The 72089-nt window shown below is 41.5% G+C and overlaps 1 protein-coding gene, 1 non-coding gene and 3 pseudogenes across 2 annotated transcripts; 2 read left to right on the forward strand and 3 right to left on the reverse strand.

The window, feature by feature from the left end:
• Positions 1-4653: 4653 nt before the first annotated feature.
• On the forward strand, positions 4654-5395 carry LOC130844487 (proline-rich protein 18-like; annotated as a pseudogene).
• Positions 5396-6114: 719 nt separating this feature from the next.
• On the reverse strand, positions 6115-11334 carry LOC130844488 (olfactory receptor 4F4-like). Its single transcript, XM_057720713.1, has 3 exons — positions 11302-11334; positions 7821-8767; positions 6115-6304 (listed from the first exon to the last, which is right to left on the reverse strand). The coding sequence occupies exons 1-3, from the start codon at positions 11332-11334 to the stop codon at positions 6115-6117; spliced, it is 1170 nt and encodes a 389-aa protein (XP_057576696.1).
• A 7269-nt stretch (positions 11335-18603) lies between these two features.
• Positions 18604-19785, forward strand: LOC130844489 (centromere protein L-like; annotated as a pseudogene).
• A 2536-nt stretch (positions 19786-22321) lies between these two features.
• Positions 22322-54471, reverse strand: LOC130844490 (olfactory receptor 4F6-like; annotated as a pseudogene).
• A 7192-nt stretch (positions 54472-61663) lies between these two features.
• On the reverse strand, positions 61664-61782 carry LOC130847341 (5S ribosomal RNA). The gene has a single exon (XR_009052106.1). It is a non-coding gene; the product is annotated as a 5S ribosomal RNA (ribosomal RNA).
• Between the last annotated feature and the right edge of the window lie 10307 nt (positions 61783-72089).

Below are 72089 nucleotides of genomic sequence, written 5' to 3' on the forward strand. Positions count from 1 at the left end.
AGATGATTTGAACAGTGACATTTATCACCTTGACCTAGTTGGCAATTATACTATACTTAACAGCAGCAAAACACTCATGTGAGAGCACAGGTAATGTTCACTAAGGTCATAAAGTGAATCTAAAAACACCTTCAAGATTTGCACCTTAACACAGTACGTTTCCTGATCACAATGTAATTAAATCAGAAAACAACCATAATATATGTATAGAAAAGCCCAAGTATATTAAAATTAAGCATCATATTTCTGAATATTTTCTGGGGAAGAACTTACAAGGGCGAGTGGAAAGTATTTTGAACTTAATTATAATAAAATTACAAAGTAAAATTTGTTATGCAACTAAAGCATTACTTAGAAATTTAATTTAGTGTTGTGATTAGAAAAGAGAAATATTATAGACAAATCAATGAAATAGAAAATACACAAAATACATTAAATTTATGTATTAGTTTGGGTTCTTCAGAGAAACAGACCAATAGGGATGTGTGTGTGTGTGTGTGTGTGTGTGTGTGGTGTGTGTCTGTGTGTGTGGTGTATTTATTTTAAGGAACTGGCTCATATAATCGTGGCAAATGCAAAATCTAGCAGACTGAAGACCCAAGGAAGTGTTGATGTTGCAATTTGAGTCCAGAGTAGTCTGGTGGCAGAATTCTGTGTTCCTCAGGAGGTGTCAGTATTTTTCAGCCTTCAACTGACTGGATAAGCCAACCCACATTATATAGGGTAGCCTGCTTTGCTCAAAATCTATTGATTTAAATGTTACTTTCATCTAAAAACTACTTTCACAGCGAGATCTAGACTGGTGTTTGAACACATATCTAGGTCCTGTGGCCTAGCCAAGCTGCAAATTAACCATCACAATTAACTGAGTCAAAAATTGAATTTTGAGGCTGTGGTTAGAAAAGATCTCCTTATTTCCATCCTGTAGACAATTCATACTTACACACACAAATACCATTAAAACAATTGTTTCAGTTTGAATTGCATTTTTAGAGATTGCTATTTTAAGTTAATCTTAAATTATGTAAAATCATTTACATGATTTCAAAGTCAAATCTACAAAATATTCAGAAATGTCTAGCTTTTATTCCTGTCTCTTACCCAGTTTCCTTCTTCCTCAACAAGAAAACATTTTAATATTTATCATTTAAAATACATAAGTGTTTATAAAATATATATTTATAATTACATATACACATAAAGCTAATATGTGCATCTCTATTTTAACACAGAAATTAGCATACCAGAGACATTCTTCTTCACCTTACTGTTTTCACTTAACATGCCATATAGATTCCTCCAGAACAGTATTTAGAGATATTTCCCACATTTTTATAGTTGCTTAATATTTCATTGCATATAACTTATGCACGTAATTTATGCAGTCCTTATTGATTGTCATTTGGGTATTTTCTGTTCTTTTTCTGTTAAAAGCAATACTTCAATAAGTAACCTGGTGCATTGGTTATTCTGTATTTTCTTCCATGTATCCTTAGGGTTGCTGGGTCAAAAGTTAGTAGCATGGTAATATTTGGAGATGTTATCTTGCCAAGATGTTACACTATTTTGTATTCTCATCAATGATGCATATGAGTGTCCCTTTTCTGTACAGTTTAACCAATAGGCTGTAATATTAAATATTGATGTCAGATATTTGATGTCATAACGGCCAAAAGTGATATTTCAGCTTGGTTTTACTCTGCATATATCTTTTTTTTTTAAGCTCTTTATTGGAATATAATTGCTTTACCCTGTTTTGCCAGTTTTTGAGTTACACCAAAGTGAACCAGCTGTATCCATACATATATCCCCAAATCCCTTCCCTCCCGCAACACACCATGGAGTTGATCTCCGTATGTTATTACTCTGCATGTATCAACGTGGAAGACTTAACTTTTTTCATGTATTTAAGGTTTATTTTTATCTCCTTATATATGAACTGTAAATTCATATATTTTGCCAATTTTTCTATGTCTGTGTTTTCTTAAGAAGCTCTTTTTTTTATTTTTTAATTTTTTTTCTTTCGATCTTTATTGGAGTATAATACCTTTACACTGTTGTGCCAGCTTCTGCTGCACAACAAAGCAAGTCAGCTGTATTTATACATATATTCCCATATCCCCTCCTTCTTGAGTCTTCCTCCCACCCTCCCTATCCCACCCCTTTAGGTCTTCACCAATCATAGCATTGATCTCCGTGTGTTACGCAGTTGCTTCCTACTAGCTGTTTTACATTTGGTAGTGTATAAATGTCACTACTACTCTCTCACTTTGTCCCAGCTTCTCCTATCCCTCTTCCCGTGTCCTCAAAAGAAGTTCTTTTAAAACTATAGCTCTATTTTTTGTGATGTGAATTGTAAATACTTTCCTCTAGAATCTCACGTATCTTTTTTACTTTTCTGTTTTATCATGCATTTAAATATTAATTTTATGTAGTTAATATTATCAGTATTTATCATATTCATAGATTGTGAAGATATTAACTTATGTTTTCGTATAATAGTTGTATAGTTTAAAAATTATTTATTCTTTAATTTATGTAGAAATTGTCCTGGAACATGGCAGGAGGAATAGATGCAATATATCTTTCCTATATGGCTATCCAGTTATTCCACCATCACATTAATAGGTCCTTTGTCCACTGACTTGAGATATTATCTCATATACTAATTTTCTTATGTGTTTTTAACTTATTTATGGAGTTTCTATTCTCTTTTTTTTCCCTAAAGTAAACATAATTTTGACTGTCTTATCGTTTGATCTTCTTTCTCTATTACTTCCAGTCACATCTTAAAAACCATATTCCTTTCTTACTTAGAATATTTAATCTTCAGTTTTAGCCTAGTTCAGTGATTCTTCCTGGGGAGAGGAGTTATTTATCAGAATCACGTACCAAGCTTTCTGTCCACCTGTATTTCCCTCTACTTCTACCTTAAATCTTTGGCGTGTCTTCTCAGGATTGTGCAGTATATGTACATGAGAACATGCCTGCACATGAATACACACACTTCCCCTCACAACAGCAATGCCCCCAAAGGTCATCTGTTGATATGGGAATGTGTCGTAGCCCTCAAGGATGCTGGGAGAAAGTGAAGGTTGAGAATGTTTGGTTTGTTCACATACAGGATTTATATGACAGTGATAATAGTACTTAATAGTTACTGAGTACTGAAAATATGCCATAAAATGTGATATTTATCTGATTTATATCTGTTGTCTTATTATCCCTCATAATAATCATATAATTATGTCTCTTTTGGAAACTGAAGCTTAGGAAAGTTAAACAGTGTGCTCCAAGGTCATGATTAGTAAGGGGCAGGTAGAGTTGAACCCATCTCTTTTTGACCTCAAAGCCTGTGCTTGTAAAAGCTAACCAAAAAAACTGAGAATGGACTTGAGGACAAGGGGTTGGGGGGGCAGCAAAGGGGAAGCTAGGACAAAGTCAGAGAGTAGCATAGACATAGATACACTACCAAATGTAAAGTAGATAGCTAGTGGGAAGTTGCTGTATAACAAAGGGAGATCAACTCCATGATGGGTGATGCTTTAGAGGGCCAAGACAGGGAGGGCAGGAGGGAGTCATGGGAGGGAGGGGATATGGGGATATATGTATAAATACAGCTGATTCACTTTGGTGTACCTCAAAAACTGGTACAAGAGTGTAAAGCAATTATATTCCAATAAAAAACTTAACAGCAACAACAAAGAAACTGACATGGATGGATCCAAATGATAACTGTGTGCCAACACGTTGTTGAGAGACTTAAATTTCTCTAAATACTTTTTACTATGTATGAGCTGTTGTTGTATCCCACACATGACACAGGCCTACACGACAAATACTATGTTGGCGGACACGTGCTTCGTGTTGTTCTTGGTGATACAGTTATGGATTATAGGGTTGTTATAATGATAGTCATGAAACTGTTATAATGGGAGGAGTTTCTTTTTTAAACCTCCTAAAAGTTGACATATGCATCCTCATCATTTAGCATGTGTTGGAGGTAGGTGTGTGGCAGTTGCTTTTTGATGTTTTTAGGGAACATGAGCCAAATAGAAATTTTTGAAAAATCCTAAGTCAACCTAGTTTCTATCCTTCCCTCCTCTACCCTCAGGACCATTCAGGAAGGCACAGGAGTGTACAAATATTAACATATTTATGCCTTTCATTGTTATGGGAATTAATGAGATCATATTTTCAAAGTAAAATATTAACTTTGCATTTGTATTAAAAATATAACAATTGGGAGGTTGTTAAAGAATAAATTGAGTCTGTGTATGTGAATGTTCTTTGATAGTTGATAAAGAATATGAAATGGTGGGGCGGCCCAGTGGGTCGTGACACTCGCCGGGCGCCTGGGCTCCTCTCCCGGCCGCATCCTGGGCCTCCGCACGCGGCTCCTCCTCCCGCCGGCGGGTCTGGTTCGGCGTGGACCCGGAGCCGGTGCTGGCCCTGCCAAGGCGGGCGCGGAGCCGCGAGTCCGGGCAGAGCCCACGGCCCCAGAAGGAAGGGAGAGAGGGAGGAAGGAAGGAAGCAAAGAGGAAGGAGGGGTGCCTTGGCGTGAAGCCCAGAGTGCGGGTGTCGGGACCTGAGGAAGCCGGAGATGCAGCGGCCGGACCGAGCGCGCTGACGAGCCGCTGGCCTGGCCGCACCATGCCCTTCCCGCCAGCGCCCGCCCCGGGGGCCCCCGCCGCGCGCCCACCGCCCGGCAAGCCCGGCGCCCCACGCAAGGCGGCGGCCCCAGCCTGCGCCCCGTCCGGGCCCTGGCCGCCGTGGCCGCGGAGAAGAGGCGGCCCCCCCAAAGCGGCCCCTCGGGCTGCTGTCCAGCTCCTGGCCCTCCGCCACTCTGAAGCGGCCGCCGGCCCGGCCTCCCCACGCGCCCCGCCCGCGGCCCTGAGCGCGCCCCGGCCGGCCGGCTCCGCAGACGGCGCCGCGGGGACCGCGGGGGTCTCGGGGCCGGGCCCGACGCCGCCCTGCGCTTCTCCCTGAGCCTCACGCCCGAGGCCGTCCTGGTCATCCAGAGGCGCCACCTGGAGAAGCAGCTGCAGGCGCGGCCCCGGCTGGCGGCCCCCGCGCCCCCAGGCGACGCCCGGCGCCCGCTCGACCCCGGCCCCTGGGCCGGGCCTCAGGCCTCGGCAGCCGCCCGCCCCTGCCCGACGGCCTGCAGGGCCCCGACCCCGGCCCGCGGCCCGCCGACCGGCGCCCGCTGCTCAAGGTGTCGCTGCTCAACGAGCGGCGCAAGTACGACGACGTGGAGTACGAGGAGGAGACCGCGGTGGCCAACGAGGGCCTGGTTCGCCACTGCACTGAGTGCCTGCGCAGCGTGGAGTCGGCGGCGGCCGCGCGCGACCGGGCGGGGCCCCTGGACGCGCTGCCACACCTGAGGTCACTGTGACCGCGCCCCGGAGACCCCGCCTCACTGTCCCACGCGCACTGCCCAGAGCTGAGGGGCCCACGCGGGACGCGGCCCGCCTGGTGCTCGCCCTGCCCCGCACCCGGGCCTGCCCCCACGGCTCTGCCTTCTGCACCTGCTGGCCTCTTCCGCGCACGCGGGTGTCTTCGGGGGTGAGAGGGGGTGGTGATGCCTCTCAGCCCCCGCCCCTCAGGTTCGCATAGGTCCCGAGCCCCTCTGCCGGGAGCCGGGCCCTGTCTGCGGGTGTCACCCTGCGGGTGCAGGGTGCCGGGTGCCCTGGTCTGAGCAGTGGGTGACAGCCAGGCGCTGGGGTGCCGGGAGCGTGGCCGTCTGGTGCAGAGCTGGACGTGGTGCTGCAGGTACGACCTTGTTTCACCTGAGTAGGAAAGACGTCCCGGGGACTTGGAAAGTCTGGGGGCTCCAGTGAACCGAACTTCCCAGCGGGATGGGGGCGGGAAGTGACCACCAGCAAGGTCCGCCTGGCGAGTGGGCACTGTGTTGGGTGCTCTGTGGTCACAACACCGACTCATGGGGGCTTGCGAGCCCATGCACACACTTACACACACACTCACATGTGCGTCCCTTCACTCACACGACTCCGCTCTCACACTCCCGTACTTGTGCTCTCGTGCACACTTGTACACCTCACACTGATGCTTGTGCGTGCACACGTGCTCACACATCCTCACACTCACACTGGGTCACATGTGTGTTCCCACCCACAGTGCTGTCTCCACTCGCACCTCACACACACGCACACACTGGAGACTTTCTGCAGCGTGGCTGCGGGCATTGTTTTCAGTGTCTGGGTAAGGTGTGAGCAGAGCAAGTCTCAGCTTCTGGAACATGCGTCCTCTGTATCTGAAGAGCGGCTCACAGATGTCTTTTGTGCTGCAGAAAGGAAGGGTAGCCAGAAGGAGAGGGCACAGTGCAGAGAGCTGGACCCGGACGCTAGTCAAGGGGTGCCGGCCCGAGAGCCACTTGTGTAGGGAGACGGTAAGCGTGCAGGGCAGTTGTGTGCTTTCAGTATTTTTAATCACTGTTGAAAAGCAGTGACACGGTGGCTTTGTACAACTGTATATGGTGGTTTGAAAAAGGAACTTTTTATTGAGTAAAGAGTAAGACTCCTCTGCCTTTTAGGAGTCATCCTCTTCCCCACTAACTCGAGGCTGATTTCTAGAACTTTCCTCCATGCATCTGAGTCTGTTTAACTCGAAGGTTGAGAAGGAGGAAGATGTTATAATCAGATGAAGCTGGTTATAGAAGAGTGTAATGTATTACCTCAATTTCTGAGTTTTGTAAAAGTTAATAACTAGTTTAATGTTTATCTCATTAGAATTTAATGTGTCAAGTCTTGATTATATTTTACAGTGAAGCCTTACATTTAAAAAAAAAAAATTTTGTATTTTTCTTGTGGAGAAATTTGCTCTAATCTCTCTCTCGTGCCAGGCACAAATCTAGATAGACACGAAGCATCTCATTTTGTGCGAGCTACATCAGCCACCAGATGAGATGCAAAACCAAACCCCCCACCCCCAGGATAGCTTGCCTCCTGCTTAAATGCACAGAGCTAGAGTGTCTTTTATTTTAAATGAGTGCATAATACCAAAGGGGCAAACTCAGCAATCCTGCGGAGGTGACATTAAGACACGTGTCCTGTGCATGCTGCGGCCGCCCCTGGTGGAGTCTGCAGAGCTGGGTCCTAGGGGAGGAATGAAAGCTCCTTCTGGATGCCACCAGCAGGTTGAGAGTGAACTGTGAGTTCAAGGTGGGCAAGGTCAAACTTGGTCTCATTTGCACTTAGTGCAAATACCAGTGATTAAGAGACCCAGGGTCCTGCCCATCATGACAATAACAGCATTTTAAAGACTTTCCTAAAGGAATTGATGTTTGCGGAGTGTCTTTTTGCATCTGCCGTGTGTGTCTCGGTCCTGCTGCTGGTCATGGGTGGTCTCTGGGTCCCTGTCTCGTCCTTTGTCCGTTTCCCTCTCCTCACCCTCCCCCACTCCTCCGAGCTTCCAGCCCCTTCTTGCTCTTAACTGGCCACAGTAAGACACCATGCACTTTTTCTCCTTTGCCATGTGGGGCAGAGTTGTGTGCCTTGTTTTTCACTTTAAAAGCAGATGCGTGGAACGTTTATGTTGCTCTGGTTGAAGATCCGTGATAGAAAATGAGAAAGGGTCTACACGTGACACATAATGTCTGTTCATGTTGTAACTGATGTTTTGAGGATGTTTTCTAAGTCACTGTGCTGCAGTTTCTTAATGTTTAAATAAAAGAGAAGTTTGATGCCTGTAAAAAAAAATGAAATGGAAAGTATAATTTTCATGAGATTTACTAAGTAATTTACCAACTTTACTGTATACTGCCATTATCGCAGATTAATCTCACTGTTATTGAGATTTACAACTTTATCCTAGAATTCATATTCCATTTTCTCAGCCGTCTCGTAGTTTTCATGTCTTTGTTCCTCAGTGTGTATATAGTTGGGTTCAAGAGAGGAGTGACCACAGAACAAAAGACAACAAGGAATTTATCTAATGACTTGATGGAGAATGGCCAGGCATAAATGAAGATACACGGTACAAAGAACAAAAGAACTACTGTGATATGAGCAGTCAAAGTAGACAGAGCCTTGGATGACCTCTGTGAAGGGAGATGCTGGATGGTCACTAAGATGACAGTGTGTGAGACAATTAGGAGAACGAAAGAACACACCAGGAGCACTCCACTGTTAGCAATGACCATGATATCCAGCCTATAGGTATCTGTGCAGGCAAGTCTGATGAACTTGGGAAGGTCACAATAAAAGCTGTCTACCTCATTGGGGCCACAGAAAGGTAAGTTCACGGCAAAGGCCAACTGGCTGGTTGAGTGGAGCAGCCACAATGCCAACACACACACACTGTCACACATAATTGTAGTGTAGCAAAGGGGTTGACAGATCGCCACATATCTGTCAAAGGCCGTGGCCATAAGTATCACCAACTCACCCCCACCAAAGAAGTGAAGGAGAAATACCTGAGCCAGGCAGGCTGTGAATGAGATGACCTTGCATTTCCTGAAAAAGTCAGGAATCACCTTGGGGGCTGTGACTGAAGACAGACACAGATCAATGAAGGAGAGGTTGGCCAGAAGGAAGCACATGGGGGTGTGAAGGTAGGAGTCAGAAGCTACAGTGATGACAATAAGAAGGTTTCCAAACACAGTTGCTACATCGAATACAAAAAAGAACACAAATAGGAAAATCTGGAGTTCCTGAGTATTAGAGAGTCCCAGAAAAAAGAACTCAGTCACTATGGAATGATTTGTTTCACTTATTGATTCATTCCAGGAAATAGCCTCTGTAGTTACCTTGGAGAAGGGAGTGAAAAAAAGTCAGAAATATTATATTCAGACTCAAAGCCTCATTGTGGGCCATTCTGCTCACGCTCGTAATGACAGTCTGTGGTTTCTTACATAAAGGCTTTCAAAATGCACGTGATCTAAACTCACAATTTTATCCCACACTCCTCCCCTGGATGTGCTTTATAGTCTGTTATCCAAGCCTTAGTGTTTCCACTTATGTTAGGCTTATTCCTAACAAAACACCTTTGTTCATGTTACTCTCTCTGCTGGATTAAATCTACACCATCACCCTGCATTTTTGTCCTTTTTCCCTGAACTCCGAAACAGTTCATATTCATATTCTGTGGACTGTATCTTAGCTCTTAAATACATACAAAATTGTATGACCATCACATTTACAAAGGCTTTTTATGACATGCATTTTTGAGAAGGTATGTTTAATGGCCTAGTAGTCCACCACAATAGTTTTGTGTACAGTTATTGGAAACCTCCCTATCAAACTAAAACAAATCCTCACAATTTCAGTTATAGCGCGTGGGTTTTGTATGTATCTGTGGACCTTGAATTTATCTTCTTTTAGACTTATTTTGCCATTTTTGTAAACATGAATGCTAATTATATTCCATCTATGGTTATTATATTGCAAATGTAGTAAATCTAAAGTATTTTGTACAGTTTTTTATTTGGTAATTACACAATAGATTTAGATGATTATCAGCAGTAAGATTTATCACCTTCTGATTCATAGAAAAACTCTGGCTCCCCAATAATCATTTAAAAGTTTACTTGTATTCTGAAAATAATGATCATAGCAAGATTTTAGTTTCCCTATCTTTTGAATGAGTGCATTGGATCAAAATTTTTCTAAATCCCCACTAATTTAATACTCTGATGACTGAGGGAGGGACACAATTCCAAAATAATTTTCATAATCTCTCAGAAGTTTGGATAGCAGCATGAAAACTAAGACAAATGTAGAGATTCAGCCTTACAGGAAGTTTACATTTATGAGGATTCTAAAAGAGAAGCTAGGAGTTATAAGAACTTATAGAGGATAGAATTTATACTTAATATTTGGTAACACGAAAATGTTTAGAAGAAAGAATTAAGCCAAAATAAAATTAAAGATGAAAAATAGAATAGTAAAATAACTCAAAAAATAAGGTTTAAAAAATCAGGGAAAGAGGTTAAAAGAAAGAAAATGAAGAAAAGTGAGGGGGTTCCCTAGCGGTCAAGCGGTTAGGACTCTGTGCTTCCACTTCAGGGTGCAGGGCTTAAATCCCTGGTCGGGATCCCACATGCTGCGAGGTGTGGAAAAAACAAACAAACAAATAAATAAATAAATATTAAAATAAAATAAAAGAGTGAGGAAATGTTTGCTGAGAGAAAATGTGAAGGAATCTTTAATAGGAAATGAAATTGAAAAAGGATTCTGGAATGCCTACTATGGGGGTTGGTGTTTTATAATTTAGACAGTGAAGAACTATTGAAGAATTATGAGCAATTGTTTAATAAATTTCTAACACATGGTTAGTAGTTAATAACAGCCATTGTAAAAGATAGTAATAGGACGTGTCAACACAATGTGGGATATGAAAATGATGACGCCTGTGTTTTTATTCTGAGTAATTGTGAGCACTGTGACAGCTTTAATTCTGATAAAAATTATAATAAGAATTAATATAGCAACATGTAATATATAGATCACTTTTAGGAGCAGAAATAACTTTGGAAGGTGTAAAGGATGCTGATAATAACATGTGGAGGTATTGCTGAGGTAACTTTGTAAGGTGCTGTCTCCTGGGTAAGATCCTGAAGAGTGATTGTTGAGCATAAGTTGAGAAAGCCATTTCACTTGTGTGTTGGGGAGAGAAAATAAGTATTCTGCCCAGAAGTTTTGCAGACAGTGAAGTAGCAAGTGGAATGGTAGCCTGAAGGAGAAGGACGGCCAGGAGAATACTTGTCAGATGAGCTGTAGGAATTAACAGGCAGGTACGATGTAAAAGAGAGGAGTGGAAATTGACGGGTATCGGGAGACATGCAGGGATAGAGTATTACTCAGCAAATTTCTTGGGGGAGTAGTAGTAGTATTTTTTTCACTACTTAATCAGTTATTCCATGGCCCTTGGAAATTGCATGTTTCTCTTCATTATCCATCCCTTAGCCCTATCCACTAAGACTCCATATTACTGTTTTTAAAGTCCTATAAATATTTAGCAATTCTAACTTTATTTCCAAGTACAAAGAAAAGTCTACTAGTAAAATAAGTCATAAATACTCATTTTAGTACCCTTCTGCTCAGCACAGCAATAAATATAATCACACTAATCATTGACAATACAGAGGATGGGATTCCTATTGTGAGATCATTTCTGACATGACTGGTGGATTGGGAAGTTTCTTTAGAACCAAGGAATATGATTTAGAATTGACCTTGGATATTTAGTGATGTGAAACCATTTCGTTTTACTGAGAGAGAAGGACAAACTCAATAGTTATGCCACTATAGATTTTATAACAAGGATAATGGTTTAACAAACATTCTCATTCGCAGCAAAAAGGTTTTCTACCATGGTAGCAAGTAAGAATTCAGATATGCTAGTCTTCAGCAAAAAGAATTTCTTTGTCACTTAGTTAAGACATCTGATTTCCTAAAGCTACTGAGTAGAGAGGGATACTATGGAATCCTCAGTTACAGTTACAGGGGACACTTTCAAAGCTCATCTCTGACCATTCGAAAGTGAGTTAAGAAATTTTAGAAGAATTGTATTGCTTCTAAGTTAAACATTAGGTTAGGCTTATTGAAGAAGTTCTCCAGAATCTTACACACTGGTTGTAGCAACCACGAAGGGCCAGAACAATTGAACCAGGAAATCGTCCTCCATGCACACTAGATTAAGCTTAGAAAGTCAACCATTAGACTGTTCTATGTTTGCCTTAAACATTTTTTACCCCTCTCTAAAGAAAAACACCTTACGGACAAAAAAAGATGGCGGCGAAGTAGAGGGACGTGGAATGCATCTCTCTCCACAGATGCATTGGGAATGCACCGAAGGATGCAATAATTCCCACAGAGAACCAGCTGAACACCAGCAGACGGCCTCGGACACCAGAAAGGACCACAAGGATCCCGACATAACCTGTAGGGAAGCATCTACGATGGCTCAAAGAGGGTGAAGCGGTGGAGCTGTGGCAGACGGGAGGGAGTGAGAAACACAGAGGGTCCGCACCGCAGCTTAGCGTTCCCAGACCGAGATGTCGATCCACAGCTGAACAGAGGGTCCGGGAGCGGGAGCGTGGGAACCAGAGAGCTGGTTCAGGGTGAGAAAAATTGTTGCCAGTAAGGTGACAGACCAAGAGGACAGGAGGGAAGAGGTCCGTGGAGAGGTGTGCCCGTCCCTGAGAGATGCCCGGCCATGATGGCGGCTGGAGGCTGCAGGCTCACGGGTGGGGGGGAAGAGACCTGGGCATAGTCTCTCTCTCTTTTTCAGTGCCTCTGCAACAGGCAGTGGAGAGACACCCTGTGGGCCACCTAAGGCGCTCTGGGATAACAAGCACCCTCAGGCACTCGGGCGGGGCTGGATTAAAACCCCTTGGAACGCCCCCAGCAGGCAGGCTGCCGAGAAGAAGAAAAAAAAAAAAAACCCAACAGAGGCCCAACTCTGAGACTTTCTGTTTACACCTGAGCCACCGGTGTCCCTCTGCAACAGGCACCTCCAAGCCCGACTGAAACAACAGTGCGCCACTGCTCACTCACTCCCAGGGGAAGGAGCCACTATTGTACCTTCTCCCTCCCCACACACCTACGCTTACAAATGAACAATAAAGGAAGCTCTGCTGGTCACAGAATAATGTAAAAAAACCCAAGTTGGACATTAGTCTGAGGCTTGGACAATCTTCTATAAACACCTCTATTGCCAGGACAAGCAACCCCAAAAGTTTGGACAACCATGAGGAAACAAAGAAACACCATGCAGGCAAAGGAGCAGGAAAAAAACCCACAAGACCAAATAAATGAGGAGGAAATAGGAAAAATGCCTGAAAAAGAATTCAGAGTAATGATAGTAAAAATGATACAAAATCTCGATAACAAATTAGAGAAAGTACAAGAAACAGTTCATAAGAACTCAGAAAAACAAACAGCAATGGATAACAAAATAACTGAAATTAAAAATACTCTAGATGCTCTAACCAGCAGAATGACTGAGGCAGAAGAACGAATAAGTGAGTTGGAAGATCAAGTGGGGGAAATAAATGCCAAGGAGCAGGAAAAAGAAATAAGAATAAAAAGAATAGAAGACAGTCTCAGAGACCTCGGTGATAACATGAAGCATACCAACATTTGAATTATAGGCATCCCAGAAGAAGAAGAAAAAAAGAAAGGGTCTGAGAAAATATTTGAAGAGGTTATAGTGGAAAACTTCCCCAACATGGGAAAGGAAATAATTAACCAAGTCCAAGAAGCACAGAGAGTCCCATACAGAATAAACCCAAGGAAAGATACACCAAGGCACATATTAATCAAGCTAACCACAATTAAACACAAAGAAAAAATATTAAAAGCAGCAAGAGAAAAGCAACAAATAACATATAAGGGAAAACCCATAAGGATAACAGCTGACCTTTCTACAGAAACCCTGCAGGCCAGAAGGGAATGGCAGGATATACTGAAAGTCCTGAAGGAGAGAAACCTACAGCCAAGAATACTCTACCCAGCAAGAATCTCATTCAGATTTGAGGGAGAAATCAAAAGCTTTCCAGACAAGCAAAAGTTAAGAGAATTCAGCACCACCAAACCAGCCTTACAACAAGTGCTAAAGGAACTTCTCTAAGTAGGACACACAAGAAAAGGAAAACACCTACAAATACAAACCCAAAACAATTAAGAAAATGGTAATTGGAACACACATGTCAATAATCACCTTAAATGTCAATGGATTAAATGCTCCAACCAAAAGACACAGACTGGCTGAATGGAGACAAATACAAGACCCTTCTATATGCTGTCTACAAGAAACCCACTTCAGACCAAGGGATACATATAGACTGAAAGTAAAGGGATGGAAAAAGATATTCCATGCAAATGGAAGTCAAAAGAAAGCTGGAGTAGCAGTACTCATATCAGACAAATTAGACTTGAAAGTAAAGACTATTAAAAGAGACAAGGAAGGACACTACATAATGATCAAGGGATCCATTCAAGAAGAACATATCACAATGGTAAATATCTATGCCGCCAACATAGGAGCACCTCAATACATAAGGCAAATGCTAATGGCTATAAAAGGGGACATCAACAGGAACACAATAATAGTGGGAGACTCGAACACCCCACTTACATCAATGGACAGATCATCCAAACAGAAAATAAAGACACACAAGCTTTAAATGACACATTAGACCATCTCGACTTCATTGATATTTATAGGGCATTCCATCCAAAAAGGACAGAATACACTTTCTTCTCAAGTGCACACGGAACATTTTCCAGGATAGATCACATCTTGGGTCACAAATCAAACCTCGGCAAATTCAAGAAAATTGAAATCATATCAAGCATCTTCTCAGACCACAACACCATGAGACTAGACATCAATTACAGGAAAAAAACTGCAAAAACTACAAACACATGGAGGCTAAACAATTCACTATTAAACAACCAAGAAATCACTAAAGAAATCAAAGAGGAAATCAAAAATTATCTAGAAACAAATGACAATGAAAACACAACAACCCAAAACCTATGGGATGCAGCAAAAGCAGTTCTAAGAGGGAAGTTTATAGCAATACAGTCCTACCTTAAGAAACAAGAAAGTTATCAAATAAACAACCTAACCTTACACCTAAAACAACTAGAGAAAGAAGAACAAAGAAACCCTAAAGTGAGCAGAAGGAAAGAAATCGTAAAGATCAGAGCAGAAATAAATGAAAAAGAAAGGAGGGAAGCAATAGCAAAAATTAATAAAACTAAAAGCTGGTTCTTTGAGAAGATTAACAAAATTGATAAACCATTAGCCAGACTCATCAAGAAAAAAAGGGAGAAGATGCAAATCAACAGAATTAGAAATGAAAAAGGAGAGGTCACAATGGACACCTCAGAAATACAAAACATCATGAGAGACTACTACAAGCAAGTGTATGCCAATAAATTGGATAACCTGGAAGAAATGGATAAATTCTTAGAAAAATACAATCTTCCAAGACTGAACCAGGAAGAAATAGAAACCATGAACAGACCAATCACAAGTACGGAAATTGAGGCAGTGAATAAAAATCTCCCAACACACAAAAGCCCAGGACCAGATGGGTTCACAGGCGAATTCTATCAAACATTTAGAGAAGAGCTAACACCTATCCTTCTCAAACTCTTCCAAAATATCACAGAAGGCGGAACACTCCCAAACTCATTCTACGAGGCCACCATCACCCTGATACCAAAACCAGGCAAAGATGTCACAAAAAAAGAAAGTTACAGGCCAATATCACTGATGAATATAGATGCAAAAATCCTCAACAAAATACTAGCTAACAGAATCCAACAGCACATTAAAAGAATCATACACCATGATCAAGTGGGGTTTATCCCTGGGATGCAAGGATTCTTCAATATACACAAATCAATCAACGTGATACATCATATCAACAAACTGAAGGATAAAAACCATATGATCATCTCAATAGATGCAGAAAAAGCTTTTGACAAACTTCAACATCCATTTATGATAAAAGCTCTCCAGAAAATGGGCATAGAAGGAAATTACCTCAACATAATAAAAGCCATATACAAGAAACCAAAAGCCAACATCGTTCTAAATGGGGAAAAACTGAAAGAATTCCCTCTAAGAACAGGAACAAGACAAGGGTGTCCACTCTCACCACTATTATTCAGCATAGTTTTGGAAGTTTTAGCCACAGCAATCAGAGAAGAAAAAGAAATAAAAGGAATCCAAATTGGAAAAGAAGAAGTCAAATTGTCACTCTTTGCAGATGACATGATATTATATATAGAAAACCCTAAAGACTCTACCAGAAAACTGCTAGCACTCATTGATGAGTTTAGTAAAGTAGCAGGATACAAAATTAATGCACAGAAATCTCTTGCATTCCTATACACTAACAACGGAAGAGCAGAAAGAGAAATTAAGGAAACTCTCCCATTTACCATTGCAACAAAAAGAATAAAATACCTAGGAATAAACCTGCCTAAGGAGGCAAAAGATCTGTATGCAGAAAACTTTAAGACATTGATGAAAGAAATCAAAGACGACACAAACAGATGGAGGGACATACCATGTTCCTGGATTGGAAGAATCAACATCGTGAAAATGACTGTACTACCCAAAGCAATTTACAGATTCAATGCAATCCCGATCAAATTACAAATGGCATTTTTCACAGAACTAGAGCAAGAAATCTTACGATTTGTATGGAAACACAAAAGACCCCGAATAGCCAAAGCCATCTTGAGAAGGGAAAATGGAGTTGGTGGAATCAGGCTTCCTGACTTCAAACTATACTACAAGGCCATAGTGATCAAGATAGTATGGTACTGGCACAAAAATAGAAAGGAAGATCAATGGAATAGAATAGAGAACTCAGAAGTAAGCCCAAACACATAGGGGCACCTTATCTTTGACAAAGGAGGCACGAGTATACAATGGAAAAAAGACAGCCTCTTCAATAAGTAGTGCTGGGAAAATTGGACAGCAACATGGAAAAGAATGAAATTAGAACACTTCCTAACACCAGACACAAAAATAAACTCAAAATGGATGAAAGACCTACATGTAAGGCCAGACACTATCAAACTCCTAGAGGAAAACATAGGCAGAACACTCTATGACATCCATCAAAGCAAGATCCTTTTTGACCCACCTCCTAGAATTATGGAAATAAAATCAAGAATAATCAAATGGGACCTCATGAAACTTAAAAGCTTTTGCACAGCGGAAGAAACCATAAACAAGACTAAAAGGCAACCCTCAGAATGGGAAAAAATAATTGCCTATGAAACAACGGACAAAGGATTAACCTCCAAAATATACAAGCAGCTCATGAAGCTTAATACCAAAAAAGCAAATAACCCAATCCACAAATGGGCAGAAGACCTAAATAGACATTTCTCCAAAGAAGACATACAGATGGCCAACAAACACATGAAAAGATGCTCAACATCACTCATCATCAGAGAAATGCAAGTCAAAGCCACAATGAGGTATCACCTCACACCCATCAGAATGGCCATCATCACAAAGTCTGGAAATAACAAATGTTGGAGAGGGTGTGGAGAAAAGGGAACTCTCCTGCACTGTTGGTGGGAATGTAAGTTGGTACAGCCACTATGGAAAACAATTTGGAGGTTCCTTCAAAAACTACAAATAGAACTACCATATGATCCAGTAATCCCATTCCTGGGCATATACCCAAAGAAAACCATAATCCCAAAGGAAACATGTACCATAATGTTTATTGCAGCACTATTTACAATAGGCAGGACATGGAAGCAACCTAAATGCCCATCAACAAATGAATGGATAAAGAAGATGTGGCATATATATACAATGGAATATTACTCAGCTATAAAAAGGGATGAGATGGAGCTATATGTAATGAGGTGGATAGACCTAGAGTCTATCATACAGAGTGAAGTAAGTCAGAAAGAGAAAGACAAATATTGTATGCTAACTCACACATACAGAATCTAAAAATGGTACTGATGAACTCAGTGACAAGAACAAGGACGCAGGTGCAGAGAATGGACTGGAGAACTCGAGGTTTGGGAGGGGGCGGGGGGTGAAGGGCAAGCTGAGAGGAAGTGAGAGAGTAGCACAGACATATGTATACTACCAACTGTAAAATAGATAGCCAGTGGAAAGTTGTTGTATAACAAAGGGAGTTCAACTTGAGGATGGAAGATGCCTTAGAGGACTGGGACGGGGAGGGTGGGGGGGGGAGTCGAGGGAGGGTGCGGGCGGGGAGTCAAGGAAGGGAGGGAATACGGGGATATGTGTATAAAAGCAGATGATTGAACTTGGTGTACCCCCAAAAAAATAATGAAAAAAAAAAAAAGAAAAACACCTTACGTCTTTAAACATTTCACAGAAATTGAAGTCAGGAGACTTGGGGGCTCTAGCACATATTCCCTGTGTGAACTCGGGCATGTCATTCAAAGTGTCTGGGCTTTAGATTCCTGTTTTAAAAATGAAGTCATTGGCCATCTCCCCACCCACAGGCCCTGCCAGCCACGCCGAGGGCTCTCCCGGTGCCCGAGGACAGGCACGGCACGGCGCCCCTGAAGATGCGCTGAGCCCCGGTCTGCTCGCAGGCGGCACCACGGCCCTGGAGCGAGCGCTGCGGGCGGCGCGCAGAGCCACCCGGATGTGCTGAGGCCCCTGCGCGCCGCCTGCCTGCTGGCGCCCTCACAGCGGGACCCGTTGGACGCACTGCTGGGGCCCCACGCAGCCCGCGCCAGCAGGCTGTCCCGTCTGCGCTTCCCGGGGGAGAAGGCCGCCCTGCCCGCCCGGCCCGCCCGCAACGGCGCCTCGCTGGCCCCATCTCCTGCCTGCAGGAGCGGCTCTCGCGGGGCAGCTGTGGAGTGCGGGACACAGACAGTTCTGGTGCCACCGTCCTATACCCGGCTGCCCGCTTCGGCCACCCTGAGGGGGTGACCTGACTGCTGCGTCACGGCGGTGGAGACCACACCATGGCCACAGACACAGGCGCCCTGCCTGGTCAGTATGCCACCCCCAAGGAGACTTCCCCTCCCAGAGGCTTCTCGTTGGGTGCCACCCTGAGGGAGTGAATGCCCAAACTAGGAACGGTGCCACGCCCCTGTACCTGGCATGCCAGGAGGACCAGCTGGAGGTGACACACTACCTGGGCAGGAGTGCTGCGCGGACCCGCACCTGAGCGCCCAGGATAGCATGACCCCTCTGCATGCCGTCTTACAGATGGGCCACAGCCCGGTCATCTTCAGTCTGGCTGTGCAGTCTTACCATGCACCAGAAGCGACTCCTAGACAGAGTGCATCCTCAAGGCTTAAAGATTACTTTATAGGTGCCATCCCTCTGCAAAAACAATTAGAATCAGTCAGGAAGCAGACTTCATTTATGACGACTCCACCTCGAAGGAGAATTCCCCAGCGTTCACAACTGCAGGAAGATGTTGATCCTCAAAAGTTTGCATTCCTTCTGCATAAACAGCGGATGTTATATAGTTTAACTCCCTTGTATAAATTCTCTTATACTAATTTCACACAGTATTCTAAACTTCTGAATGCATTTATTGCTGCTGAAAAGTAAAAAGGACTTGCTGTGGAAGTGGGAGAGGACTTCAACATCAAAGTGATTTTCTCTACTCTCCTGGGAATGAAAAGAACACAGAGAGACGCTGAAGCATTTCTTGTGCAGATTCTGTCAACATCTCAATTGCTGTCTGAGCACAGAGAAGGTAGAGTGTTGTGGACTGGTCGATTTTTCTGTATATTTGGAGGCAGTCTTCTGGAGACTGTTTCAGATGATTTCACCTGTCTACCCTTATTCCCTGCAAATGGTGCAGAGACTAACACAGCCATAATTGGAACCTGGTTTCAGAAAACTTTTGGCTGTTATTTCCCTCCCTTAGCAATCAATGCGTTTAATCTTTCCTGGATGGCTGCTATATGGACTGCATGCAAAATGGGCCATTATATGGCTACTACTGAATTTATTTCGTCTGCACCCTGTAGCCCTCAAAGTCTAGATATTTCTTATGCCATACATCCAGAAGATGCAAAACCTATGTGGGACAGTGTTCACAAAACACCTGGGGAAGTTACCCAGGAGGAAGTTGACTTATTCATGGACTGCCTGTATTCACATTTCCATAGGCATTTCAAAATTCATTTAGCAGCCACAAAATTGGTTCATATTTCAACATCTGTAGCTTCAGCACGTACTGATGGAAAAATAAAGATTTTGTGTCATAAATACCTCATTGGAGTGTTGGCATATTTGACAGAACTGGCAATTTTTCAAATTGACTGAGGCCTTCTGGGGACTATAAGTTATGGATTATATACCTTTTTCTCATTGATTATCTGCCTAATTGCTATACTGAGAGGGACCGCAGGAGAAATGGGAATCTGTGCATTGGTTTTCCTCACAGTGTCTTGGTGTTACCCAGATGAAAGCCAAGAAGATCTAGAAGAACAAAGACGGTGGTAGTGGATGAACTGCAGCTGGATGCTCGTGTCACAGTCATGGTCGTTTCAGATGTCAGTCTCTAGAATATGCCAAGTTCTTAATTTGCTGGCCATCTTTCTAAAAAATAAATAATGTTTATTATGTCAAACTTTTTAGAATTCAAATGAAATACCTCTTATATTGAATATTTCTGATTTACATCTTTAAAACCTTTAATCTCTAATTTTAAGCATTTTAGACTTGCATTCAGAGAGAATTTCTGTCTTCTACAGACATTTTCCTAGCATCACTTTGCTGTAGAGAACTTGCAATTAAAATCTTCTCCAAAGGAAACTGAAGTTACATTTTTTAAGCCACTAATATGCTTCTGTTTTTAATATTGTTTAATTCTTATTGCAATGTTGAATTAGATATTCGCTTTTAAAATGAAAAGAAAAAACAATTTATTGGATTAAAAACTCTCAAAAAATTCCCACAACTCTAAGAGTCAGAGTTGTACCTTTATGTGAAAGAAAAGCCTAAAACTAGGTTTCATTGGGATTCCAGGAAGGAAGGAAATAGCTGGGTAAGAGAACACTGGATTTGGAGAAATATGGGGAAAAGGACCCTCAAACAGAGAGGAAAGAATAGATTAGCCCAGAAGATTCAGGAGAAGAAATTTATACTTACAACACTTGTATAATACTAAGTTGTATAACACAACAAGTGCTACCCTTGCTAATATTATTCATACTAATTCTTCTAAGTATTTAAACCAAATTCTTGATTTTTCCTGAAAATAACATGCAATTGAATTCTGCAGAATGGGTTATTATTAATAGCAGCATTTCATTGTCAATAAAAATGCTACAGTTTGGTTAGTTCTGCTAATATATTTCACTTTCACATTCCACCTACCTCCTTCATTACTGGACTACGACAATTTTCAGAGCAAAGAAGTGTTCAGATTTTCCTTTTATTTGCACTTTCTCATGAAGTATAAAATTTCCAAGAGAATAAAATCTATATAAACTGTCCTACTTAGTAAATGACTTGCTTAATTAAGAGCCATTTGTGAAAGTGACCAGAGGCAGATGAAAAGATCTGAAAATAGCCACCCTGAACTTTGGGTGCTAAGACTAACTCTTATAGTCTCACAAGCTTTCCTTTGAGGAAATACAATAAAGCTTCTTGAGTTAAGGGCTATTGTCACAGTTTCTTGGCTCACTTAGGCATGTTTATGACTTCACTGAATCTAAAGGTAAAATTTTAAAGAATCATAGTAAAACAAATAAGATAAAATTATGAAATTAAAATCCAGACATGTTAATAGACAATAAACAATAATGCTTTAGATTTTATAGAAAGGGGATAGCTTAGAATTTGTGGAGAAAATATAGGAAAAATACTTTGACCAAAAATAAGAAAGTCTCACTTTTTATTATATATCATTTTTTATTAAGTAGCTTTAATTACCATACAGAGGTTAAAACTAATCTGTTATCACAATTACTGTTCTTTAAATCAGTCATAGAAAGACATCCCAAGTGATCTCTCAGCTGTACTCCTTGACTACCAAACTTTCCAGATTTTACTTGAAAGATGTCAATTATCTTCTTTGTTGTAAGTGCCCTAACTTAAGAAGGAACACATTAAATAAGCTGAGATCTAGATGGAGTACCCTCCTCTAGGAAATAAGTCCCTTCAAATACTTTTAGAATTGTAGATACTTTTTTAGAATGAATCAAGAAACACTTTGAACAAAAACATTGGAAAAAAATTGGAAAACAGGCAAACTTTGTATAATACAAAGTACCAGAGTCTATTTCTAAAACAAGATTGTACAAAGTACATTAACAATGAAAGCCTGAAAACAATTGTGTTAACAGAGTGTCAAAGTGTTAATCTTCCTATTTATCTAACTTAAAGTACAATTATGATGAGAATTGTTTCTTCCTCAATTCTAATGTCTACTGGCTTACATAAACCCATATTTTATCCATTGGATCCACTTAATTTCCATAAGAAATATTCATTTATTTCCTGTGAAGCTTATTATCAGGTGGAAGATACTGATGAAGGTAAATTATATATATATATATGTAAATACATGTATATTTATATATACATATAAAATATCCACTTGAAAATTGAATGTAACCAATGGTGTTAACTACAGTTTAGGTTTGTAGGTTAGATAGAAATATGTAACACTTTATTTTTTATGATTAACAAAAATTGCTGTGTAAATGAAACTATTTGATTCAACATCTTTTTTATAGACTTCTCAATTTTAAAAGGCAATAATGAAAAGGTACAGATTCTATAGTGTTCACGGTGATCGCAAGGGTCTTAAGAGTCCATGACATTCGTCTTGTGCTCTTATCAATGAAATCTGTTATGTCATTTCCCCAGAACTTCCAACTTGTCGACTTAGCCTTCTCATTGCCACCTTCATATCTCTGTTCCATAAAGTATATATGGCAGGATTTAAGACAGGGGTGATGGCAAAGTCCACAATGGCAAAAAATTTATCCAATGACTTAGTAGGGAAAGGCCGTACATAAAGAAACATGCATGGAAGGAAAAACAAAAACATGACAGTGATGTGAGCTGACAGAGTGAAGAATGCTTTGGGTAAATCCTTTGAAGAATTTGTCAGACAGGGACCAGAATAAAAGTGTATGATACAAATAAGAGAAAGAAGGTGCCCACAGATATGAAGCCACTGTTGGCAGTGACCACAAATTCTAGTCCATAAGTATCCATGCATGCAAGTTTAATAACCTGAGGAAAATCACAATAAAAGCTCCCCACATTATTAGGTCCACAGAAAGGTAAATTTATGACAAAAGCAAACTGAGTCACAGCGTGAGTCACTCCAATTATTCAAGCAGCCACTACCAAAAGCATGCACATTTTGGGATTCATAATAGTTAGATAATGGAGAGGCTTGCAGATTGCTGTGTACCTGTCACAGGCCATGGCTATGAGCAGCACCATCTCTACTCCTCCTGTGACATGGACGAAGAATATTTGTATCATGCAGTTGTGGAAGGAAATGATTTTACAAGCACTGAAAAGATTGGAGATCATCCTAGCAACTGTGGTAGATGAAAGGCCCAGGTCAATGAGTGATAGGTTGGCTACCAGAATATATATGGGGGTGTGTACATGAGAATCAAAAATCTCTGTGAACACAATGAATAGGTTTCCCAGGATAACCCCCAAATAGAATATAGAGAAGAAGAAAAAAAGTGAAGACTGCATTGCCAAGGATTGTGTAAGTCCCAGTAACACAAATTCAGTTACCACAGAGCTATTACCTTGGTCCACTGAATCATAAAGAAGGGAAGACTGTCAAGTAACCTGAAACAGAAGAAAGGAGGAATCAACTTAGAAGTACCGAAAATGTTGTGTTAAATGTTGATCATTTAAAATTGGTCCTTTTACTTAATTGATAAAAGAGCACTTACAAAATAATGGGAACCCAGGGTATAAAACATTAAGTACAGCAAAGCTGCGCTCAGAGTCAGTCTATTGCTTTAAATGCTCCATTTATTTAAGTATGTGAAGTAATCAGACAACTTATAGAGTTAGCAAAGAATGCACAACATAAACACAAGGAATTCAAGTGAAGGAAAATAATAAAAATTGAAAACAAAAAATAAATGAATCCCAGAAAATTGGAAGAGTGTATATGAGCATATAAAAATTTTTTTTTTAAAGGCAACCTTTTAAAAATATAATTAAGAATAATAGGAGAAGAATGAAGATGGCGGAGTAGGAGGATGTTCACTCATTCCCTCTTGCAAAAGCACCAGAATTACAACTAACTGCTGAACAACCATCAACAGAAAGACACTGGAACTCACCAAAAAAAAAAAACACCCCACATCCAGAGACAAAGGAGAAGCCACAATGAGACAGTAGGAGGGGCACAATCGTGTTAAAATCAAATTCCGTAAATACTGGGTGGGTGACTCACAAGCTAGAGAACAGTTATACTGCAGAAGTCCGGAGTTCTGAGCCCCACATCAGGCTTGCTAACCTGGGGGTCCAGCAATGGGAGGAGGAATCCCCAGAGAATCAGACTTTGAAAGCCAGTGGGATTTGATTGCAGGACCTCCACAGGACTGGGGGAAATGGAGACTCCACTCTTGGAGGGCACACAAAAAAGTGTGCTCACCAGGATCCAGGGGGAAGGAGCAGTGACCCCATAGGAGACTGAACCAGACCTACTTGCTGGTGTTGGAGGGTTGCCTGCAGAGTTGGGGGGCAGCTGTGGCTCACCGAGGAGACAGGGGCACTGGCAGCAAGGGTTCTGAGAAGTGCTCACTGGCGTGAGCCCTTCCAGAATCCACCATTAGCTCCACCAAACAGCCTGTAAGCTCCAGTGCTGGGTCGCCTCAGGCCAAAGGACTGCCAGGGTGGAAACACATCCCCACCCACTGGCAGACAATCAGATTAAAGCCTCACTGAGCTCCACCCATGAAACTGGATTAAAATTTTGCTGAGCTCTGCCCACCCAGCCCAACCCACCATCAGTCCCTCCCACCAGTAAGCACCCACGAGTCTCCTAGACAGCTTCCTCCACAAGAGGGCAGACAGCAGAATCAAGCAGAATCAGCAGTATTTCATCTTGTGGAACTGAAAATCACAGCCACAGAAAGACAGAGAAAATGAAAAGGCAAAAGACTTTGCACCAGATGAAGGGACAAGATAAAACACCAGAAAAACAAAAAACTGAAGAGGAGATAGGCACTCTTCCAGAAAAACAATTCAGAATAATGATGGTGAAGATGATCCAGGACTTTGAAAAATGACTGGATGCAAAGATCTAAAAGTTGCAAGAAAAGTTTACCAAAGACCTGGAAGAATTAAAGAACAAACAAACAGGGATATGCAACACAATAACTGAAATGAAAAATACACTGGAAGGAACCAATAGCAGATTAACTGAGGCAGAAGGGCGAATAAGGGACCTGGAAGACAGTATGGTGATAATCACTGATGTGGAAAAGAATAAAGAGAAAAGAATGAAAAGAACTGAAGACAGCCTAAGAGACCTCTGGGACAACGTAAAATGCACCAACATTTGCATTATAGGGGTCCCAGAAGGAGAAGAGAGAGAGAAAGGACCTGAGAAAATACTGGAAGAGATTATAGTTGAAAACTTCCCTAACATGGGAAAGGAAATAGCTCCCCAAGTCCAGGAAGCACAGAGAGTCCCAGGCAGGATAAACCCAAGGAGAAACATGCCAAGACATATAGTAGTCAAATGGACAAAAATTAAAGACAGAGAAAAGTTATTAAAAGCAACAAGGGAAAAATGACAACATACAAGGGAACTCTCATCAGATTAACAGCTGATTTCTCAGCAGGAACTCTGCAAGCCAGAAGGGAGTGGCAAGATATATTTAAAGTGATGACAGGGAAGAAACCACAACCAAGAATACTCTACCCAGCAAGGATCTCATTGAGATTCGATGGAGAAATCAAAAGCTTTACAGACAAGCAACAGCTAAGAGAATTCAGCACCACCAAACCAGCCCTACAACAAATGCTAAAGGAACTTCTTTAAGCAGGAAATACAAGAGGAGAAAAGGACCTACAGAAACAAAAACAAAACAATTAAGAAAATGGTAATAGGAACATACATATTGATAATTACCTTGAATGTAAATGGACTAAATGTACCAACCAAAAGACACAGACTGGCTGAATGGATACAAAAACAAGACCCATATATATGTTGTCTCCAAGAGGCCCACTTCAGACCTAGGGACACATACAGACGGAAAGTGAGGGGATGGAAAAAGATATTTCATGCAAATGGAAATCAAAAGAAAGCTGGAGTAGTGATACTCATATCAGATAAAATAGACTTTAAAATAACAAATGTTACAAGAGACAAGAAAGGACACTACATAAAGATCAAGGGATCAATCCAAGAAGAAGAGATAATAATTATAAATATATATGCACCCAATATAGGAGCACCTCAATACATAAGGCAGATGCTAACAACTATGAAAGAGGAAATTGACAGTAACACAATCATAATGGGGGACTTTAACACCCCACTTACACCAATGGACAGATCATCCACACAAAAAATTAATAAAGAAACATGAGCTTTAAATGACACAATAAATCAGCTTGATTTAATAGATATCTAAAGGACATTACATCCAAAAGCAGCAGATTGCACATTCTTCTCAAGTGCACATGGAACATTCTCCAGGATAGATCACATTTTGGGTCATAAATCAAGCCTTGGTAAATTCAAGAAAATTGAAATCATACCAAGCATCTTTTCTGACCACAACGCTATGAGATTAGAAATCGATTACAGGAAAGAAACTGTAAAAAACACAAACACATGGAGGCTAAACACTATGCCACTAAATTACCAACAGATCACTGAAGAAATCAAAGAGGAAATCAAAAAATACCTAGAGACAAATGACAATGAAAACACAACAATCCAAAACCTATGGGATGAGGCAAAGGCAGTTCTAAGAGGGAAGTTTTTAGTGATACAATCCTACCTCAAGAAACAAGAAAAATCCCAAGTAAACAATCTAAACTTACACCTAAAGAAACTAGAGAAAGAAGAGCAAACAAAACCCAGAGTTAGTAGATGGAGAGAAATCATAAAGATCAGAGCAGAAATAAATGAAATAGAGACAAAGAAAACAAGCAAAAATCAATAATGCTAAAAGCTGGTTCTTTGATAAGATAAATAAAATCGATAAACCTCTAGCAAGACTCATCAAGAAAAAGAGGGAGAGGACTCAAATCAATAAAATTAGAAATGAAACAGGAGAAGTTGCAACGGACACCGCAGAAATAAAAAGCACCATGAGAGATTACTACAAGCAACTACAAGCCAATAAAATGGACAACCTGCATAAAATGGACAGATTCTTAGAAAGGTATAACCTTCCAAGACTGAAAATCATGAAGACGTAGAAAATATGAACAGACCAATCACAAGGAATGAAATTGAAACTGTGATTTAAAATCTCCCAACAAATAAAAGTCCAGGACCAAATGGATTCACAGGCGAATTTTATCAAACATTTAGAGAGAGCTAACACCCATCTTTCTCAAACTCTTCCAAACAATTACAGAGGAAGGAACACTCCAAAACTCATTTTATGAGGCCACCATCACCCTGATATCAAAACCAGACAAAGATACTACAAAAAAAGAAAACTACAGACCAATATCACTGATGAATTTAGATACAAAAATCCTCAGCAAAATACTAGCCAACAGAATTCAACAACACATTTAAAGGATCATACACCATGATCAAGTGGGGTTTATCCCTGGGATTCTTCAATATATACAAATCAATTAATGTGATACACCATATTAACAACCTGAAGGATAAAAACCACATGATCATCTCAATAGGTGCAGAAAAAGCTTTTGACAAAATTCAACACCCATTTATGATAAAAACTCTCCAGAAGGTAGGCACAGAGGAAACCTACCTCAACATGATAAAGGCCATATATGACAAACCCACAGCAAACATCATTCTCAATGGTGAAAAACTGGAAGCATTCCCTCTAATATCAGGAACAAGACAAGGATGTCCACTCTCACCACTACTATTCAACATCGTTTTGGAAGTCCTTGCCACAGCAATCAGAGAAGAAAAAGAAATAAAAGGAATCCAAATTGGAATAGAAGAAATCAAACTGTCACTGTTTGCAGATGACATGATACTATACAGAGAAAATCCTAAAGATGCCACCAGAAAACTACTTGAGCTAATCAATGAAATTTGGTAAAGTTGCAGGATACAAAATTAACACACAGAAATCTCTTGCATTTCTATACACTAACAATGAAATACCAGAAAGAGAAATTAAGCAAACAATCCCATTCACCATTGCAACAAAAAGAATAAAATACCTAGGAATAAACCTAACCAAAGAGGTAAAAGACCTGTACTCAAAAAACTATAAGACACTAATGAAAGAAATCAAAGATGACACAAGCAGATGGAGGGATATACCATGTTCTTCGATTGGAAGAATCAACATTGTGAAAATGACTATATTACTGAAAGCAATTTACAGATTCAATGCAATCCCTATCAAATTACCAATAGCATTTTTCACAGAACTAGAACAAGAAATTTTACAATTTGTATGGAAATGCAAAAGACCCCGAATAGCCAAAGCAATCTTGAGAAGGAAAGACGGAGTTGGTGGAATCAGGCTTCCTGACCTCAGGCTACACTACAAGGCTACAGTGATCAAGACAGTATGGTACTGGCACAAAAACAGAAATATAGATCAATGGAACAGGATAGAAAGCCCAGAGATAAACTACGGTAAACTAATCTATGACAAGGGAGGCAAGAATATACAATGGAGAAAAGGCAGCCTCTTCAATAAGTGGTGCTGGGAAAACTGGACAGCTACATGTAAGAGAATGAAATTAGAACACTTCCTAACACCAAATACAAAAATAAACTCAAAATGGATAAAAGACCTAAATGTAAGGCCAGACACTGTAAAACTCCTAGAGAAAAACATAGGAAGAACACTCTTCGATGTAAATAACAGCAAGATCTTTTTTGATCCACCGCCTAGAATAATGGAAATAAAAAAATAATAAATAAGTACGACCTGATGAAACTTCAAAGCTTCTGCACAGCAAAGGAATCTATAAGCAAGACGAAAAGACAACCCTCAGAATGGGAGAAAATATTTGCAAATGAATCAACAGACAAAGGATTAATCTCCAAAATAGATAAACAGTTCACGCAGCTGAATATCAAAAAAACAAACAACCCAATCAAAAAATGGGCAGAAGACCTAAATAGGCATTTTTCCAATGAAGACATATGGATGGCCAAGAGGCATATGAAAAGCTGCTCAACATCACTAATTATTAGAGAATGCAAATCAAAACTACAATGAGGTATCAGCTCACACAGGTTAGAATGGGCATCATCAGAAAATCTACAAACAGTAAATGCTGGAGAGGGTGTGGAGGAAAGGGAAGGCTCTTGCACTGTTGGTGGGAATGTAGATTGATACAGCCACTATGGAGAACAGTATGGAGGTTCCTTGAAAAACTAAAAATAGAACTACCATATGACCCAGCAATCCCACTATTGCACATATACCCAGAGAACACCATAATTCAAAAAGACACATGCACTCCAATGTTCACTGAAGCACAATTTACAATAGCCAGGACATGGAAGCAACCTAAATGTCCATCAACAGATGAATGGGTAAAGAAGATGTGGTACATACATACAATGGAATATTACTAATCTGTAAAAAGCAATGAAACTGGGACTTTTTAGAGACATGGATGGACCTAGAGACTGTCATACAGAGTGAAGTGAATCAGAAAGGGAAAAGCAAATATTGTACATTAACACATATATGTGGACTATAGAAAAATGGTACAAATCAACTGGTTTGCAAGGCAGAAATAGAGACACAGTTGTAGAGAACAAACATTTGGACACCAAGTGGGGAAAGCAGGGAGGGTTGGGGGAGGAGAATGAATTGGGAGATTGGGATACCAAATTGTACACTCTAAATATAGGCAGTTTATTGTAAAAAATTAAAAAAGAATAATAAAATTATAAAAGTTAGAAATGAGTATAGAAATGCATAATAACAGTTAAGATACCTCTGAAGGCTATTTCCTACATGTACTTAAAAACCATCTACCCTAAACCATTACATGAATCATATGTCAATTTGAAATACTATAGAGAGACAGAAGGTTGATATCTTCATAATATAAAAAAGTTCAAACCATTTAATAAAACCTCTGAGACCTAACAGATAAATGGACAAATGATATGAAGAGAGAATTCAGAAATGTAAATTATATATGTATCTGTGTGTATATATATTTCTTCCTCAGAAATCAAATAAGATAAAATGTATTACTATTACTTGTCTATTAAGTTAGAAAAAAGTTTTACAATTATTATTATCAAGCCAACAAAGACTCATTGAAATAGGCACCTTCATACACTGCTGATAGAAATACTGATTTAAAATTAAAGAAAATATTTTGAAATCATGTGTCAAATATCTAGAATCCATACCACTTGGTGCAATAATACTCCTTATGGAATTCTATTTGTACAGAAAAAGATTTTTTTGCACAAAAATGTTTATCATACTTTACAGCTGGTAAAATTTTGAATAATTTAAATGTTAAACATTAGGTTTAATTCTGTCATAATATATGTTTGTGAGGTAAATATTACTGTTATTAAATAAATGTTAATAGAAATTTATAATAGCACTAGGAATATTTTTACTTATAATATTAATTGCAAGAAAAGTGAACAGAATGCATAGTACAGTAGTTGATTTTGATTTTCTTAGAGCTTCAAAAATCCTTTAGATTTTGAAATATCTTTCAGTATGCATATTATATTAGATTTTTTGATAAAAACATCAAAGAGCATGGAGAGTTAAAGGAATGGCTTATTAAGAATGTTTGAAAACAAAGATTGACCTGTAATTATTAGAAGACTAACTGGGGAAGTAAAGGACTCTAGTTCTTCTCTCATCCAATTAGACATTTTCATAATTTGTCAGAATTGATTTACAAGTGATATTATTAAGGTGGAATACAGCTAAACAAGTAGAGTGTCCTGATGGAGCTGGGGTTTTATTGTGGCAATAGGAAAGGTTTGATTCATTTCCTATTTCCACAATATATTATTGTTTTTATTACCTCGATTAATTTTTATATCATCTTCTACCTTCTCTCACCTAGATGTTCTCCTAAATATCCTTCCTAGCATTTTCTCTGAAAACCATGTTTAACCATTTTCAATTTATTCATTCTACTGTCTTTGGATTTCTCATTCATATTTAAATCACCCAGGTCTCAGGGACTTAAGGACAAAGGATTTGGGAAGGGAAACTGAATCTGGGGAGCATTATAGGGTTAAGAAAGTTATCCCTGGAAGATTTCATGGCAATACCCACTATTCTGCTGGGCAGAAGGCGTTTGGTAGCTTCCTGATCTCACTATCCAATTCAGTGTCTTTAGAGAAATAAAGTTGAAGCTGAAGAACCATGTTGACTGCTTACAATCAACTGTTTTCTCCTATAAAACTAAAATAAAACATATAAACACAATACTTCAGGGCTCATCATGAAATTTGGTATTTCATTTTATAAAAACAATTAAAGTCTCTAAATTAATTTGTCAGATTTGGAAACTTCCATTACTATTAGGTTAGTATTGCTGGAATAGTGTTTGTCTCAGAATATGTGATAAGTTTTTGAAAGAGGAAAATCACAAACTATATGAGCCTATTAGCCTGAGGACTAAAACCTTCCATTTGTAAAATGTAATTTAATTTGTTTATAATATTTAGTCATTCTAAAAGGGATAATTATAATACAAAACATGGAACTATGAGTGTAATCCATGTGGTGAAGTCAGAGTCAGTAGCATGTCTAAGGAACGGGCAGGAAAGAAGACCTAAAGAAAGAGGAAGAATGAAGATGGATTAGAAGGGGAGTAGGAGAATAAAAGGGAGGCAGGGGAGGGAACAATCAGAATCCTAAAGGACAAATAAAGAGGATAAAATGATGATTAAAAGAGGCACTGGTGGAATGTTGTACATCTTTGCTGATGTTGCCTGTTATGATTTAAATCAACACACATCAATAGGGTATGAATACCTAAGAGTGTAGACGTTATTTGGCTTTTCCTTCCTGAAAGACTATTTTCTTTTTCATTGGGTATAGCTCTTCCCAATCTCCTTTCCTATTCCTCAAACAACCTGGGCAGTCCTTGACCAGTTCTCTTTCAGAACTTACAGCCACCAGCTCCTTGGTACCATCCCCTGGCACAAGGCCAGAATCTTTTTTGGATCTGATCATAGCATCTCAGCCAAGGCATTGACTGGAGCCTTCAAATTCAGAGGAAATAGTGAAGAGAGGGAAGCACACCAGAATCCTGGAGGATGAGGACTGAGATTTCCTTCTTTTTTAAAATGGAATTTGGTCCTCAAATAGGGTAGGAGTAGGTGAGTCCAGATGTCTGTTTTACACAATGGAAAATGAAGTTTAAAATGAGTTGCAGAGCACAAAAGTCAGAAACATGAATCTTGAAAAAATCTTCACGTTAAGGAGATAAAATATCAAAGGGCATGCATGTGTGCGTGCAATTAATTTTACAAGACAATGCAATTCAATGATTGAAATTTGATCACTGGAGAGAGATGGTGTATTATGAAAAGACAAAAATATTTCAGAAAGGAGAAAACTTCTGGCACAATATTTTACAGAGGAGCAGAAATTGAAGGGGGGTTGAGGGGGAGAGGGAGAGGGAAGCAAACATGACAGGGGCAGGAGCAGTTTTGTAATTTAAAAGCATCTTTCCTACTTGCCTGTTTAGTCACAGGATGCATATTTTTAGAAGAAATTCAGAGAGCTTACTCTTCATCTCTGTAAACAATCACTCCTAACCCCCTTAAAGACAAAGCTATGTGTAAGATACTCCATAATGGGAAAGAAGCCAATTAGCTGCACAGGAGAGTGACCCACTGCTGCTGCAGAGACAGCCAGTACCCAGCCCAGCATCAGTTTCTCTGGGGCACTAAATCTTCATGTCACACACACAGGTTTCCTCAAGAGAGAAATATGGAGAGAATTGTCAGTGGATGAAACAGAGGCATAGAGGGAAGGTTTCGAGGTAATATATTGGAGTGTATTCCCTATTTAGGGTGGGTGATCTTTGGCTATGAATTGGTTGGACTGACTGAGATGACGGTGTGAAAATAGCTCTGAGCTGACAGAATATTCATAGGACCATGCATGAAACTTGAAGAGATAAATCTAAACTCTTAATAGGTAAATATCATTCTTACAATTCATAACAGGAGAATAATCATTTTCCTGTTTTTAATTATAGAAGATGTTTACCTGTGACTGTCTACCTGTGCTCCTAAACTTTGGAATGCTGGGGATGAAAGTCAGCTTGAATGCTTTTGAACTTAATTTTTCCTGAGTTGACCAGATACAAGTAAATTTTGTATCTTATTGGATCAATTTCTTAAGAGTTCATGGGAAAACAGATAGAAACATAAAGAGAAAAAATGTGGGGAGTGATTCTGAGTTGTCTGTAACAGGAGCATGTTTACCTGAGAAGGAGATCATCATTCAGAGGACCTGTAACAAGTCATCCAGACAAGCCTAGTAGATTTCTCTGAAGAAGCCTGGCTTTATCTGTGATGTGTACATACAAAAAATCTGACATCCAGGTTATCATAGAGGCCTCAAGGTGTCACGGCTCTATATTTGTTGTATTTGTTTTAGAGATGTATTTCATTTCCTCCTGTTCAGAAACAAGGGAAAACAATATTCTCTAGAATAGCTGCAGAATGATGGCTGGTATCAAATTAATTTTTGTAAAATAATGACATTCCAAATTGATGGAAAATGTCTCCTGTTTCCCTCTCCTTACCCCCATGCAGGGCTTGTCTGCAACACTGTGAGCAGTACAGAGTTCCATAAATCTTTCTACCATGCTCATATACTCCTGTCCTGATGTGCCTTTGTTCCAAGTGGGAGACTAGGGTACCAGGCAAAACAGCATATTAAGATGAATGAAGAAGAATACAGGCAGAAATCAAGTGCTAGGAAGTTGGCCAGCTAGGCACAGAGCATCTCCTGGGGCTGTTTGAGGGCTGTCTCTTGGGGCAGGCATCATGAGTTTGCTTGGCAGTGGAGAGGGCCCCTGTGCCAACAGAAGAGCAGGAGTTGTTAATGTAGAGGTCATGAGCCCTGGGAGTATCAGAGGGGACTGAGAGCAATGACTACAGGCTGCCTGAGCTGAGATTGGCTCAAGATTTGAATCAGCCAAGCCTTCAAAAGAACTCACCAGTAGATTCCCTCTTGCAAGAGCACCAGAATTGCAACTAACTTCTGAACAATCGTCGACAGAAAGACACTGGAACTCACCAAAACACACACCCCACATCCAGAGACAATGGAGAAGCTGCAATGAGACAGTAGGAGGGGCTCAATCGTGTTAAAATCAAATCCCATAAATGCTGTGTGGGCGACTCACAAACTGGAGAACAGTTATACCACAGAAGTCCACCCACTAAAGTGAAGGTTCTGAGCCCCACGTCAGGCTTCCCAACCTGGGGGTCTGGCAATGGGAGGAGGAATCCCCAGAGAATCAGACTTTGAAAGCCAGCGGGATTTGATCGTAGGACCTCCACAGGACTGGGGGAAACAGAGACTCCACTCTTGGAGTTCGTGGATTCCTGTGGGTGGAAAACTCTTTATGCAGGACTGCACAAGCCACAACAAATGCTGACTGATGCAGGTTTTTTCAGGTAGTTTAGACTAAGTTATGTTGCAGTAACAAACAACCTCAATACAAGTGGCTTATAACAAGCTTATTGTTTTCTCCGTTGTATTGAGGTATAATTGACAGATAAATATTGTGTATATTTAAGGTGTACAGCTTGATGCTTTGATATATATCTACATTATGTATAGCAAATAATTACAATCAACCTAATTAATTAATCCACCATTTGACACAGTTACCATTTTTTTTTTTCTGTGAGAACACTTTCAATTTACCTTCTTAGCAAATTTCAAGTACAAAATACTTGAAAGTGAACTTGCTTGAATATTAGATCTCCAGAACTTATTCACCTTGGTATGTGAAACTTTGTCCCTTTTGACCCATTTCACCCTCCCCCATCCCCTGGCAACTGCAATTCTACTCTTTGCTTCCATGAATTTGACTCTTTTAGATTTCTCATGTATGATACCATATAGCGTTTTGCTTGTTTTTTTATAAATTTATTTATTTAATTTATTTATTGGTTGTGTTGGGTCTTTGTTGCTGCACACGGGCTTTCTCTAGTTACTGAGAGCGGGGGCTACTCTTCATTGTGGTGCGCAGGCTCCTTATTGCAGTGGCTTCTCTTGTTGTGGAGCACGGGCTCTAGGTTCGTGGGCTTCAATAGTTGCAGCACAAGGCCTCAATAGTTGCAGCTCACGGGCTTTAGAGCACAGGCTCAATAGTTGTGGTGCACGGGCTTAGTTGCTCCATGGCATGTGGAATCTTTCCACAGCAGGGCTCAAACCCACGTCCCCTGCATTGGCAGACTCCTAACCACTGCACCACCTAGGAAGCCTGCGTTTTGCTTTTTATGATTGCTGTTTCACTTATCTCCAGGTTTAATCACATTGTTGCAGATGGCAGGATTTCCTTCTCTTTTTTTAAGGCTGAATAATATTTTGGGGGGTGGGTAGGCATGTGTGTGTGCCCACGTATGTGTGTATCACATTGTTTTTACTCATTCGTCTATCACCAGACATTTAGGCTGTTTCCATATTTTGGTTAATGTGAGTAATGCTGCAGTGAATGTGGGAAGGCAGATATCTCTTCAAGATACTGATTTCATTTCCTTTGCATATATACGAAGTGGGATTGCTATATGAAAATGCAGTTCTATTTTTAATTTTTTGTGAACCCCACACTGTTTACCCAATAATGGTGGGCATAGTTTTATTTTTACGTATTCTTAAGTCCCTTAAATTAAAAATCTCTCCAGATCTGTGCATATAGAACTATGTATTTAATTTTTATAGCTTCATAGTATTTCATCGTATATGTGCTACAATGCGATTAATACCTTCTCTATTGATTGACATGTATCAACAACATTCTATTACATGTATATGTGTGTATGTATGTGTAAATAAATACATGTTATATAAATACAGATTGTTCATAGACATAATATTTGCTCTTAGGCTCATGTCAAGAAATAGATCTGTTTATTTTAAATTCTAATAAAGATTGTCAATTGATAATTCCATCAACGATGTGTAAGAGTAGCTTTCATGTTGAATTCTTGATAATACAGGAAATCCTTTTTCATTCTGAAATCTCTTCTCTTTCTCTTTCATTCGTTTTCTCTGTCAATTGACAGAACAGAAAACTGTGGATTGCCTTGTCACTGCTGCTGATGAGGCTGAGCATCCGTCAACAGGTTTATTGGCCACTTGCACAGGTTGTTTTCATTGTTCTTATTGTCAGTTCCTGTGCATGTATCCCTGTCTCCCCACTTTTTCACGTTGGACCTCCTTGTGGAGGTAATATATTAACCTTTCTATCAAATATAATGCTTTGTTTGACTGATGCCACTATTTTCCCTTTCTTATTGAACTGTAACAAATGAAAAAAGTGTGTATTAAGAAATAAATTTTTAACATTTAGAAAGTCAAGAAAAGAGAAAAACAGGGGGAAAAAAATGACCTGATTTTCTTACCACCAAGAAAAAATCTATTAGTACTTTTGTTTGTTTTGCTGATCTTTTTTTTTTTTTTTCTTTTGGTCTTTGAAACATTTTTTATTTATTTTGTACAATTGGGAACATACCGAATACACGTTTTTTATATACCAGAATATGTATGTTTTAAAATCTACATATTGCATGATCAAAGCTTTTAGATAGAGACTTGATTCTAGCTTCTTTAAAATGTCACATCCACTGCAGTTAACTTTGGTCACTGTCCCATTCTCCCTTGCTCATCCCTGCTCTATGTTTTTCTCAGTGATTGGCTCTAAAATTCTCCATCCAGTGCCTTTGTGTCAGGGCCTCCTAGCACCACCCCTGAGGTGGCTACAGTACCCACTCCATGACCATAATGCTCACAATGTCCTTCCTGACTGGCCTGGCTGCCTTCAAGTCTGTTTACGACTATAGCAGGTTCAAGGTTCTCCAACATTCTTATGCTGCTTTCTTGCTGAGGCTGTGCAGGGTTGCGCCCAAGGGAGAGGCCAGGCACAGTGTGGAGTGCCACAGGGAGGAGGTTGTTAGAGGTGTGGGGCCTGGAGGAAAGCTTGGTGGTGGCAGGGCAAATGGGGGACTCATGGTATTCAAGTCAGGTGTGGAACAAGCATCACTATTTGGTTTGTTTGTTTAAGGATAAAGTAGTGTAGAAAATCATGTATGGGAAAATAAATTACATATCAGGTTGAATTTGATATAATTGATATTTGACCATCTTTGAACTACTGAAAGAAGGAATTCATATGGCCCCCAAATTAATAAATGCATAAAAGCCCAGAGATGAACAATTTATTGATAAGAATGAAAGATAAACCTGTTTCTACTTTTTCCCTAGACATATGAGTTTTAAAAAGGGTTTTCTTATGTTTTTTCTTGGAAACATTTCCTTTTTCAAATGTTTAGTATTCACTTATTTTATAGCCCTGATTTTTATAAACATATGAGGAATAATGCTTTCTCCAGGTGAAAGAACTATCAATATTTTAATTCTCTAGTTTTTCTTTTTATAAACAATGTATAATAGGTGTCCCTTATAGCTTAATTTTTAGCTTATCTATTTTTATCACACTAATAAATATTGTTTTTTAAAGATCTTTATTGAATATAGTAGCTTTACACAGTTGTGCCAATTTTTGAGGAACACCAAAGTAAATCAGTTGTATTTATACATATATCCCCATATCCCTATCCTCCTGCGACTCTCTCACACCCTCCCTATCCTGGCCCTCTAAGTCATTACCCATCATCCAGTTTATCTCCTTCTGATATGCAGGAACTTCCCATGAGCTATCTATTTTACATTTGGTAGTGTATATATATGTGAATGCTACTGTCTCACTTCATCTCAGCTTGCCCTTTACACCCAACCCCATCCCCCATCAGTGTGTCCTCAAGTCTGTTTACAACATCTGCATCTTTATTCTTGACCTGTCACTGCGTTCATCAGTACCATTTTTTCTTTTTTTTTTTATTTATCATTCCATATATAAGAGTTAGCATACAGTATTTGTTTTTCTCTTTCTGGCTCACTTCACTCTGTATGACAGTCTCTAGGTCTATCCACCTCATTACCAATAACTCATTTTCTTTCCTTTTTATGGCTGAGTAATATTCCATTGTATGTATGTGCCACATCTTCTTTATCCATTCATCTGTTGATGCACATTTAGGTTGCTTACGCATCCTGGCTATTGTAAACAGTGCTGCAATGAATTTATGGTACACGTTTCTTTTTGGATTATGGTTTTCTCTGGGAATACGCCCAGAAGTGGGATTGCTGGGTTATACGGTAGTTCCATTTTTAGATTTTTAAGGAACTTCCAAACTGTTTTACATAGTGGCTGTACCAACTTACATTCCCACCAACAGGGCAGGAGGGTTCCCTTTCTCCATACACTCTCCGGCATTTATTGTTTCTAGATTTTTGATGATGGCCATTCTGAGCTGTGTGAGGTGATACCTCATTGTGGTTTTGACTTGCATTTCTCTGATGATTAGTGACGTTGAGCATCTTTTCATGTGTTTGTTAGTCATCTGCATGTCTTCTTTGGAGAAATGTCTATTTAGGTCTTCTGCCCATTTGTGGATTGGGTTACATACTTTTTTAGTTTCAAGCTGCATGAGCTGCTTGTATATTTTGGAGATTAATCCTTTGTCCGTTGCTTCATTGGCAAATATTTTCTCCTATCCTGAGGGCTGTCTTCTTGACTTGTTTATGGTTTCTTTCGCTGTGCAAAAGCTTTTAAGTTTCATTAAGTTCCATTTGTTTATTCTTGATTTTATTTCCATTATTCTAGGAGGTGGGTCAAAAAGGATCTTGCTTGGATTTATGTCATAGAGTGTGCTGCCTATGTTTTCCTCTAGGAGTTTTATAGTGTCTGGCCTTACATGTAGGTCTTTCATCCATTTTGAGTTTATTCTTGTGTACAGTGTTAGGAAGTGTTCTAATTTCATTCTTTTCCATGTTGCTGTCCAATTTTCCCAGCACCACTTATTGAAGAGGCTGTCTTTTTTCCATTGTATATTCTTGCCTCCTTTGTCAAAGATAAGGTGTCAATATTTGCGTGGGTTTACCTCTGGGTTCTCTATTCTGCTCCATTGATCTACATTTCTGTTTTTTTTTTTTGCCAACACCATACTGTCTTGATCACTATGGCCTTGTAGTATAGTTTGAAGTCAGGGAGCCTAATTCCACCAACTCTGTCTTTCCTTCTCAAGATTGCTTTGGCTATTCAGGGTCTTTTGCATTTTCATACAAACCGTAAGATTTCTTGCTCTAGTTTTGTGAAAAATGCTGTTGGTAACTTGATAGGCATTGTGTTGAATCTGTAGATTGTTTTGGGTAGGATAGTCATTTTCACAATGTTGATTATTCCATTCTGAGAACATGGTATGTCCCTCCATCTGTCTGTATTGTCTTTGATTTCTTTCATCAGTGTCTTATAGTTTTCTGCATACAGGCCATTTGCCTCCTTAGATGGGTTTATTCCTAGGTGTTTTATTCTTTTGGTTGCAATGGTAAATGGGAGTGTTTCCTTAATTTCTCTTTCTGCTCTTTTGTTGTTAGTGTATAGGAATGCAAGAGATTTCTGTGCATTAATTTTGTATCCTGATACTTTACTAAATTCATCAATTAGTGTTAGCAGTTTTCTGGTAGCATCTTTAGAGTTTTCTATGTATAATATCATGTCATCTGCAAAGAGTGGCATTTTAATTCTTCTTTTCCAATTTGGATTCCTCTTATTTTATTTGCTTCTTTGATTGCTGTGGCTAAAACTTCCAAAACTATGTTATATAATAGTGGTGAGAGTGGGAACCCTTGTCTTGTTCCTGTTCTTAGAGGGAATGCTTCCAGTTTTTCACCATTGAGAATGATGTAGGCTGTTGGTTTGTCATATATGGCTTTTATAATGTTGAAGTAATTTCCTTCTATGCCCATTTTCTGGAGAGCTTTTATCATAAATGGATGTTGAATTTTGTCAAAAGCTTTTTCTGCATCTGTTGAGATGATCATATGGTTTTTACCCTTCAGTTTATGAATATGATGTAACACATTGATTGATTTGTGAATACTGAAGAATCCTTGCATCCAGGAATAAACCCCACTTGATCATGGTGTACGATCCTTTTAACGTGCTGTTGGATTCTGTTAGCTAGTATTTTGCTGAGGATTTTTGCATCTATATTCATCAGTGATATTGGCCTGTAATTTTCTTTTTTTATGACATCTTTACCTGCTTTTGGTATCAGGGTGATGGTGGCCTTGTAGAATGAGTTTGGGAGTGTTCCTCCTTCTGCTATAATTTGCAGAATTTGAGAAGGATAGGTGTTACCTCTTCTCAAAATGTTTGATAGAATTCGCCTGTGAAGCCATCTGGCCCTGGGCTTTTGTTTGTTGGGAGATTTTTAATCACAATCTCAATTTCAGTACTTGTGATTGGTCTGTTCATATTTTCTTTTTCTTCCTGGTTCAGTCTTGGTAGATTGTACTTTTCTCAGAATGTATCCATTTCTTCCAGGTTATCCAATTTGTTGGCATATACTTGCTTCTGGTAGTCTCTCATGATCTTTTGTATTTCTGTGGTGTCGATTGTTACTTCCCCTTTGTGGTTTCTAATTCTGTTGATTTGCATCTTCTCCCTTTTTTTCCTGATGAGTCTGGCTATGGTTTATCAATTTTGTTTATCTTCTCAAAGAACCAGCTTTTAGTCTTATTGATCTTTGCTATTGTTTCCTTCATTTCTTTTTCGTTTATTTCTGATCTGATCTTTATGATTTCTTTCCTTCTGCTCACTTTGGGGTTGTTTTGTTTTTCTTTCTCTAATTGTTTTAGGTGTAAGATTAGGCTGTTTATTCGAGGTTTTTCTTGCTTCTTGAGGTAGGGCTGTATTATTAGAAACTTCCCTCTTAGATTGGCTTTTGCTGCGTCCCATAGGCTTTGGGTTGTTGTGTTTTCATAGTCATTTCTCCCTAGGTATTTTTTGGTCTCCTCTTTGATTTCTTCAGTGATTTCTTTGTTGTTTAACATATTGTTTAGCCTCCATGTATTTATATGTTTTGCAGTTTTTTCCTGTAATTAATATCTAGTCTCATGGCATTGTGGTCAGAGAAGATGCTTGATATGATTTCAATTTTCTTGACTTTACCAAGGCTTGATTTGTGACCCAAGATGTGATCTATCCTGGAGACTGTTACATGTGCACTTGAGAAGAAAGTGTATTCTGTAGTGTTTGAATGGAATGTCCTATAAATATCAATTAAGTTGAGATGGTCTAATGTGTCCTTTAAAGCTTGTGTGTCCTTATTTTCTGTTTGAATGATCTGTCCATTGGTGTAAGTGGGGTGTTCAAGTCTCCTACTATTATTGTGTTCCTGTTGATGTCCCCTTTTATGGCTGTTAGCATTTGCCTTATGTATTGAAGTGCTCCTATGTTAGGGGCATAGATATTTACAATTGTGATATGTTCTTCTTGGATTGATCCATTGATCATTATGTAGTGTCCTTCCCTGTCTCTTGTAATAGTCTTTATTTTAAAGTCTACTTTGTCTGATATGAGTACTGTTACTCCAGCTTTCTTCTGACTTCCTTTTGCATGGAATATTTTTTTCCATCCCTTTACTTTCAGTCTGTGTGTGTCCCTAGGCCTGAAGTGGTTTTCTTATTGGCAGCATAGATAAGGAAGGGTCTTGTTTTTGTCTCCATTCAGCCAGTCTGTGTCTTTTGGTTGGAACATTTAATCCATTTACATTAAAGGTAATTATTGACATGTATGTTCCTATTACCATTTTCTTAACTGTTTTGGGTATGTCTTTGTTGGTCTTTTCCTTCTCTTGTGTTTTCTGCTAAGAAAAATTCCTTTAGCAATTGTTGTAAGGCTCGTTTGGTGGTGCTGAATTCTCTTAACTTGTGTTTGTCTGGAAAGCTTTTGATTTCTCTGTCAAAACTGAATGAGATGCTTGCTGGGTAGAGTATTCTTGGATGTAGGTTTTCCTCTTTCAGGACTTTCAATATATCCTGGCACTCCCTTCTGGCCTGCAGAGTTTCTGTAGAAAGGTCAGCTCTTATCCTTATGGGTTTTCCCTTATATGTTATTTGTTGCTTTTCTCTTGCTGCTTTTAGTATTCTTTCTTTGTTTTTAATTTTTGTTAGTGTGATTAATATGTGCCTTGGTGTATTTCTTCTTGGGCTTATTCTGTATGGGACTCTCTGCATTTCTTGGACTTGATTAATTATTTCCTTTCCCATGCTGGGGAAGTTTTCCACTATAACCTCTTCAAATATTTTCTCAGACTCTTTCTTTTTTTCTTCTTCTTCTGGGATGCCTATGATTCAAATGTTGGTGTGCTTAATGTTGTCACCAAGGTCTCTGACACCGTCTTCCATTCTTTTTATTCTTTTGCTTTTTCCTGCTCTGTGGCATTTATTTCCCCCATTCTATCTTCCCACTTACTTACTTGTTCTTCTGCATCATTATTCTGCTGTTTATACCATCTAGAGTATTTTTAATTATGGTTAATTTGTTGTTTATTACTGTCTGTTTGCTCTTTCGTTCTTCTGATTCCCTATTATCTTTTTCCTGTACTTTCTGTATTTTGTTGTTGAGATTTTGGATCATCTTTACTATCATTACTCTGAATTCTTTTCCAGTCAATTTTCCTATTTCCTCTCCATTTATTTGGTCTTGTGGGTTTTTTCCTGCTTCTTTGCCTGGAAGGTGTTTCTTTGTTTTCTCATTTTGTTTAATTTGTAGGATTTGCTGTCTCACTTCCCTCTGCTACGTAGTAGTAATTCTTCCTCTTTCTGCTTTCTGCTCCCTGTGGTGGGGTTTGTCCAGTGTCTTGAGTAGGCTTCCTGGTTGGAGAGTCTGGTGCCTGCTTTCCAGTGTTTGGCTCTGAGTCTTTTCTCTCTGATGAGCAGGGCTGTGTCAGGTGGTGTCTTTTGGGGTATCTGTGAGCTTACTATGGCTTTAGGTAGTCTGTGTGCTGATGGGTGGGTTTGTGTTCCTGTCCTGTTTGTAGTTTGTTGTGAGGTATTCAGCACTGGCCTTTGCAAACAGTCAGATGAAGCTGGGTCTTAGATTCTGATAGAGGACTCCATGAGAATTTTCTACAGTTAATCTTCCCTGTGGCTGAGGACTCCCTAGTGGTCTAGCATCCTGGAGTCGGTGCTCCCTCTCCAGAGCCTCCTACTTGACTTCTGATCAAGTAGCCCAGACTTCAGAGGTTCCTTGTCCCAGCAATAAGGGGGTTTAAAAGAGAGTGTCTAAGCCCCAGACTAATGGCAGAATGTTGAGTCAAATAAATACTAAATCAAGGAAACACATACATGCACAAGACACACAAATACCAAATCCAATGGAACATAAGGCACTAGAAAGACCTGACAGAAAAACCCCAGTATACAATGAGACAATCAAAGAGAAAAACAGCAAAAATTCAAAACCAAAAAAAAAAAAAAAACCAACCCTAAAAAGCAAACAAACAAACAAACAAAAAACCACACACAACACACACACAAACACAAATTCAGGGACATTTTGAAAGCTAGGATCAAATATAATAAAGAGCAAGAATACAACCAGATAGACTGAAGATTCCCAAAACAAAATCAGACAGTTATGATTAGAACTAAGATAAAGACAAAATCTAATAATAAAAACCAAAGCAGTGTGTCATTTGGAGAATAAAGCAAGGAAACAGAGCAGACCAGTAATATTGATTATAAATATATTAAGATAAAATAAACTAGCAAAGGAGAGAAGACAGTGCAACAGAAGAGTGTAGTGTGACTGGAAATACGAGAAGAAAAAGAAAAAAATAGAAATGTATAAAGGATAGAGAAGGAAAGAAGGTAGGAGAGATAAAGTCAGCACTACAAAAAACTTAGCTAGAAATAGAAATATATGGAAAGTCTAAAAATAAAAATAGAAGAAAAAATAGAATAGAACAATATGTTATAAAATGTGTAGATCCCTTAGGACTAAGATTGTAATTAATTAAAACAAAAAAAAAAAGCTAGAACTGACCCCAAAATGGACCAGATCAGTAAACTGAATAATAATATTTCTGTTTCCTTGGGGTCTCAGCTGTAAGTGTCCTTCTACCCACCTTGGGCTTTTTGTATTACTCTGTGACCAGCAGAGCTTCCTTTATTGTTCATCTGTAAGTGCCGGTGTGTGGGGAGAGAGAGGGTACAATAGCGGCTCCTTCCTGTGGGAGTGAGTGAGCAGTAGCACCCTGCCTTTGTCGAGGTGGTCCAGGCACCAGTGGTGGTGCCTGTTGCAGAGGGACGCTTGAGGCCCAGGCAGAGAGAGTGACTACAACCTCCACTCCTCCCCCATGCATATGACTCCTGTAGTAGTGCCCTGCCTGGGGCATGGTGGCTCGGGCGGTGGTGGTGGTGCCTGTTGCAGAGTGAAGCTGACAGCTCAGGTGTAAACAGAATGTCTCCAGAGCTGGGCCACTCTGCAGACTTTTGGCTCTTGGCTGCAGGCACTCTAGGCCAGCCCCACTGGAGGGCTTTTGTTATCGCTGAGTGCGTTAGCCAGGACCAGAGGGGGCCTTCCTTTGTCCATCACAGGCACCTAGAGAGACTACACCTGCAGCTCCTCCCCGCTGCTTGTGAGTCAGAATTATTGAGCTGCTACCATGGCCACACATCTTTCCACAGTAGGCATTCTCCACTGCAGATTTCTTCCCTCCTGTCCCCTCAGTCTGTCTCCCCACTACCAACAATGTTTCTCACCCTGTACCAGTTCTCCAGTTCCCACGTTCCAGCTCCCAGACCCCCTGTTCAGCTGTAAACTGATGTCTCCATCCGGACATGCTGAGCTGTGGTGCAGACCCTCCTTGTGTTTCTCACTCTTTCCCATCTGCCACAGATCAGCAGCTTCACCCTCTTTGAACAGTCCCAGATGCCTGCCTTCTAACTGAGGGAAATTCCCCATTGGAGAAGGGGTTTCCCTGTCAGATAAGGGACGTTTCCCTGAATTCAGCAATCTCCCCTCTTTTTCAGCTCCCCCTTCCCCAGGGTGTAGGACCTGCCCCTTTCCTTTCTTCTCCTCCTCTTTCTCCTTTTTTTCCCCCTCTGTCCTACCCAGTTATATCAAGATCTTTGCAGTCCTTTCTGGTGTCCAAGTTCTTCTGCTGGTGTTCAGCTGGTACTCTGTAGGAATTATTGTGCCTTTTGATGTATTCCTGATGTATCTGTGGATAGGGATGCATTCCACGTCCTTCTATTTCATGCCATCTTTCCCCAATCTCGCCTTTTTTTATTATTGTGAAATAGATAAATTTTAAATGTAGAGTGTCTTGGCTTGAGATAAATGTTTACATTATTAGCTGACTGATGGTTTTGGGTTTTCCTTTCCAATGGTATCACTAATACTTTTTTTTAAAATAAATTTATTTCTTTTATTTATTTATTGGCTGTGTTGGGTCATCATTGCTGCACACGGGCTTTCTCTAGTTGCTGTAAATGCGGGCTACTCTTCATTGTGGTGCACAGGCTCCTCATTGTAGTGGCTTCCCTTCTTGTGGAGCACAGGCTCTAGGTGTGTGGGCTTCAGTAATTGCAGTGCACGGGCTCCATAGTTGTGGTTCACGGGCTCTAGAGCACAGGCTCAATAGTTGTGGCACATGGGCTTAGTTGCTCCATGGCATGTGGAATCTTCCCAGAGCAGGGCTCGAACGCATGTCCCCTGCATTGGCAGGCAGATTCTTAACCACTGCACCACCTAGGAAGTCCAGTATCAGTAATACTTCTTAATCTTTGTTTTCTTATTGGATTGCTTTGGAGTTTCAGAACATTGTTAAATATAATGGTATTAGTGTGCAGTATGAACAAACATAGACTCGTTTTTAACACTGACAAAAGTCAATCAGCACTTCTGTTAGACACTAATATCTGCAGTGGGATGAGTTTTCAGAGACTGAGTTGGAAAGTGTTTTAGAGGGCTTCTAGTCTCACTTTTCCCCCACTGTAGAAATTCCCTCATCAGCTGTCTATCTACACAGAAAACTCTGGTTTGGTAAGTTTGTGTGATAGTCACTGATTCTTTATTGGACAACAAAGTATTGGATCACAACAAAACCTCCTTCATTCACTCAAGCCATATTTCTTTAGAGCTTACTGTGCACCAGGAACTGCACCAGGCATTTGCAGGTAATGTGGGATAAGTGATGCCGCCTCCCCTATTAGATGATACACTCGTTAGGGAATAGGCTTGCCTCTGTTTGTGTCTCCCTAACCCCTAATTCTCCAATTCAAAAGAGGGCAGGGGAATTAGCATCAGACTTGGGTCTGAATTCTGGCTGTGAGCCGGGGCAAGTCACATAACTTGTCTGTGAGCGACAGTTCCTTGTATATAAAATAAGTGTATGAGGAGAGAAAAGATGGCGGCGAAGTAGAGAGACGTGGAGTGCATCCCTCTCCACAGATGCATTGGGAATGCACGGAAGGACGCAGTAATTCCCACAGAGAACCAGCTGAACACCAGCAGACGGCCTCGGACACCAGAAAGGACTGCGAGGAGCCCGACATAGCCGGTAGGGAGGCATCTACGAAGGCTCAAAGAGGGTGAAGCGGCGGAGCTGTGGCAGACGGGAGGGAGTGAGAAACATACGGAGGGTCCGCAGCGCAGCTCAGCGTTCCCGGACCGAGACATCGATCCGCGGCTGAACGGAGGGTCCGGGAGCGGGAGCGTGGGAACCGGAGAGCTGGTTCAGGGTGAGAAAAATTGTTGCCGGTAGGGTGACGGACCGAGAGGACAGGAGGGATGAGGTCCACAGAGAGGAGTGCCCGTCCCTGAGAGCTGCCCGGCCATGATGGCGGCTGGAGGCTGCAGGCTCACAGGCGGGGGGGAGGAGCCGCGCGCGTAGCCTCTCTCTCTCTTTCCGAGCCTCTGCAACAGGCAGTGGAGAGACGCCCTGTGGGCCACCTAAGGCGCTCAGGGATAGCAAGCACCCTCAGGCGCTCGGGCGGGGCTAGATTAAAACCCCTTGCAACGCCAGCAGCAGGGAGGCTGCCGAGAGAAAAAAAAAAAACAACAGCATCAAAAAGAAAAAAACCCCGAGAGAGGCCCAACTCTAAGACTTTCTGTTTACGCCTGAGCCACCAGCGCCCTCTGCAACAGGCACCTCCAAGCCCGACTGAAACAACAGGGCGCCACTGCTCACTCACTCCCAGGAGAAGGAGCCACTATTGTACCCTCTCCCTCCCCACACACCGAGGCTTACAGACGAACAATAAAGGAACCTCTGCTGGTCACAGAATAATGCAAAAAAACCCAAGGCAAGCAGAAGGACACTTACAGCTGAGACGCTAAGGAAACAGAAATAGTAGTATCAATACCTATTGAACTGGTCCATTCTGGGATCAGTTCTGGATTTTTTTTTTTCTTTCTCTCTCTCTCTTTTTTTTTTTTTTTTTTTTTTTGATTTATTAAATACGATCTTAGCCCTAAGGGATCTACAAGTTTTATAACATAATTTTTTAATGATTTTTTTATTCTTTTTTTTTTTTTGCCTTTTTATATACTTCTATATCTAGCTAAGTTTTTGGTAGTACAGACAAAATATCTCTCATACTTTCCTTTCATCCCTATCTTTTATACATTTCTATTCCTTTCTATTTATTTGCATATTTCCAACCACATTATGCTCTTCTGTTCCCCTTTCTTCCAGCCATTTTAAGTTTATTTTATCTTAACATACTTATAAGCAACACTATCGGTCTGCTCAGACTCCTTGCTCTATTATCAAGATGAAGCACTGCCTTGGTATTTAATATTAGGCTTTTGTCTTTATCTTAGTTCTTAGTACAATTGTCTAATTACATTCTGAGAATCTCCATTCTCTCTGGTGGTACTCCAGCTCTTTTCTATATTTGATCCTAGCTTACAAAATCTCCCTGGATTGATGTTTGTATGTGTAGGGTGTTATTTGTTGTTTGTTTGCTTTTCCTTTGTCTCTGATTTGTTCTGTTTCAGTTGTCAATTTCTGCTGGGTTTCTCTTTGAATATCTGATAGCACACTGGGGTTCTGTTAGGTCTTTCTAGAGCCTTATGTCCTAACGGATTCAGTAATTGTGTGTCTTATACATGTATGTGTTTCCTAGACTTAATATTCATTTAATCCAATACTTGGACATTAGTCTGAGGCTTGGACAGTCTTCTATAAACACCTCTATCGCCAGGACAAGCAACCCCAAAAGTTTGGACAACCATGAGGAAACAAAGAAACACCATGCAGGCAAAGGAGCAGGGAAAAAACCCACAAGACCAAATAAATGAGGAGGAAATAGGAAAAATGCCTGAAAAAGAATTTAGAGTAATGATAGTAAAAATGATACAAAATCTCGATAACAAAATAGAGAAAGTACAAGAAACAGTTCATAAGAACTCAGAAAAACAAACAGCAATGGATAACAAAATAACTGAAATTAAAAATACTCTAGATGCTCTAACCAGCAGAATGACTGAGGCAGAAGAACGAATAAGTGAGTTGGAAGATAGAATGGGGGAAATAACTGCCATAGAGCAGGAAAAAGAAAAAAGAATAAAAAGATTAGAAGACAGTCTCAGAGACCTCAGTGATAACCTTAAATGTACCAACATTCGAATTATAGGCATCCCAGAAGAAGAAGAAAACAAGAAAAGGTTTGAGAAAATATTTGAAGAGGTTATAGTGGAAAACTTCCCCAACATGGGAAAGGAAATAATTAACCAAGTCCAAGAAGCACAGAGAGTCCCATACAGAATAAACCCAAGGAGAAATACACCAAGACACATATTAATCAAACTAACGACAATTAAACATAAAGAAAAATTATTAAAAGCAGCAAGAGAAAAGCAACAAACCACATGTAAGGGAAAACCCATAAGGATAACAGCTGACCTTTCTACAGAAACTCTGCAGGCCAGAAGGGAATGGCAGGATATACTGAAAGTCCTGAAAGAGAGAAACCTACAGCCAAGAATACTCTACCCAGCAAGAATCTCATTCAGATTTGAGGGAGAAATCAAAAGCTTTCCAGACAAGCAAAAGTTAAGAGAATTCAGCACCACCAAACCAGCCTTACAACAAGTGCTAAAGGAACTTCTCTAAGTAGGACACACAAGAAAAGGAAAACACCTACAAATACAAACCCAAAACAATTAAGAAAATGGTAATTGGAACACACATGTCAATAATCACTTTAAATGTAAATGGATTAAATGCTCCAACCAAAAGACACAGACTGGCTGAATGGAGACAAAAACAAGACCCTTCTATATGCTGCCTACAAGAAACCCACTTCAGACCAAGGGATACATATAGACTGAAAGTAAAGGGATGGAAAAAGATATTCCATGCAAATGGAAGTCAAAAGAAAGCTGGAGTAGCAATACTCATATCAGACAAATTAGACTTGAAAGTAAAGACTATTAAAAGAGACAAGGAAGGACACTACATAATGATCAAGGGATCCATTCAAGAAGAACACATCACAGTGGTAAATATCTATGCACCCAACATAGAAGCACCTCAATACATAAGGCAAATGCTAACAGCTATAAAAGGGGACATCGACAGTAACACAATAATAATGGGAGACTCGAACACCCCAGTTACATCAATGGACAGATCATCCAAACAGAAAATAAATAAAGACACACAAGCTTTAAATGACACATTAGACCATCTCGACTTCATTGATATTTATAGGACATTCCATCCAAAAACGACAGACTACACTTTCTTCTCAAGTGCACATGGAACATTTTCCAGGATAGATCACATCTTGGGTCACAAATCAAACCTCAGCAGAAAAATACAATCTTCCAAGACTGAACCAGGAAGAAATAGAAACCATGAACAGACCAATCACAAGTACGGAAATTGAAGCAGTGATTAAAAATCTCCCAACACACAAAAGCCCAGGACCAGATGGGTTCACAGGCGAATTCTATCAAACATTTCGAGAAGAGTTAACACCTATCCTTCTCAAACTCTTCCAAAATATTGCAGAAGGCGGAGCACTCCCAAACTCATTCTACGAGGCTACCATCACCCTGATACCAAAGCCAGGCAAAGATGTCACAAAAAAAGAAAACTACAGACCAATATCACTGATGAATATAGATGCAAAAATCCTCAACAAAATACTAGCTAACAGACTCCAACAGCACATTAAAAGAATCATACACCATGATCAAGTGGGGTTTATCCCTGGGATGCAAGGATTCTTCAATATATGCAAATCAATCAACGTGATACATCATATCAACAAACTGAAGGATAAAAACCGTATGATCATTTCAATAGATGCAGAAAAAGCTTTTGACAAAGCTCAACATCCATTTATGATAAAAGCTCTCCAGAAAATGGGCATAGAAGGAAATTACCTCAACATAATAAAAGCCATATACGAGAAACCAAAAGCCAACATCATTCTCAATTTGGAAAAACTGAAAGAATTCCCTCTAAGAACAGGAACAAGACAAGGGTGTCCACTCTCACCACTATTATTCAGCATAGTTTTGGAAGTTTTAGCCACAGCAATCAGAGAAGAAAAAGAAATAAAAGGAATCCAAATTGGAAAAGAAGAAGTCAAATTGTCACTCTTTGCAGATGACATGATATTATATATAGAAAACCCTAAAGACTCTACCAGAAAACTGCTAGCACTCATTGATGAGTTTAGTAAAGTAGCAGGATACAAAATTAATGCACAGAAATCTCTTGCATTCCTATACACTAACAACGGAAGAGCAGAAAGAGAAATTAAGGAAACTCTCCCATTCACCATTGCAACAAAAAGAATAAAATACCTAGGAATAAACCTGCCTAAGGAGGCAAAAGATCTGTATGCAGAAAACTTTAAGACATTGATGAAAGAAATCAAAGACGACACAAACAGATGGAGGGACATACCATGTTCCTGGATTGGAAGAATCAACATCGTGAAAATGTCTGTACTACCCAAAGCAATTTACAGATTCAATGCAATCCCGATCAAATTACCAATGGCATTTTTCACAGAACTAGAGCAAGAAATCTTACGATTTGTATGGAAACACAAAAGACCCCGAATAGCCAAAGCCATCTTGAGAAGGAAAAATGGAGTTGGTGGAATCAGGCTTCCTGACTTCAAACTATACTACAAGGCCATAGTGATCAAGACAGTATGGTACTGGCACAAAAATAGAAAGGACGATCAATGGAATAGAATAGAGAACTCAGAAGTAAGCCCAAACACATAGGGGCACCTTATTTTGACAAAGGAGGCATGAGTATACAATGGAAAAAAGACAGCCTCTTCAATAAGTGGTGCTGGGAAAATTGGACAGCTACATGGAAAAGAATGAAATTAGAACACTTCCTAACACCAGACACAAAAATAAACTCAAAATGGATGAAAGACCTACATGTAAGGCCAGACACTATCAAACTCCTAGAGGAAAACATAGGCAGAACACTCTTTGACATAAATGACAGCAAGATCTTTCTTGACCCACCTCCTAGAATCATGGAAATAAAATCAAGAATAAACAAATGGGACCTCATGAAACTTAAAAGCTTTTGCACAGCAAAAGAAACCATAAACAAGACTAAAAGGCAACCCTCAGAATGGGAAAAAATAATTGCCTACGAAACAACAGACAAAGGATTAATCTCCAAAATATACAAGCAGCTCATGAAGCTTAATACCAAAAAAGCAAATAACCCAATCCACAAATGGGCAGAAGACCTAAATAGACATTTCTCCAAAGAAGACATACAGATGGCCAACAAACACATGAAAAGATGCTCAACATCACTCATCATCAGAGAAATGCAAGTCAAAGCCACAATGAGGTATCACCTCACACCCATCAGAATGGCCATCATCACAAAGTCTGGAAACCACAAATGTTGGAGAGGGTGTGGAGAAAAGGGAACTCTCCTGCACTGCTGGTGGGAATGTAAGTTGGTACAGCCACTATGGAAAACAATTTGGAGGTTCCTTCAAAAACTACAAATAGAACTACCATATGATCCAGTAATCCCACTCCTGGGCATATACCCAAAGAAAACCATAATCCCAAAAGAAACTTGTACTATCATGTTTATTGCAGCACTATTTACAATAGCCAGGACATGGAAGCAACCTAAATGCCCATCAACAAATGAATGGATACAGAAGATGTGGCATATATATACAATGGAATATTACTCAGCTATAAAAAGGGATGAGATGGAGCTATATGTAATGAGGTGGATAGAACTACAATCTGTCATACATAGTGAAGTAAGTCAGAAAGAGAAGGACAAATATTGTATGCTAACTCACATATACGGAATCTAAAAATGGTACTGATGAACTCAGTGACAAGAACAAGGAAGCAGATACAGAGAATGGACTGGAGAACTCGAGGTATGGGAGGGGGCGGGGGTGAAGGGGAAGCTGAGACGAAGCGAGAGAGTAGCACAGACATATATATACTACCAACTGTAAAATAGTCAGTGGGAAGTTGTTGTATAACAAAGGGAGTCCAACTCAAGGATGGAAGATGCCTTAGAGGATTGGGGCAGGGAGGGTGGGGGGGACTTGGGGGGGGGAGTCAAGGAAGGGAGGGAATACGGGGATATGTGTATAAAAACAGATGATTGAACCTGGTGTACCCCCAAAAAAATAAAAAATTAAAAAAAAATTTAAAAAAATAAATAAATAAGTGTATGAGAGAAGGTGGGGGAGGCTACCTGCCATGCACCGTAAACATGACAGACTTTTCTGGTTTCTTTTTGCTTACTGATCAGAATTGCATTTTCTCACCAGTGGGTCAGCAGAGTAAGAAGCTCTCTTACAATCCTTTCAGTGCTGCTGAACATAGAGATAATGGAAGAATAAACAGGGGTGCAGTAGTTTTATGGCCTGTAAACCAAAAAACAGTTTTCAGTGCCAAAAGCTGTGTTTGTCTTGAGAGGCCAAGGATATTTCTGCAGTGTAGGACAGCTTCAGACCCCACATGAATCTCTCTGGTGATCACAGGGTTTTGGTTTGGGTTCACTTGTTTATGAGGCTAGCTTTGCTACAATGTACAGTTTGCTTACTGCTCAGTTTCTGCTGGAGCAGAATATCATAGGCTGGCTGGAGGGGTCAGGGCTAGTAGGAATTGCAGGTGTTCTTCCAGCAGGCAGGCTGTGGCCAGTGGGAGCAGTGTGCCTGTCCCATCGCTCAGCTCTAGAGAGCCCTGTGAGCACGATACTGTCCCTGGGCCCTGGCGCTTCCCCACCCGGTTGCTCTGAGTCAGCGGTTTCTAATTGGTGGCATGAGGGCTTTGCCTCGCTCCCGATGTTCTCAGCCTTCTCTGCCACTCTAGAGCCAGGGTGCTAAAATGATCTACCTATGTATTATTTCTCCATCACAAGGAAAATTTCTGGAATTTCTACCCCACCTGAGCTATTCTTCTGAAAAACATGTCTTCAGACCTTATTTCTCCACTTCCCATGTAAGCAGGTCCCACAGGCAGACGTCTGGGAGATCTGCTGCCCTGCAAGCAGAGATTCAGAGGAGGATCACGGCGATCAGATGCAGACCTGATTATGCCATTCCCTGCTTCCAGCCCTCTGTGGCTGCCCACTGCCAGATTTAGATTCCTTTCCGTGACCTCAAAGCCTAGTCAGATGTGCCTTCTGCCCCCTTCTCTAGCTTCATCCTATGCCTTTACAGACTGAATGCTTCAAGTACTTATACTTTCAGGGACCTAACACCTCTGGGCTTTTCTTTTCTTTCTTTTTTTTTTAATATTTATTTATTTATTTGGTTGCACCAGGTCTTAGTGGCAGCAGGCATCCCCCTTAGTTGCAACTCAGCAGCTCCTTAGTTGTAGCATGTGGGCACCTTTGTTGTGGCTCCAGGGCTCCTTAGTTGCATCAGGCAGTCTCCTTAATTGTGGCTCTCTGGCTCCTTAGTTGTGACATGCAAACTCTTAGTTGCAGCATGCATGTGGGATCTGGTTCCCTGACCAGGGATCAAACCCAGGTCCCCTGCATTGGGATCATGGAGTCTTATCCACTGAGCCACCTGGGAAGTTCCCAACCTCTAGGCTTTTGACTGTGCAGTTTCCATGAAAGCACTCTGCTGAGAATTTCTCCCTAACTTAATCAGCAGAAATAGCAGGAGAACTTTGGAGAAGGTAGCGCTCTATGAAGGAAGTAGGTGATTGTTGTAGGAAGTATCTTATGTCTGGGACAAATGCCCTCAAATTTTTCTTTGTTAAATTCCATTACAAAAAAAAAAAAAAAAAGATGAGCCTAAGATAGGATGAAGGGTTCACACTGTCAAGGTCATGCATGCTCAGAAGATGGAGAGGTCCCTATAGGCTGCTCTGGGACAGCATTTGCCCTCCTGGCTGTTTCACTGTGGCCCTGAGGGCCCAGGGAGTTAGAGGACATTGGAGAGAATGGATATCCTAGGGAGCAGAGGAGCCTGCTGGTGGCTGATACAGCTGGTCTTGCTCACCTCCTGGAGGGGTCTGAGACAACTGAACTGGCCTCTCCTTGGTGGGCACCTGAAGAAGCTGTCCCTTCATTACAAATGAAAGAGCATCTGGATTTGATGGTGCACTGCTGAGGGTCAGGTTTTGTGGGAAACACATGCTGTTTTCTCTGGTCAGCTTGGCACCTGTTTTCACCTGGCTTGTTCCAACTTGGCTTACTAAAAACATGGGACACTAAGCTGGAAACCAACTAAGACTGATAAAATGTAATGATAAATCCATCCTATATTGAATGTTTACTACATACCAGGTACTGTTCTAAGTACTTTATGTGTATTAACTAATTTAATCCTTAAGAAAACCCAGTGGGCTTGGTGTTACCATAAAGGTTCACCTTTAAGAGTAAGAAAACTGAGGCAAGTGGGAGGTTTAACAATTTCCCAAGGTTCCCTGGCTAGTAACTGGCCACACGTGGATTCAGTCCCAGTACCCTGGTTTCTGAGTCCATACTCGATGTTGCTACTTTTGTACTTTTCATTTTACTTTTGGAGATTTGTGAGATGTTAGGAAGATTTTTATTTGTCTGTTTTTTCAGACAATTTTCCTGATTATACTGGTCAGGATTCTTTTGATTGTCAAGTGACATCAACCAAATCTGAACTAGCAGAGGCCCAAAGTAAAATTTGTGGGCCACCACAGCTTGGCCTACATAACCAAACCATGGGAAGGACAGGGGTATGCCAGCCTCCGGGCCACATGAAACCACAACTCTTCTCCATCTTTCTCTTCCATGTGATACCAGCTTCATTTTCTTGGGCTGCTGTTTTTCTGCTCAGCAAGAAACAGTGCCCACCAATAGCTCCTGGCCTCACATTTCACAGCTTCATCAGTGGAGCAGGACTGAGCCTCTTCCTTTAATTCCTGGGAAGAAAGATGGCCTGGCTTGGAACACCTGTCTGCACAGTGGCCAGTGCTGGCCTCTATGAGCAGCAACAGCTTTCCCAGAAGTAGGTAGTCGGATGGGGAGCAGCTCTCAGAGGCAGGGAGGGTGCTGGTCAGACAGACAGTAGCTGCCCCTGCACTGGGGTGCAGCCCAAGCCCCCAAACGCTTTTCAGCTTGAGAATTAATACCACTTTTATGTGTAATGGGAGTTACTGTTCCTAATTCTGACCCTGAAGCAGTTTGCATTCTCAGTTATCAGAGAACTTTCCAGTAATTCTGTTTGCTGAGAGAGGAATGGATAACTTGTGGGAAATAACTTGTGGGGAAATTTCCACCAGTTTTGACATAGAAAGGGCTTTGCAGTTACCCTGCTTCCTCACTTGTACATCCTGCCTAAAAGATCCTTAGTGACACTGTGCTGCTCATTACTTCTCTTTTTATACTTGTTTTCTATTCTGCTTTTGCATTCCTGTTGCAAGATCATTGCATCCTGTGTTTTTGTGTCTGTTTCATCAGTTAACTGTGTCTTGGGAAAGTCATCCAACCTTGTGGACCTTAATTTAATTTCTTCACCTGTTAGGATAGGCTGACTGTTGTAACAACCCCGAGATATACAGAAGTCTCAACCTGGAAAGAAGTTGCTCAGTCACATAAAGTGTAAAATAGGTGTTTGTGATCAGTGGAGGACTCTTCTCAGGGCCCAAGGCTCCTTCCATTCCTGTGGCTCTGCCATCTTCAACACATGGCCCCCCAAGATCACCTTGCATGTCTGCATGGGCAGCTTGCAGAAGGGGAAAGAGCATGAGGGATTGTGGATGAGAGGCTTTTAGGAACCAGATCTGGAAATAGTCCATGTCTGTCTGTTGCATTGGCCACCTGGCCACACCTAACTGCCCTGGAGCCTGGGAAATGTGATCCGTCTATATCTGTTTGTGCCCAGGAACTGGCTTTGAACAACCAGCCAGTCTCTACCACACCACTTTTGTAACACTTGTAATTCTTCCCCTTTTCCTCTCTTCTATGCATAGCAGTTGTGAAGTTTGGGTGGGATTGAGCCCATCCCCAGTTTCAGGATGGCCCATAATGTCCTTATTGCCACAGGTATTTGTTCAGTAATAGATGCATAACCCAGGCCTAAGTCAGGCAGGGTGTGAAGTCCTCCGGTCCCAGTCACTAGTTCAGAGGCAGGCATATGATATAAACCATCTTAATTAGACTGGAGTGGTTGTGGGGTAGATAACCACCCCCCCCCAAGGCCAATGCCAGCTCCCAGACAAGAACAAACTCTGAGAATTGCAGAGTCACAGAGCCAAAGTCCTACTGAGGCTCAGAAGATCTCACTCCGCACTTCCCGTTTGCATGAGTCAATATGTCCACTTTATGACACAATAATTTGAGGTTAGTTTTCCTTAATTGCAGCCAGAAGCATCCTGACTGATAGAACTTTTAAAAGGAAGGGTAGTAGGGAGAGACAAAGGATAGAGTCTGGGCTTCTATGTTCAGTTTTGGTTCATTGCTACCACGTCCATGACGTTTCTCCAAATATTTGAACACCCAAGCTGGGTCTGAATGGAGGTTATTCTAGTTTGACTTCCCAGTTCCCTGGAATTACATCTGAGATAACTATTTTTTAACATTCTTCTTTTTTCTACTTTTAGACAATGATTTCTCTCTGGATTGAATGATAGTTTCATTGAAGAATAAATTCAGACATTTTATTTGTCTTCTACCAAAGTGAACAGAATATAGTTCATATGCTTTCTTTTCCCATGTCTTATTTAAGTAACTTCTTTAAAGTTTGCGGGAGAATTTTTTCTGTTTTTAAGGATTCATGTGATTAGATTAGGCCAACTAGGCTAATCTCCCTCTCTTGAGATTCATAACCTTAATCACATCTGCAAAATCCCTTTTGACATGAATTGTAACAGGTTCATAAATTCTAGGGATTAGGGTGTGGGCAACTTTCATGGGGGGGGGCATTATTCAGCTGAAAGGTCTAGATTTTTTTTAATAAATTTATTTATTTATTTATTTATTTATTTATTTTATTGGCAGTGTTGGGTCTTCGTTGCTGCACACGGGCCTCCTCTAGTTGTGGCGAGCGGCGGCTACTCTTCCTTGTGGTGCTCAGGGTTCTCATTGCGGTGGCCCCTCTTGTTGTGGAGCACGGGCTCTAGGCATATGGGCTTCAGTAGTTCCGGCCCATGGGCTCAATAGTTGTGGTGCATGGGCTTAGTTGCTCCTTGGCATGTGGTATCTTCCTGGGGCAGGGATCAAACCCATGTCCCCTGCATTAGCAGGCAGATTCTTACCCACTGCGCCACCTAGGAAGTCCAAAAGATCTAGGTTTTTAATGTTAATCATTTTTTATCGCTTTTTCCTGGAAGACAGTGTACCTTTCCAAACTGTATTTTGGGCACATTTTTCACATATTTTATTTATGAGCATTTTTTTTCTGTTTCATGTGTTGAAACCACTACTTTAAGAATCCAGTTATCTTCAGGATTGGATTATTTAGGTTCCCTCTCATTTTATTGCTAAAAACTGCATTAAAAATCAATTTAGAGAGGTATAATTTACATACCAAAACTGTGTCTGTTTAAAGTGATGAGTATTAACAGAAGTACACAACCACAAAACCCCAGCCCCATTCATGATACAAAAGATTCCCGGCAATCCAAAATCTTCCTTTGCAGCCCATCCCTCCTTCCACTCTTCTAATTGCTTTAAAAGCTTCTCTTTCTCTCTCAACAGTGCATTCACTTCCAAGTCTTGCCTCTATGCCATTTGTTTCATTTTCAGCCATGTTCTGTTTTTGTGCTTCTGAATTATTTGCTAGTTTCTAATAAAGTTATCTTTCATACTTTGTTTCCTCAGCTCCATAGTTTTCCATTTTATTCTTATGTTTTATAATCTCATGTCTAAGCTCTTATGTTAGTGAGTTGCTTTTTTTTAAATTGAGATACAGTTAACATACAATAAACTGCATATATTTAGAGCATATAATTTGGTATCCCAATCTCCCAATTCATTCTCCTCCCCCAACCCTCCCTGCTTTCCCCACTTGGTGTCCAAATGTTTGTTCTCTACATCTGCATCTCTATTTCTGCCTTGCAAACAGGTTGATTTGTACCATTTTTCTATAGTCCACATATATGTGTTAATATACGGTATTTGTTTTTCTCTTTCTGACTCACTTCTCTCTGTATGACAGTCTCCAGGTCCATCCATGTCTCTACAAATGTCCCAGTTTCATTGCTTTTTACAGCTGAGTAATATTCCATTGTATATATGTACCACATCTTCTTTATGCATTCATCTGTTGATGGACATTTAGGTTGCTTCCATGTCCTGGCTATTGTAAATAGTGCTGCAATGAACATTGGAGTGCATGTGTCTTTTTGAATTATGGTGTTCTCTGGGTATATGCCCAGCAATGGGATTGCTGGGTCATATGGTAGTTCTATTTTTAGTTTTTCAAGGAACCTCCATACTGTTCTCCATAGTGGCTGTATCAATTTACATTCCCACCAGCAATGCAAGAGCGTTCCTTTTTCTCCACATCCTCTCGAGCATTTACTGTTTGTAGATTTTCTGATGATGCCCATTCTGACCCGTGTGAGGTGATACCTCATTGTCGTTTTGGTTTGCATTTCTCTAATAATTAGTGATGTTGAGCAGCTTTTCATGTGCCTCTTGGCCATCTGTATGTCTTCTTTGGAGAAATGCCTATTTAAGTCTTCTGCCCATTTTTTGATTGGGTTGTTTGTTTTTTTGATATTGAGCTGAATGAACTGTTTATATATTTTGGAGATCAGTCCTTTGTCTGTTGATTCGTTTGCAAATATTTTCTCCCATTCTGAGAGTTGTCTTTTCATCTTGCTTATAGATTCCTTTGCTGTGCAAAAGCTTTGAAGTTTCATTAGATCCCACTTATTTCTTTCCGTTTTTATTTCCATTAATCTGGGGGTGGATCAAAAAAGATCTTGCAGTTATTTACGTCAAAGTGTGTTCTACCTATGTTTTCCTCTAGCAGTTTTATAGTGTCTGGCCTTACATTTAGGTCTTTAAACCATTTGGAGTTTATTTTTGTGTATGGTGTTAGGGAGTGTACTAATCTCTTTTTCTTTTTAAGAACTTTTATTGAGATACAGTTAACAGACAATAAACAGCATATATTTAGAATGTACAATTTGGTATCCCAATCTCCCAATTCATTCCCCCCCAACCCTCCCCGCTTTCCCCACTTGGTGTCCATGTGTTTGTTCTCTACACCTGTGTCTCTATTTCCGCCTTGCATTTCCTCTTGCATAGTTGTTAGCATTTGCCTTATGTATTGAGGTGCTCCTATATTGGGTGCATATATATTTATAATTGTTATCTTCTCTTCTTGGATGGATCCCTCGATCTTTATGTAATGTCCTTTCTTGTCTCTTCTAACATTTTTTATTTTAAAGTCTATTTTATCTGATATGAGTATTGTTACTCCAGCTTTCTTTTGATTTCCATTTGCATAGAATATCTTTTTCCATCCCCTCACTTTCAGTTTGTATGTGTGCCTAGGTCTGAAGTGAGTCTCTTCGAGACAGCATATATATGGGTCTTGTTTTTGTATCCATTCAGCCAGTCTGTGTCTTCTGGTTGGTGCATTTAGTCCATTTACATTCAAGGTAATTATTGATATGTATGTTCCTAGTACCATTTTCTTAGTTGTCTTCTTTTTGTTTTTGTAGGTCCTTCTCTTCTCTTATGTTTCCCGCTTAGAGATGTTCCTTTAGCATTTGTTGTAGGGCTGGTTTGGTGGTGCTGAATTCTCTTAGCTGTTGCTTGTCTGTAAAGCTTTTGATTCCTCCATCAAATCTGAATGAGATCCTTGCTGGGTAGAGTATTCTTGGTTGTAGGTTCTTCCCTTTCATCACTTGAAATATATCATGCCACCCCCTTCTGGCTTGCAGAGTTCCTGCTGAGAAATCAGCTGTTACCCTGATAGGAGTTCTCTTGTATGTTATTTGTTGTTTTTCCCTTGTTGCTTTTAATAACATTTCTCTGTCTTTAATTTTTGTCAGCTTGACTACTCTATGTCTTGGCGTGTTTCTCCTTGGATTTATCCTGCCTGGGACTCTCTGTGCTTCCTGGACTTAGGGAGCTATTTCCTTTCCCATGTTAGGGAAGTTTTCAAGTATAATCTCTTCCAGTATTTTCTCAGGTCCTTTCTTTCTCTCTTCTCCTTCTGGGACCCCTATAATGCAAATGTTGGCACGTTTAACATTGTCCCAAAGGTCTCTTAGGCTGTCTTCAGTTCCCTTTATTCTTTTTTCTTTATTCTTTTCTGCATCAGTGATTATCACCATTCTGTCTTCCAGGTCACTTAGTCGCCCTTCTGCCTCCGATAATCTGCTATTGGTTCCTTCTAGTGTATTTTTCATTTCAGTTATTGTGTTGCATATCTCTGTTTGTTTATTCTTTAATTCTTCTATGTCTTTGGTAAACTTTTTGATCTTTGCATCCAGTCTTTTTCCAAAGCCCTGGATCATCTTCACTATCATTATTCTGAATTCTTTTTCTGGAAGGGTACCTATCTCCTCTTCATGTAGTTGTTTTTCTGGTGCTTTATACTATCCCTTCATCTGGTACAAAGTCCTCTGCTTTTTCATTCTCTATATCTTTCTGTGGCTGTGGTTTTCAGTTCCACAAGACGAAATACTGCTGATACTGCTTGATACTGCTGTATGCCCTCTTGTGGAGGAAGCTATCTAGGAGCCTCCTGTGTGCTTCCTGATGGGAGGGACTGATGGTGGGTAGGGCTGGGTGGGCAGAGCTCAGTAAAGCTTTAATCTGATTTGGTGGGCAGAGCTCAGTAAAACTTTAATCTGTTTGTCTGCTAATGGTTAGGGCTGTGTTCACACCTTGTTGGCTGTTTGGCCTGAGGCCACCTAGTGCTGGAGCCCACAGGCTCTTTGGTGGGGGTAATGGTGGACTTTGGGAGGGCTCACACCAATAAGCACTTCCCAAAACCCCTGCTGCCAGTGTCCCTGCCTCCTCAGTGAGCCACAGCTGCCCCCCAACTCTGCAGGCAACCCTCCAACAGCAGCAGGTGGGTCTGGTTCAGTCTCCTATGGGGTCACTGCTCCTTCCCCCTGGGTCCTGGTGAGCACATATTTTTGTGTACCCTCCAAGAGTGGAGTCTCTGTTTCCCCCAGTCCTGTGGAGGTCCTGCAATCAAATCCCGCTGGCTTTCAGGGTCTGATTCTCTGGGGATTCCTCTTCCTGTTACTGGACTCCCAGGTTGGGAAGCCTGAAGTGGGGCTCAGAACCCTAACTTTAGTGGGTGGACTTCTGTGGTATAACTGTTCTCCAGTTTGTGAGTCATCCAGCCAGCATTTATGGGATTTGATTTTAATGCGATTGCGCCCCTCCTACCATTGTCTGTTAACTGTATCTCAATAAAAGATCTTTAAAAACAAACAAACACAGAAAAGCCTACAGCACCCGGTATTCCCAGGTGGTCTCCCATCCAATTATTAACCAGGCCCGACCCTGCTTAGCTTCCGAGATCAGACAAGATCGGGCGCGTTCAGGGTGGTATGGCCATAGACGGCGGCAGGGGCCGCCCGCTGCCTCAAGAGCTCAGAGAATTCAGCACCACCAAACCAGCCCTCCAACAAGGGCTAAAGCAATTTCTCTAAGTGGGAAGCACAAGAGAAGAAAAGCACCTACGAGAAACAGCAACAAAACCATTAAGCTAATGGTAACAGGAGCATACATATCCATAATTACCTTGAATGAAAAGGGACTAAAGGCACCAACCAAAAGACACAGCCTGGCTGAGTGGATACAATATAAGACCCATATACATGCTGTCTACCAGAGACCCACTTCAGACCTCGGGACACACACAGACTGAGTGTGAGGGCATGGGAAAACGTATTCCGTGCCAATGGAAATCAAAAGAAAGCTGCAGTAGCAATACCCACATCAGATAAAACAGACTTTAAAGTCAACACTGTTACAAGAGACAAGAAAGGACATGACATAAAGATCGAGGGATCCATCCAAGAAGAGGAGATGACACTTACAAATATATAGGCACCCAATATAGGAGCGCCTCAATCCCTAGGGCAAATGCTAAGAACTATGAAAGAGGAAATGCAAGGCAGAGATAGAGACACCAATGGAGAGAACAAACACATGAACACCAAGTGGGGAAACCAGGGAGGGTTGGGTTGGGGGGTGGGGAATGAATGGGGTGACTGGGATACCAAATTTTACACTCTAAATATATGCTGTTCATTGTCTGTTAACTGCATCTCAATAAAAGATCTTTAAAAACAAACAAACACACAAAAGAGCCCGCGCGTCGCTGCTTTGCCTGCTCCTGCGTCTGCGAGGATGCGCCGGCCAGCGGGCCCCACCAGGGCCCCGCTGCCCTCCCAGGCAGGGGAGCAGAGGCCCCAGGGGCGGCCGGATGCGGCGGAGGTGTCCGGGCACCCTCCCAGCCCAGGGCGGGCACCCCTCTGCAGGCTCGTGGCCCGCGCTCGGTGCCCCGCCCCCGATCGCGCTCGCTGCTCACAGGGCTGTGGCCCCAGAGGCGGTGGGGCCTGGGGCCCCCGCTCCTCTGGGCGTGGCAGCGGGCCTATGCGCTGCCCTGCCTGGGTCCTGGCCGCCCCTCCTGCCTGTCACCAACCGGTCCACTGGGAGCCACCTGTGCGTCAGCCCCGCCCCTTGGCGCTGCCCACACCACCCTTGCCCCGCGCCCCGACAGCCGCCGAGCCCAGGACTGGGCCAGGAAGCAAGGAAGCCCTGCCCTGCCCTGCCCTGCCCTGCCCTGCCCTCCCCTCCCCTGCCCTCCCCTGCCCTGCCCTGCCCTCCCCTCCCCTGTGGCTGGCAAAGCGGGGTCGCCGGGGAGGGGTGCTTTCTCCAGAAGGAGCTGAGGAGAGACGGGCACACAGACAGACAGGTGGCTGCGCAGGCTGCTGGGCCCCGCCGGGCGATCATCGAGGGGCTCGCGGGCTGCAACCAAGGTATCCCGTGCCCACTGAAAGCAAAGCTCAACCCTATTTAGTCAGGAATACTCCCCCCACACCTGTTACTGAAAAACACTCTCTTGACATGTTAAGAAGGCAAAACAATCCCTAACAAGAGTCTTTTTTAATCCCAATTAAAAAACGTTGAAAACTATGTCTACAAAATAAATTTAACCATCTCAAATTTGCATACTGGCTTTTTATGGAAAGTCACATAATTCTCCTATGAAAAATAGTAAATAGTATACATATTATGTACTTTGGAGTTCAATCTGTTCAGCCAGTTTATGGTAATTGAAAAATGCCTTGTTTTGGGGGTCCTATCTTAAACACAAAAACTTTCAGTATTTGGAATCCATGTGCTTACAGAAGATGATGAGCTGTCATATGCAGGTATAACTAAAAGCAGGATGCAACAATGGCAGGAAAGAAAACAAAGGGCATTTCCAACGCTGCAGTATGTGGGGCAAAGGAGGCAGGGTCAGCACTATCCAAATTTTGAAAGGGTGCAATCAATGCTCCTTGGTTTTAATTCAAACAACAGAGATGCAAAAATTCTTTATGTAACTTCCTCCACTCCAACCCTCTTTCTATCCCTCATCCCCTACCCCTAGGCTTTCTTGCAAGTTCTCCCCAGAGTCAGTACAGCTTAGATACTGCCTAGGAAAAGCAGATTTGCAGAACAGGATGAGATTAGCACAGCTCTTCCATATGAAAGAGAATAATGTGCTATTTGATCCCATGACTCTTTTACTGCCTCCACCACCAGCTACTGAAGACAGCATCCTAAACACTAATATCTGGGATTGGTATGCATTTCTATCCCAAACGTCAAGCCAGAAGTACTATGCACTAATTAATTTGCCCTTTAAAGAAAAACAACAATTTTAGGGAACAGTCATTTAGCTGAAAACAATGAATGAGAAACTTGGCACAGGTATCACCTAGCATATAAACACTAAAATACCAGCAGAGAGTCACATCAGCCACCTCACCCTTCCACTCCACCACCAAGTTCACAAACATTGAACTCACAGCTGAGTGCTTGGCCTGTTAAGGTAGCTAAAGCAGCAGCTGGGGACAGGAAACATTTCAAAGTCTCCTTCTTTCCCAAAACTTCCCAGACCACAGGTCAAAAAGTTTTCTGGTGTGTATTTGAGTCTGCATTCTCAAGGAAATATTCCTTTGACAAAGTCTCTGAAGATGCTCTTTATTTCTTTATGCTCTCAATCCTTTGGGAATAAGATACAGAAATTACATCTGCTAGTGTAGCTTATACACGGCTAGGATTCTAAGTGTTGCCCAGAATGAAACCCCAGCCCCTCATTCCTGGTGCAGGACTCTTTCATGCCCTGGGAGCTTATCCCAGATTTCACCATGTACTGCTAAAACCCTTATTAATTCTTCCTACAAATCTAAGAGACGGGATTATGGAAATTTTAACTGAGAGAAAAGGTGAGATTTAATAAGCCCCATTCTGCTTTGAGAGGTCTTACAACAATCATATAATTTAAAATATGTCTTGTCTCAGAAGGAAAATGGTGCTGCAACGTAACTGCCCTGAAAGAGGACAGTCTTTTGTGCAGAGGGCTGGGAGGGTCACCCCCACAGTGGGAGGAGCCTGACTTCACCAGACCTCTGGCTCCCTCAGAATGGGCTAACGACTCTGACACACATCATGGAATGAGACACACAGCACATTCCTCCTGACATCAACACCACTGCGCTAATGCTCACAAGACCCACATGGACTTCCACAGCCACCAGAGATTCCCTCCAATGCAGTTAAGGCTCACTTTGCCTATGCCAGTGACCAGCCCCTAGACCACTGCATTTTCTACACAATGTACACCACCAATAACCCCCTGACCGCTCTGACATACCAGAAGACACCCAACATCATAAGTTGAGCTATGGCAGCAGAGAGACCTAGGTTCACACATTGGTTTTATCACTTGATAGCCTTGTGACTTGACTCCTAAGCCTGTCCCATCATCTGCAAAACAGGGAGGAAATCTAAAAGAGATGTTTTAAGACAAAGATCCCAAACGAGCCCTCAGATTCAATGCAGTTTTCAGAGACTCTGATCCACAGTGTTTTTGATTTTTTAATTGCTACATTTAAAAAACAGAGATTGGCAGCTTAAGTAGGAAAGAAGTCAAAGATCCATGAACTGTGGGCCCACATTCTTGCATGGCCAACAATCCGCTACTGGCTCTCCTTTAAGCAAATTCTGTAGTTCAGTAGGCACTATCTTTTCTTTCCTTCTTTCCATTTACTCATGTATGTTACCTCAGGCCCCTGAAGGGATTTGAGTCTGCAACCCATTTTAAGGATTAAAAACAACACATGGAGATGCAGAGAACGGACTTGAGGACATGGGATGGGCACGGGGGGAGGTGAAGGGAAAGCTGGGAGGAAGTGAGAGAGTAGCACTGACATATATACACTACCAAATGTAAAATAGATAGCTAGTGGGAAGTTGCTGCATACCACAGGGAGATCAACTTGATGATGGGTGATGCCTTAGAGGGCTGGGATAGGGAGGGTGGGAGGCAGTCCTGGGAGGGAGGGCATATGGGGAGATATGTATCAATACAGCTGATTCACTTTGGTGTACAGAAAAAAACTGGCACAATAGTGTAAAACAATTGTAGTCCAATAAAGAGCTTAAAAAATATATACATACTTTGGTGACCCTTGAAAAACAGCGATCTCTACAGCTATCACCATCAGCTTGTTAATAAGTTGGGTGTTGAGCCTGGAGTCTTACTTTTACCACCTTCCTCCACTTCCTGCCTCACAGACACTGATGGTACCACAGTGAAAGACAGGACCACAGAACCATTCCTGCATCAGGTGCCTAAAGCCCAATACACACTGCTCATGTTTCCATGATCACTCGCCACATGCATCAGCTCTCTAACCTCCTGCCTGCTGGACAGGCTGGCACAGCCCCCCTTCCCCACAGGGGAGCCTGGGCCCAGGAGATGTCTATAAGGCAAGCCCTTGGGGAGCGGGGGGAAGGCAAGTCTTTCTACGCTACAAAGATTCACTTGCATATATGGTAGTCAACTTCCAAATCCTAATTCTATAAGCTGAGCATGTACTGCCAGACCACTCAAGTTTAAATCACATCACAGTGGCTAAAGCCAAACTCTGCAGCAATGGGCTCTGGGAACACAGAGCAGCTCAAAGCGAGCTCAACGAGGACACTCCCAGACCAGTGGTCAGCCCTCAACTCTACTGTCCTGAGGGGCTCTGACAGCCCAGAGCTCCACAGAGCTCCAGAAGCAGAACTACCTTCCGCTCCACTTCTACCTATGAGAAAAACCAACCTACCAAGCAGAAAAACCACCACCAGCCTGAGGTGTGCAAGGTTTCCTTCTGCCTGTTTGGATTTATTTTTGTTTTTAACCCAGCATGTGTCCCTAGGCTCAAACAGAACCTGAGCCTAAGTGTGCAAACGATCCTCAGGAAATGTCCACTTCCAGCTGGTACATGTCAGCAGTGTCACCTGAGGGGCAGACAAGAGGCAGGCAGTGCACCTGTGGCTTCCAGCACCCCAACTCCGACCCCTTGGCCCCTCACCCAGCAGAGGACACAGGCCAGCAGTTTACTCAGGTGCCAGCATGAGAGCCAGGCGGCAGACAGGTAGCCAGGGAGACCAAAGGAGGCAGCTGCCAAGGAAATGCAGCACTAAGCAGAGCCTGGGCAGCAGGATGGGTTGGGGTGGGGGAGGAGGTCATGGCCAGCAGCCCTGGTGCCCAGCGCTGTCCTGGAGTCTTCCTGTTCCCCACTGGCCTCATCGGCACAATCCTAGAGGAGGGCTCCTTGCACTGTGCAAAGGGGCAAGGCCTGCAAGGTGCAAAGGGCCACCATACACAAAATAACCCGGGCACACAAGGATGTGCTCCAGAGCCCAAGGGTCCACTCAGCCTTTCTCCATCCCTTGGGCAGCCTTGAGTCACTTAAAAGGACCCTGGCCTGGACCGGGCCCTCTGGAAGTGACACGAGAAAGTCAGGGTCCCTTGACCTTAGACAACACCCACGCGAGGAAAAAGCCCAGAAATGATGCCAAATGGGACAACCAAAGGTGAATAACCTTTCCTTGGTCTGTGTCCCCACTCCCCTGGGACCTCAGGGCAGGCACAAGCCTTCCCAACCCGCTGACTGGCCAGGCAAAGCCCCCAAGCTGTACCCCCAGCTGTTGCTCCACCAAACCCGAGACCAGCACTGGGCCCACACCAACCCCCCACCCGAGTCTGGGCACCTGGTCAGGTCCTGGGCTAAGAGGACAAACACAAAGCCAAAGCCACATGCACAATTCTCTACTGGGCAGAGACCCCAGGCTGAGACACAGCAGGCATGCAGGGCCTCAGGCACCTCTGCAGCCTGCAGGACGCCCCACACAAGCCTCTAAGACCCACCTCTGAGCGGCGGGGCTCCCCAGCGTGAAGCCACGGTGCCCCTGCCGGCCACCTACCCGCACTCACCCCTACCTAAACAAGCCCATCCCAGAACCCCAGCTCAGGCGCCCATCCGACCTGTGAGGCCAGGGGACCTCCCGGGCCAGGGAAGCGCGAGGCCCGCACGAGGGACCCAATCCCTCTGTCTTACAGGAGCCGCACCCATGGCCGTCGTGGTGCTCTCCCGTGGGTAACTGGCTGCCTGGGTCCAACGTCTACACCACCAGCAGCCCAGCCTCCCCGGGGCCCTCTCCCCCCCGCTGCCCACCGGGGACCAACCTGACTTGCGGGGGACGTGGCAATGCACGTGACCTTCCAGCGCGGGTGGCTTCGGCTCCCACCTTCGACGGCTGCGGAAGAAAGAAGTATTCCCAGCACCGGGGTGCCCTTCTGGGCAGTCACGGCCCAACAGGACAGACACTGCAGGGCAAACAGACTCTGCAGCGCAGCTCAGAGGCCCCTCTGCCTGCCCAGGGCCACGACGTTTTGAAGCCCAAAAGCCCTGAGTCACGAGGAGGCTCCCTCCCCCATTGCCACACCCCTCCACGAGGCCCCACGCCCACAGCCACGTGACCCGCCCCACCTGGCCCAGGACTCATGCGCTCATACATGGGTGGGGGCGGGGAGGAGGGTACCGCGGGCGCCCGAGGCTGCGCTGGGACCAGCCGCAACCTGGACCATGGCCCGCCCAGCTCTGCCCAGGAGGGCAGTGAACAGCTCTTCCCAGCGGGAATGCCGTGGGCCAGGAATGGCCCTGTGGGAGGGACGGACTGGCCGGTGGGCCACTGAGGGCCGCAGAGAGGGACACGAACACACATGGGCATGGGGACCTGCGCACAGCACCGCACCCGGGCCGCCCCTCCGCAGCAGGATGTGAAGCACCTGTGTCCACCCCGCCCCTTCCAGCAGGCAGCGCAGAGGGCTCCACTGTCCACCAGGAGCAACATCACTGAGAAGAACCAGGCACAGAAACACATCCAAGCCAACTGTCTGTAAGTACAAAGATTTAGAACGAATCCTACAACCTTGGAAACAGGAGAAACATACATGATTACAAACTAATACAATTACTTTATTTTTATCTGTTATTCTACTTTGCTATTCCTAATTATGTGTTATTCCTCATTTCTTCCTTGCTAAGGCTAACCACAGGTTTATTCATTTTATTGCTGCCTTTTCCCAAATAACTAGGTTTAAATCTAGCCTTTCAAATGTTTTTAACTATTCTAAGTAACAAAATTCTGCTTTCACTTATATTAACTTTTTCTTCAGAATTCCTTAGATATATTTTGCTTTTTTAATGTCAGGAGTTGAATGCTTGTTTAATTTCTTTCTATTCATTCCTTCTTATGAAGCTTCCTCGACTTACAGCTTAGGCTGTATGTTTTAACATAAGGCATTCTTTTTACTTTTCATTATTTTCCAGAAAACCTACAATCATAGGTTTTATTTCTTCTTTGCTACAGTAATTATTAGCTTTGGAAAGAGGCTTGTTTCATTTTGCATATGACTGGACTTATTTAATTTCTACTTTGTGTCTAGTTTTATTGCATTTTGATAAAAAAAAATGTAGTATATGCTCTAATATGGGATATTGACTGACTTTTCTTTGTGAGCTAGTATATGGTAATATATTTTAACTGACCCCTGGGGTTTTTTACAATAGAAGATATGTTTTCTGTTTGGAAAGCACAGGGTTCAGTATACAGCTATTAGATTAACTATGTTGAATTTGTTTCAATTTATATCACCCTGCTGATTTCACCTTTCACTTTCAATAGTTTTTTGTTTTTTTGTTTGTTTCTTTTTTTGTTTTTTTATCCTTTCACTTTCAATAGTTTTTGAGTTGATTTTCTTAAATGTTCAGATTCATCATAATTTCTTCAAATAACTATAGTTTTGACTCTTCCTTTATAGTCTTTACACCACTTATTATTCTTTTTTTTATGACATTGGCTAGGTATTCTCATTTAATACTTAGTGTTTTTATATGATTCTAGTATACCTTCCTTATTTCAATAGGATGCTGGCTGACAATATTCACTAAGGAATTTTCCTTATGGTGCTAGTGAACTGGAAAAAAATTTATTGGTATTCCACACTGAATACATCACATGCCTTTATGGCAACTTTTGAGACAATTCTTCTGTCTGTTAATGACTAAATTTTTCCTCTGATAACGACTGAAGTTTAAACTATTTTTTCATCGCTAGGAAAACCACACTTGGTCATGATGTAGTACAAAACAAACAAACAAAAACAACAAAACAAAACAAAACCTCCTGATTTCATTGATTAATATTTTATTTAGGATTTTAGCCTTTGGTTCATGAGATTAAAATATAATTTCCTTCTCTGTGCTATCCTTGATATTTCAGTATTATACTAGTCTTTTAGAAAGTTTTCTTTCTACACCCTCAAGTAGTTTATGTTCCATAGGAAATACATGTTTGCATCAATGGTTGTTAGAATTCATATAGAAAAATATGTTGATGGCTTTCCAATTAATAGGTAACTGGCTGCTATTTCAACTTTTCCAATGGATATTGGTCTACTTATATTTTCTATTTTTTATTATAGGAGTTTGAGTTTGAATTTTAAATTATCCACTGTATTCAATTTTTCAATTTTGTTATCAAATTATACATAGTAACTGCTCATAATTTATATATTATAGTATATATGTTAACTGCTCATAATGTATACATATTTATATCTGTGATTCTGTTTCTGATATTTATTTGTGTCTTCTTAATTCTTAATCAGACTTGTCAAAAGTCAGTGTATTTTACTAGTTTTCTCAAAGGAAGAGTTCTTAGCTGTATTGATGAAGTATATTGTTTTGTGAATGTTACTCTCCTATTTCACCATTTTTGCACAGGTGCAACCTCAGCCATGGTCTGCCATCAAAAGATTAGCTGAGCAACATCCTGCTCTTGAGAATATGTGCTCATAAACCCAGGAGAAAGCAGCAGAAAGCAACAGAACTAAGGGGGAAAAGCAGGCACTGAGAGGAGGGGTCAGGCCAAGGACAATTTATGAAGATGGAGACACGAAGGGTAGGCAAAAGCTCTAAAACAGAGAAAAGACTTATAGGGTAAAACAGATCAAAAGAGAGAACTTAACCCAAGGATGACAGGAGAGTTGCAGAGGGAAGCTCCATTAACCTTTAATGATGGTCTCTAGAGCCATCCTGCATCCAGAATCAACACCTGCCTTCAGTTTCTTTCAGATGTCACTCCAATAAGCGAGGGTGCCGCATAATGTATCAAGCTTTTCTCCCTCCTCACACTTGTTGCTAAGCCCAAATTCACTGATTTTCACATTCCTGTGGGCATCCAAGAGGAGGTTCCCTGGCTTCAGGTCCTGGTGTATGATGCCCCTTTGGTGACAGTGCTGCAGGGTGGAGACCAGCTGCCTGAATGGGCCTCGGGCCTGGTGTCATGTGACCCTGGTCCTCCAAATGGCTGCACACGTCCTCCCACTGAGGTACTCCATCACTAGGCACAGTGTCTCCTCGGTGTCAGTCACCTCCAGGAGTTTAACAATATTCAGGTGACCTAGAGCCTTCATGCAATCAACTTCCCGGGAAGGTTCCCAGAGCCCACAGGAGCTCTGATTCCGTCTTCTTAATGACCTTGACAGCCACCTCTGGTCCCGTCAGAATGTGCTGGCCCAACTTCACCTTGGCGAACCTACCTTCACCAATGGTGTGGAGGATCTCGTAGTTCTCAATACAAGCCTCCTCATCAGCAGAGGTGGCCGTGAGGCCCTGCATCATAGTGAACTGCTAACTACACTAACTAGCAATGCTAACTATGCCAGCTTACAATGCTAACTATACTAACTGTACTAAGAGTGCTAACTAATACTAACTATGCTAATAAACTATTTTTTAAATTATTTTTATTGAAGTATAGTTGGTTTACAATGCTGTGTTAATTTCTGCTGTACAGCAAAGTGATTCAGTTATACATGTATATATTATTTTTTATATTGTTTTTCATTATGGTTTATTACAGAATATTGAATATAGCTCCCTGTGCTATACAGTAGGACCTTGTTTTTTTTTGTTTTTTTTTTTTTTGCTGTGCGCGGGCTTTCTTTAGTTCCAGTTAGTGGTGCACGGGCTCCTCATTGCCGTGGCTTCTCTTGTTGTGGAGCATGGGCTCTAGGCATGTGGTCTTCAGTAGTTGCAGCACATGGGCTCAATAGTTGTGGCTCATGGGCTCTAAAGTGCAGGCTCAATAGTTGTGGCGCCTGGGCTTAGTTGCTCCGTGGCATGTGGGATCTTCCTGGTGCAGGGTTCGAACCCATGTCCTGTGCATTGGCAGGTGGATTCTTAACCACTGCACCACCTAGGAAGCCCCGCTAATAAACTATTAATGATACCAACTATGCTAACTATTC

The sequence above is a fragment of the Hippopotamus amphibius genome, chromosome 2, assembly GCF_030028045.1.
Source record: "Hippopotamus amphibius kiboko isolate mHipAmp2 chromosome 2, mHipAmp2.hap2, whole genome shotgun sequence".
In the NCBI taxonomy this organism is placed as follows: Eukaryota; Metazoa; Chordata; class Mammalia; order Artiodactyla; family Hippopotamidae; genus Hippopotamus; species Hippopotamus amphibius.

Excerpts from the sequence above, each read along its gene's own strand:
- LOC130844488 (XM_057720713.1), bottom strand. The coding sequence starts at position 11,334 with ATGGTAGAAAACCTTTTTGCTGCGAATGAGAAT. Across the intron at positions 8,768-11,301 it reads TTTTTGCTGCGAATGAGAAT|GTAACTACAGAGGCTATTTC; the intron begins GTTTGTTAAACC and ends CCCTTCTCCAAG. Across the intron at positions 6,305-7,820 it reads ATGAATTCTAGGATAAAGTT|CACAAAAGACATCTGTGAGC; the intron begins GTAAATCTCAAT and ends TCCTTTCTGCAG.